A 72,089-nucleotide genomic window follows, 5' to 3' on the forward strand; every position below is an offset into this window, starting at 1 on the left:
TCAACATCAAGTATGTAAAGCATAACCATCATTTGATCAAAGATTGATCATGATTCCATTAATAGAAACTCAGAGATGAACAAATACAAAAAGGTTCAAATTAGGGTTTCTTAGGAGAAAGTCAACCCAACTTTGACTGGGCATAACTTTCACATGGAACATCAAAAATTCCCCACTCAAAGCCTATTTTGAAGGAAATTGGATTCCCTACAACTTTGTCTCTCACAAGCCAGGGCTAGAAATGATTCATTTGAGAGATACAGTGCAAAAGATTACAGGTCCTTTTCAGGGATCCTCCAAAAGCAATATTTTGTCAAAGAGGATATGATCAAGATAAAAGCTTCAAATGAGGAATATGTTCCAAAGTGGCTTGTAGAGGACCTCCTGAGGTTTCTAAAAAGTATTAGAACTCCCTCATAGCTTAAAAATTGAAGGAGATATGCTTGATCAAAGTTAGGTGATTTTGAAGGACCAAATGTGAAAAAGGAGGGTTCAAATTAAGGAATTTTGCAAATGGGCCTATGGTTTTCTTATGCAAACTTGGTCCACAGGTTATTAACATGCCCAAAATAAGGTGCCACGAAATTTAAATATATTATTTAATTTTTTAAACATTTATTTCATAAAAAAATTGATTTTTATGATTTAAATAAGTAAGAAAATCAAATATTTTGTTAGAAAATATATTTTGTTGATTTCCAATCAATGTTAATCACAAAATATATTATTAATTTCGTGGTAATTAGATTAAGGAAAAATAAAATCAAATCTTGGCCAAAAAGAGAAACTTGTGATTCAAGAAACAAAACAAATTTCCAAAGATTGCAAGAATGGATTTGAAAGGCTTTGGGCTTGGTTCTTTGACCTAATTTGGTTCTCTATAAGTATGCAAGACAGAACAAAGGATTAGGGGGACGAAAATTCAGAGAGAGGCACACTTGCAAGAACAAAAAAAAAAACACCAAAGAACTCAAAATCGTTTTCGAAGAATTCGTGAATGTCAACAAGAATTAAAGGTTTCACAAGCTTCTTCAGGTGATTTGGAACGTGTCTGGATATTAGCATAGCATCAACAACCCCAGAATTGTCTCCGATTTATCAAAGTAAGTCATTCTGAAACTTGGATCGAGTAGGGCAATACATGCGTTCTCATAATGTTTTGATTGTATATTTTGATTTATCTTAGTGTTATGAACATTTCTGGTTGATTCTATTTGAGTTTGCGTGCTTCAATCGTGGTTCTCCATTAGAGGCCGTTTTCGAGTTTTAGGGTTTTTGAATTGGGGGTTTCCATTAGGGGTAAAATTAGAATAAAATAGAGGCTGATTTAGGTTCGTATAAAGGAGACGGAGAGATCTGATAGGTCGCGCCATGTTTATATGTTGGGATGTCCAAATCGCTATTTTCCAGGTTTCTTTAGCTGCGAATGGTTTTGTAGCAAAAGCGTAGCAAATGTGTTCAGGAATTCAGGTAGGTTTGGAGAAGATGACGACGTGTCACAGCGACACTGGTGAGTTCAAATTTGGGCGCGCGTTTCAGTGGGGTCGTTGCGTTCTGAATATATTGTGTGGTGTGTGTACCTTAAACAGAGTTGTGTGTTGGTTGAGTTGGTGAGTGCGCGCGTGGATGACCCAAGGGTCCAGGGTTCGATCCCTGGCCCTTACTATTATTTTTCTAAATTTCTGATCTTGATCCTGTGCACTATCATGCCAGCAGAACATCATGTGTCTTCAGATCTAAGCCCTTAGATCTCCTCCCAGCTTAGATCTAACGTCCCTGATCCTATGTCTATATTATGAACCTTACTAACAACCACACCTAATCATAACCTTAATAAAACTAAATAAATTTTAATTATTTTGTTTTATTTTAATTAAAATACTTATTTTTAATATATATTATTTGTATTATAATTATTTCTTTAATAAAATAAATACATAATGATTATATTAAAAATTTTCAATTTGTTATTCGTGCCGATTAAATCGATTGATCGCTATGGTTAACAATGATTTTAATTAAAATACTATTTAATTAAGATAAAATCCAAACTATATTCGATTAAATGGTTGCAATCATCTTATTGATTGTGATGATTAATCTTGCCTTGTTCTAAATTTAATTTGTTATTATTTGTAATCGTGTTAATCGATTATGAGGGGTAACAATACAAAAATAAAATTTACAAAACATAATAAAACACATTAAGTCATTATTAGTGATAATCGAATCAATCGGTTTGAATTGGTAATGGTGCGAAACCCCTAATCTCTTAACTATGGTGATCAAACCTATTGATCATTGCGGTTAATTGTGCCAAATCAGGGTTGTACGCCCAAAACCTTAAAACACTCAAAATACACTAAACCACATTGCTACGGATTTTTATCCCTGCAAACATTGCGATGTTCACAACTACGATAAGGTAATTCAAAATACCTTCGAACATTCGCATTTCAAAACAAATTCAAACCATTCAAAACTCTAACTCTAAGGCGTACAATCCTGCCCCCGAACTACGTTGACTCTGATTCTCCCTAAGGAGATACGTAGGCACTTGGCAACAAGGCGAGTCCCCCTCTTCCAAACTCTAATCATGTTCATATAATTAGCCTTTCAACTCTATTAACTGTCTGTCATCTTTCTTTATGTTAGCCATAAACCTTCATCTTTGCAATGTTAGCCTTTAGGAAAGGGTTGAGGGTGCCTAACACCTTCCCTCGACCTGAATATAGTATCTTACCCTGAATCTCATAACTGCGTAGAGTTTCCTATTCGCCCTTCAGAATAGGTGGCGACTCTCTGAGCTATAATTTTTAGGCAGGTTGCTACAGCTGGCGACTCTGCTGGGGACAACACTATTAGGTTAATTATTATGCTCCTAAGGCTTGAGTGGGTTTAGGTTTGTGGTTTGTGGTTTGTGGTTTAGGGTTTGTGGCGCATTTTAGGGTTGGCAAATTTGCCACATTTAGGGTTTGGGGGAGGTTCATCTTTTAATAACATTAAATCATTTAATTATTTATCTGTTTTATGTTTGTTTATCTGCCTGAGAATATTTGCCTTTATTATTATATATTTGCTCTATTTTTATGTCGGTTAAACCTTAAGTGTGGGGGTTAACTTTGAGACCAAAAGGGGACATGAATCGCCTTACGAGTCTCACTGATAACTCCACTCGGAGTGGGTTAGGTATTTGGAAAGGTCCGAAACGAAGCTTGACTTTGTGGAGGGCTGGACTGGATACTTGGCTGATCTCTCCGGGAACCTACCCCAAAAATTCGAACCTCATGGATAAAATGAGTTGTTCCAAAATCCAAAGAGACGAAAAAGTCTCGGAGGCTACGAACGACCCCATGAGACCTTCTAGAACCCCCTATAAAAAGGTTGGCTCCCAAGAGCCGCTACGTCGAACCTATGAACTTATGTAATTCTGTGCTATATGTATATATATGTGTTGATCATTATTTTTATTATTTCTTTTTCATTCATCATTTATCATGTGCATTCTTGCATCATATTTTATTCAAAAAAAAAAGGGAAAGAAAAAATATCATACGTATCATGCATGGCATGCACATCATTTTCATGGCATTAAGAGAAGATTTCTCTTCTATCTCTAGAGCAAGGAACCATTGGGAAGGATAATCTAACATCCCGCCCATATTATCAAACACGGTTTCAGCAGCAGAAGTCAATGGATCAACTTGAACAGAATCAAGCCGCCCTTCGTGAGGAAGTGGATCAACTAAAGGTTAGCGTGGAAGAGGTTAAAGGAGGTATGGCTCAGATGCTAGAATTCATGAAGGCCCTCCTAGACAAACAAGACAAAGCAAAAGAGGTTCAGTCTGGGGATACCCTGGTTCAGGATGAGATCCCTAATGATGAAAACCCGCTGCTAGGGTTTGTTTCAGGCTTTGGCCCAGCTAAGGACAAATCTCAGGCCCGATCTGTCAGGAGAGCTATCCAGTTCCAAGAGAAAGGAGAGACCTCCCAAGAAGGATTTGTCCCCACTCCACAAACGAAAGGGACAACCCGCACAGTTCGCATTCCTGCTAGCAATGTCCCTAGGGATGAAGAGTACCTGGATTTACAGTACGGAGTGCAAGAGGTGGACAATACAGACCAAGCACCTCAAACACAACAGTCTATTCCTAACTCTGGGGAAGACTCCAAGGACAGTGAGCAAATCAAGGCGCTAGAAGAGAGACTAAAAGTGGTAGAAGGATACGATGTCTTCGACGTGGATACCTTCGAAATGAGCTTGGTCTCAGACTTGACTATCCCTCGCAAATTCAAGATTCCCGACTTCGAGAAATACAAAGGACTCACATGTCCGAGGAATCACTTGCGCATGTATGTGCGAAAAATGGCTGCCTACGCCCACGATCCAAAGCTAATGATACATTTCTTTCAAGAAAGCTTAAGCAGAGCGTCTATTGACTGGTACATGCAATTAGAGAAGTCTTCTGTCCGAAGCTGGAATGATCTGGCCAACACCTTCTTAAAGCATTACAAGTACAACCTGGACATGGCACCCAACCGGATGCAATTACAAAATATGTCACAGAAGAAGGATGAATCATTCAAGGAGTATGCCCAAAGGTGGAGGGAGATGGCTTCTCGAGTCCAACCTCCCCTGATGGAAAAAGAACTGGTGGACATATTTATGAGCACCTTGCAAGGACCATACTACGACAAGATGGTCGGGAGCATATCTTCAGGGTTCTCGGACTTGGTAGTCATTGGTGAGAGAATTGAAGATGGAATAAAAAATGGGAAGATACAAGGGGCACCTTCAGGTTCCTATCACACAAAGAAGTCATATGACGGAAAAAAGGAACCCAACACTGTTGGAGCGATCCTGGTTAATCAGACACCAACACTACAACAGAAGGATCAGCAAAAACAACAGGGTGGCCAGCGCCCCTGGAGGTCCAAGCCAAAACGATCATTTACCCCATTGCACATGCCGCTGTCTCAAGCTCTGCAACATCTGCTCAGTCAGAACCTGGTAACACTGCTGCCTCCATACTCAGCTCCAGCTAACCCCGCTCCCGGGTACAAGCATCATGCTAGGTGCGCTTATCATTCAGATAGTCCTGGTCATGATACAGAGGATTGTGGGCCGTTGAAGCACAAGATCCAAGATTTGATTGAAGAAGGGCTCATTGAGTTCGAAGATCCTCGCAAGTCCAGTGCCATAGGTGGCTAGAAGGAGGATTTCTTAGATCATTAGTTTTGTTTTCATTCGCAATTTCTTTCCGTTTGTTTAAACATTAGTCTTATGACATATGCTATGTACTTTACAACAATCATTAATGCATTGCTTACGTTTGTCTTGATTCATTCCTAGTGTTCTCACTATATTTAAAACTGTGTTTTTACTTGGTTTTCTTCTTTGTGATATTCAACTCTTGATTAAAGTCATACACCTTTTGTGGGAGAATGACGAAAACGATACCACAATTTCACACACTACGCTTTCGAACAGACCGTGTTGACGATGTACAAGCATTTGTTCAATTCCTAAATAATGGAGATATAAGGATGTTAATCCCTCGTCAACCCCTTTTTGAGCCTAAAGAAGTAGGAGTTTTCCTTCATATAAAATAAAACCCTTCATATATAACCTGGGGTAGGGTAGCTGCTCGGTTAACTTAATCATTCCAAATTGTTCCTTTGAACATAATCACCGATGGTTCCCCGTCATCATTAAGTTCGGCAGTCAATGTCCGCAAAGAAAAAGAAAGCAATACAAGGGCCTGCTAAGTCAAAACCTATTAAGGATACTTAGGCAAAATTGGGGCAACCCGCTGACTGTAGTTTTAAAACGAACAGTTCAGGCAAAGTTGAAAAGAGGTCACTACATACCCTCACAAACGAAAAGAAAGGAGGATGACTGCCTTTGCAAAGTAAACTTCTGTTTTTTGAACCATCATAAATGTCAACGTCATAATTCCCAAATTCTTTTGGAGACTAAATGCATAGTTAACTGAGCATAGGACTGGAGAACATCACGAAGATGGGGATGGGTACAAATAAACTTTGAGCCTCTATCTTTTGTTTCTTTAAACCGTGAACCAGGCCACGTTACAACCCTTAAAAGTCCTAACTGAAGCATGGTTAGTTCGAAAGCATATCGTTACCAAAGGTATCCCGACTCCTTAAGGTCTACTATAACTCTTGAGTTGATATCACTTTCTTACAAAAAAAAAACTTCGTTTTATTCAAAAAATGTTTTTAAACTTTCAAGACAGACATATGCATTCGCATCTTATGAATTTCATTACACAGTACATTTGTCTATGTGGATTCAGATGTTTAAACATCAGGGAGAAGTTGCATGGGGCATGGCTAATGGCTAAAAATCCTACTGACTGACGAAGTAGCTTTAAAAACTCGTCAAAAGAAGAAACATCCCTTACTCATGACTGGGATGGCTAATGTGTACACATGGCATAACTCGTCATTATCCCATTTACATGGGGCAATCTAATCAAGATCCATTGGAATCTCTCAAGGACGCTGAATAGCCCACGGGGCAAGTCCATTACCTGGGGGCATATTGCAAAGGTCACTCAGTATCAGATGGTGTCAATACCACTCTCACATCCTTTCCGGGAACCTTTATAGGATATTTCTCAATCTGTCCATATAGTCTTCTTTAAGACATGTTTCAAATACTTTTTACCCTTTCTAGGAGCCTTTTTCAGACAGTCTTTTAAAGACCCACCTTCTTATCCTTTCTATTTTCAAACCCTTTCAAACGGTCTTCTCTAAGACATATTCCTTTCCAAGAACCTGTTCTAGGTAGTCTTCTGTAAGACATCTCTTAACTTTTTTCAGTTAGTCTTTTAAGACATATTCAAACTTCTCTTACGCTTTCAAGAACCGTGTCAAACTTTGTTTAAAGTACGGAGTCTTCTCTAAGACAGTTCACTATCCTTTCTAGGGTGATCTTCTTCAAGATGATTTTTCTTAAGTTTTGTTTAAAACCCCACATTCCTTAAAACAGTCTTTATCCTCTATAGGAATACTTTTGACCCTCTGCACAAACACATCCCTTTGAGCTTTATTTAAAGCACAATCTTGTTTAAGACAATTCCCCATTCTTTCCAAGGACCTCTTCAGGTAATCTTATAAAAGACATCATTTCATCCTGAGTACTCAGCAAATCAGTGTCCGTCACGCACAACTCATTCTGAAAAGCATCTGCTTCGCGTTCAAATCAACACTTAGCATCAAGGAGACCTCGAAATTGGTCTAATCAAAGACGATCATTCCTGATAAAGACCCTTGAACGTTCAGAGGGTTTTCCTAAAACAGGGGCATACAATCAAGAATCTTATTGACTAGGGGCATATCTCTCAAGAATTCAAACACTGGGGCAATGCATATCAGGCAAGACATGGTGAAATTCGAGTTCCCTCGAAAGGTCCCTCCTTCAAGTCAAGGGGCACATCTCTCAAAATTTCTGATATTCGGGAAGTCACACTAGCATCATATAAAGAGCATTGTTGCATATTTGATCTTCTCACGCCTGTACTATTCACATCCCGCAGTGTGGGATAGGCATACATGCATAATTCTCATTCTCATTGAGAATCTCATTACATGACACATGCATCATGACATTGCATAAAACTAACACTACCTTTTCAGGTCACTTCATAATCAAAAGGATGTTATCATCCAAATTACAGTACAAGTACGATCGTATCAACGATTCAATCTTAACAGATACAATTCCAATACCTCACTCCAAGTCTTTCTTCAAAGACAATCCAGAAGCAATCAAAGAATTCCTTACCTCTCCAGGTAGTCTTGTCCAAGACAATCATATCAACCTTTCCAAGCAGTCTTCTCTGAGACCCTTCGTGTCCTTTAAAGGAACATTTTCTAGTTAGTTTTGTTTAAAACGTTACATGTCCTTTACAGGAACCTTTATAGGTAGTTTTGTTCAAAACATGCCATATCCTTTATAGAAACCTTTATAGGTAGTTTTGTTTAAAACATATTGCTCCCTTTATAGGAATCTTTCTAGGTAGTTTTGTTTAAAACATATCATATCCTTTATAGGAGCCTTTCTAGGTAGTTTTGTTTAAAACATTCCACGCCCTCTATAGGAATCTTTCTAGATAGTTTTGTTTAAAACGTATCGTATCCTTTATAGGAATCTTTATAGGTAGTTTTGTTTAAAACATTTCATATCCTTTATAGGAACCTTTCTAGGCAGTTTTGTTTAAAATATCTCGCATCCTCTATAGGAACCTTTCTAGGCAGTTTTGTTTAAAACGCTTTCAAATCCTCTCTAAAGACCTCTTCAGGTAGTCTTCTTTAAGACATTCTTTTTCCAAAAAACCTCTTCAGGTAGTCTTCTTCAAGACATTCTTTTTCTGAGGACCTTTCCAGGTAGTCTTTTCTGAGACAAGCATCGTCACACTACGCCAAAATTGGCTTTTAACAGCACACCTACGACAGCGCTTATGGCCAAAAGCGCTTTGGTAGGTTTGTCTAAAAACAAAATAAAAAATCACGCTAGAAAAGCGCTCTTATAGGGGGGGTAATAAAAGCGCTTTTCAAAAGCGCTCTTATAGGGGGGGGGGGGGGAATGAAAGCGCTTTTTAAAAGCGCTCTTATAGGGGGTGGGTATGAAAGCGCTTTCTAAAAGCGCTCTTATAGGGGGGGGTGTGACAGCGCTTCTGAAAAGCGCTCTTGTAGGGCTGGGTATGAAAGCGCTTCTGAAAAGCGCTCTTGTAGCCCTGATTAAATTTTTCATAAAACACAGACACGCTAATTTTTTCCAGAAACACGCTATTTTTTCAGAAACAGTCTTCTTCTTCCTCGCAGGTTCTCAACTACTCCTCCTCTCACTCCCTCCGCCGTTCTCAACCACTCCCCGTCCCTCCGTCTTCGTCTTACTGTCACGCCACCGCCGCCGCCGCTGCCGCCGCCGTTCTGTGGGATTTTAGGGTTTTCTTGGTCAAAATCAACACTTCTGTTCAGGTAAAATCTTCCCACTATTTAGTAGAACTTGTAAACCATGTGTTTTTTTACATTAATGATAAGAATTGCAAATGAAACTTCTGGTTTGGTTATTGTTCATGTTCATTGTACAAACTTCTGGTTATTGTTAATAATAAGTTCCTATTTGCAAATTAGTTGAAACTTCTGTATTTACTATGTACTGTGTGAGCTTGAAGTGTTTTTTCTTGCATTGTTCATGTTCAGCTACGACTTGGAGTTCACTGTTGCACACAATCTTGTAGCTGTCAGTACTGGAAGCTTGTTATACCAGGTAGAAATGAATGACATCAAATGTCCTGAAATTTGAATCTGAAAACATGCGAGTTATTGTTTTTAATAAAATGACAATGTTTGCTTCCTATGGTGATTAATGATCACTTTCTTTTCCCATCTATTAATGAAGCTTGAGATGTCTAATAGCAGAACAAATGCGATGCTTTGACTCTGTTTTGTATAGTGAATACTGGATACTGAATATTATAGTTTTCCAACCTATTTATTTATAATTCATGTACAAGACCAGAAGGAGGAATGTCATACGATTTGGAATGCCATTTCCTTTTCATTTATATGATGTTACTAGATGTTGTGGATTACCCTGTAAAATATTTTGTAATATATCACATTATAAGTACAAATTAAATTGTCAGGTTGTTCTTACTTATATTGGCTAATAAACCAAACATGAAACTAGATTTTGTGCAACTTATTTTCCATTGCAAGTATTATTGTGGTTCCGTTGCAAGTATTATATGTCGGGTTTGAGTATAACTATTGGTGGTTCTTTTTGGTGTAGTGGCTTCCCGGTTTCTAAGTTAATTGATTCAAAGGTGGTTGGAATTAATCTCATGTTTTGAAGTGGAATTAAGTCATATTTTGTATTGATGTTATTTGATTTTGAATGCATTTGACATAATGATACAATGCTGATTTTTTTAAGCTATGGATTATGACCTCATTTTTATACTCTTCAATTAAGTTTTTTATTTTATATTTTTTAGGAATATCTTTGCTACATAGGGGTTACTTGTGAAGAGTGAAAGTTTGATCTCATTCAAGAATCTTACATTGTGTGGGTCTACAAGTTGCTTACTACTATACAGGTAATATATTGTTCTCTCTCGCCAAAGTAATATGTTGCGTTTTATTGCTTCTGATTCATTCCGTAATATGTTGCGTTTTATTGCTTCTGATTCATTGCGTTTTATTGACAGAAACGCATTATACCGTTCTGTTCCTTAATAATTAGTTTTTTTTGTTTAGCTTAACTAATTAAGACATGAGTGTAATACTCATTATTCCGACATGTGGAATATTCTCTGATTTTGAAGTGATGAACTTACTAACTTTGTAACTTTTATATTATATTAAGTAATACTCATTATTCCGACATGATGTCAATTTCGTTAATCGTTAAGTGATGTACTTACTAACTTTGTGAATTGAATTCTCCATAGGGGTTACTTGTGAAGAGTGAAAGTTTGACCGCTTTTGTTTAGCTTAATTAAGACATGGATAAGACATGGATGAATTCAAACCGATTGTCGAAACAGTACGAGAAAGGGGTATGGGAATTCGTTGAGTTTGCGGTTAAGCACTCCGAAGACCCGCTTCGAATGCCGTGTCCTTGCTTGGGTTGCTGTTATGGGGGTAAGGTTGACGGGAAACAGTTGGGATCCCATTTACTACGGTTTGGAATTGATAGAAGTTATACATGTTGGACAATGCATGGTGAGAAAAGTAACGGGAATGCTGAGTCGAGGTGTAATAGGAAGTATGCTTCAAACGATGATTGCACAGACACATACGATTGCGATCGAGTCGAAGAGATTGCAGAAGCGCTTGAAGAAGATCTTGCGGATTGTCCCAAAATGTTTGAGAGGTTGGTAAGCGATGCAGAGAAACCGTTGTATGATGGTTGTTCAAAATTCACAAGATTGTCTGCGGTGTTAAAGTTGTACAACTTAAAGGCGGACAATGGATGGTCGGATAAAAGTTTCACAGAGTTATTAGCCCTTATGAAAGATATGCTACCAGAGGATAATGTTCTTCCCAATCGAACGTATGAAGCCAAAAAGATGTTGTCCTCTATTGGCATGAGCTATGATAAGATACATGCATGTCCAAACGATTGCGTTTTGTTTCGAAACGAGTATGCAGCGTTGAATGAGTGTCCTAAATGTGGTGCCCCTCGATATAAGAAAAAGTTGTCTCCTGCTAAAGTCTTATGGTATTTTCCTATAATTCTGAGATTTAGACGCATGTATCGTAGTGAGACCGATTCAAGACACTTGACTTGGCATGCAGATGAAAGAATTATTGATGGAAAGTTGCGACATCCGGCAGACTCACCACAATGGATGAAAGTTGATACTGATTATCTTGAATTTGGAAAAGAAGCAAGAAACCTTCGGTTGTCATTGTCTACTGATGGAATGAACCCGCATGGTATTCAAAGTATCTCGCATAGCACATGGCCTGTGATTCTTATGATCTATCACCTACCTCCGTGGCTATGTATGAAGCGTAAGTACATGATGTTATCAATGCTAATTTCTGGGCCTAAACAACCAGGGAATGACATAGACGTATACTTGGCACCGTTAATCGAAGATTTAAAGTTTTTGTGGGACAACGGTGTGGAGGTTTACGATGGGTATAGGAAGGAAAGTTTCAACTTGAGGGCGATGTTGTTTGGAACAATTAATGATTTTCCAGCATACGGAAATCTATCCGGGTACAGCAATAAAGGTCAAAAGGCGTGTCCCGTTTGTGAAGATGAAACCGATACGACACGATTGGATCTTTGTCAGAAGAATGTCTTTCTCGGTCATCGTAGATTCTTAAATTCTAATCATCACTACCGTGGGTGGAGAAAAGCATTCAACGGAAAGGCCGAACATGGTACAGCCCCGCCTTTTTTGTCAGGTGATCAAATTTTTGAAAAGGTGAAAGATGTGAGCACTCAGTTTGGCAAGCCTTTTGCACATTCACTTGTCAAGGGTGGGCGGAAGAAGAAGTCCATTTTTTTTGAACTTCCATATTGGAAGTCGTTGTACGTAAGACATTTCCTGGATGTTATGCATATTGAAAAAAATGTATTTGACAGCGTTATAGGTACGTTACTCAATATACCAGGAAAGTCTAAGGATGGCGTTAACATAAGGAATGACATGGTAAACATGGAGATGAGAACTGAATTGAGACCCGTGACGAAAGGAAGACGAACATATCTGCCACCTGCTGTTTACACTCTATCTAGAAAGGAAAAGAAAACATTGTGTAAGTTCCTCAGTGAAGTTAAAGTTCCAGAAGGCTACTCTTCAGATATTAGAAGACTTGTGTCCATGAAAGACCTCAAGTTAAAGAGTTTGAAGACGCATGATTGTCATGTTATAATGGAACATTTTTTACCAATAGGTATACGTTCTATTCTGCCAGAAAAAGTAAGAAGCGCAATAACTAAGCTGTGTTTCTTCTTCAGGTCAATTTGCAGTAAGGTGGTCGATCCCGCGATCTTACCAACATTGCAAAAAGAGATAGTTGTTACTTTATGTGATCTTGAAATGTATTTTCCTCCCTCGTTTTTTGACATAATGGTTCATCTAGTCGTTCATCTTGTGAAAGAGACACAATTGTGCGGACCAGCTTATATGAGATGGATGTACCCTGCTGAACGTTATATGAAAATATTAAAAGGGTACGTGAAAAACAGAAGTCGACCGGAGGGTTGTATTGCCGAACGATACGTTGTTGAAGAAGCGGTTGAGTTTTGTACTGAATATCTGTCAAATGTTCAATCAATTGGACTCCCCAAATCTCATATTGTCGAAAAAAAAGAAGGAAAAAGGCTAATTGGAAATAAAGTTGTGACAGTATCAATGGTCGAACGGGATCAAGCGCACTTGTATGTTCTGCACAATGAGATTGAGGTTGAGCCGTATGTTGAAATGCACAAGGTTGTTCTCCGAGATTTAAATCCAAATAGAAATGAGAACTGGATAGTACGAGAGCACAATCGAAGTTTCATACCGTGGTTTAGGGATCATATTTATTCAAAGTATCGTTCAGATCCTGCTTCTGTAACAGAAAGGTTGAGATGTTTAGCCTATGGTCCAACTGTAATTGTGCTTTCTTATAGCGCATACGCTATTAATGGATACACATTTTATACCAAAGAACAGGATGATAAAAGTACTATGCAAAATAGTGGTGTTACCTTGGTAGCTGAAGCTGCACATATCAAGTGCGAATGACTTAAATCCGAAATTTGCAAATTTGTCATATTTTGGGGTTATCGAGCGCATTTTGGTGTTTTATTACGCGAAGTTTCAGATTCCTGTATTTGGTTGCAAGTGGGTTGAAAATAGTAGTGGCATACGAATGGATAAGTCAGGATTTTTGCAAGTGGATCTCAATAGGATAGGGTACAAAGATGAGCCTTTCATTTTAGCCTCTCAAGCTAAACAAGTGTTCTATGTCAATGATCCGACAAGTACGAAATGGTCTATAGTGCTTTTATCTAACAAAATAGTAGATGAAAACATTGAAGATCAAGGTGATATTGGTGTTGGCATTGAATCTTGTACAAGAAACGATCAAAATGAGAATGAATCTTGTACTAGAAATGATCATAATGAGGGTATTTGGATCAATCCAACCGTCCGCGTTGTTAAGAGACGCGTAGAACACAATCCTACCAAGAAAAGAAAGAGACGTTAGTGATAAAGGTAATAGTATACATATTCCGACTAATTTGTTTTATTCAATTTGTACCGATTGTTTTAATCAATAGTATAGTACTTATTCAATTTTGGTGCATATTCTCGTTTTGTACATAACTTTTGAACCATGTATCCGTTTGTCGACTTCTTTACATGTAACTATACTATTTTGACGATTCCGGAGCTGCTCATGCACTTATATGTTCATTTCGGGACTGTTTTTTTATCGGTTTTGCTTCTGCCCGTAATCAAAAGTCGGGCTTAGGGTCTGAATTTCGGAAAACCGACTTTATTTTTGAGTCCGTGGGGACGTTTTACCATAGCCATGTAAATTTCGTTCAATTCCGACAACTTTATTTTTTGACGCTTATTTTGATTTGTACCGATTTCGTTTCCGATTTACTTGTACATGCATGGTTTGACTTTCATTTTACTTGTATAGATTGTTAGCTTATTAATAGTGTACTAATGTGCTTTAGTTTGTTTGATACAGATTAAATGGCTCCGGATAGAGATGCTCCACCTGAAAACTCACAAGAAAGAGATGCTCAAGAAAGAGATGCCACGGATACAAATGCTCCACCTGATACTGAAGCAAAAGAAGTTGCACGAGGCATCACTATCATGAAGGGAATCGTTCGACATAGAGACCAAGGATTAGTATACCGATTGGAATGGAATTCTGATAAACAAGCAATTGGTCCTAATTCTGCAAAGTTGACAAGTTATATTGATACACTTGTTCGTATGCATATTCCGGTCTCCGTAGCTAAATGGAATCTGAAAAGCGAAGACTTGGATGCGAAAAAAAAAGCGATTTGGGACGAGCTTCAGGTATATATCATATATGGTTAATTGTTGTTATTATCTTGACGATAAATTGTTTAAATTACTTATACTAACACACTATGAGTATGTTTTTTTGCAGAGGACTTTTGAGATACCAGATGATCGTAGACGCTACATACTTGGTTTGGCCGGCAAAAGATATAGAGGGTGGAAAGCTTTTTTGACAAACACTTATCTTAAGGATAAAGATGGAAACTTTCTTGAAGAGGCACCGGGATGGCCAAAAAAGTATGAGATCTTCATTGGTGAAGAAGATTGGGCTAAGTTTGTAGAGCAAAGAGATGAAGATTTTCGTAAAAGGAGGGCCAAGAATAGTGCGAGAGCATCCAAACCCGCATATCCATACAAAAAAGGGCGTTTGGGATATGCACGCTTGGAGGATAAAATTGTAAGTAAATAGAAATGCGTTTTAATTAATTGTCTAAATGTGTTTTATTTGACGATTTTATCATTTGTGTCAATGCATAGTTAGAGGAGACTAAAAGTGAGGAAACCTCACTTCCTGAACATGTGTTGTGGAGGGAAGCTCGTGTGGGCAAGGATCATGCTGTCGATCCCGAAGTTCAGAGAGTTTTTACTGAATGTGTAAGTATAATACTGTGTCTTTAATTAAATCAAATGTTTTTTAATATATAAATGATTTTTTAATGTAAATGAATTACAGGAAACCTTGTCGCAATCGGCATCCACCGGTGAGGGGAGCGTACTTAGTAGAGCACTAGATGCTCCTGAGTATCCCGGTCGGGTGAGGGGTAAGGGTCATGGTGTGACTCCAACCTCTTTTTACAAGAGTCCTAGGAGAAGAAATCCTTCAAATGAAGAAGTGTTGCAAAAGTTGGCGGAATTGTAAGCACAAGTCTCTGAATTGCAAAGAGATAAAGAGGCGTATATGAGAGAAAAGTGCAACACTTCATCGGTGAAAGAAACTAGTGATAAGGCTAGTATCAACTATCAAAGGAAATTTCCCGAGGTAATTATAATTTTTTTCCTTTTAAATTGTTCTATTTTATTAATGATAATGACTTTATATTTACTATTGGTTTAGGGCATTTCATCTTGCCAACTATACTTATCGGAACCGAGTTATCGACTAGTTGGCAAGGGAAAAGCGCACAACACTTTGGGAGATTTACTTCACCATAGACCGCTCCCGGATGGACACCTGAAAGTATCGGTGGATGTTGTAGTAGATCATGATGCGATGCTACCGGTACCTGACATGGTCTCAGAGACGACATTGCTGCGAGATGCAATAGGATCATTTGTTGCATGGCCCTCGGAGCTCATTACCATTAGTGATGAGGTATATTGAAAACGATTATGAATCATTTAGTTTTCGAATGTCAATTCTAAACCGTTTATTAATTATTTTTTACATTTTAATTTTAGACTGCTCCTATAAAACCCACAGTTAAGGGTAAAGGGATTTTACAGGAGGAGGAGTCCGTTGCATCACTAAAAGAGGTACATTTAAAGTGTTAATAATTAATCTGAATCTAAATCTGCATGATTTTATATTTTACCTAACTTATATGATTTTTAGGCATCCGCTCGAGAGTCACAACAAGTGACGCAGCAAGTTCGTATCGTACCACCCACTGGTCCTCCGAAGCCAGCGGGAAAAAAAGGCGGTGCTTTTGTGCCTCGGTACCGGTCGACGCTCGCAACAATGGTTGATATGTCCGATTTGAAGGATGGTGCTTTACGTGAAATCGTTATGGATGAGAGTGTCTTCGGTATTGAATTCAAGTCACTTATTACACTTGATGACTTGAAGGAGATTTTTAAGCATGATTAACTAGGCGTCAATAACATGCACTCATACATCCGGTAATATTCCCTCATCCGATATATTATTTAATTAGTCCCACAATATAATTTATTTACACATTTCAATGAAAATAATCTAATGTTTATTATGTTTTTATTTAAGGTTGTTGTATGACAGAGTGTTGCGCGGGACTCCGTTGTCTAACAGATTCCGTTTCGTGTCTTCCGCCCACTGCAGCGGAATGACAATTACTTCGGAACGGGAATCAGTTAGACAGCGATTAGTCGATAGATTCATGTCCACCGGCAATACAGAATGTCTGCATCTTTGGGCGTATAATACCCGACCAGTAGGGTTAGTTTCTCATTCTTTGTTCATCTAATCTCTGTTTCTTTTGTGTATAGCAAAATTTTCATATAACCTATTGTTTTTATTTATAGAGCACACTGGTTGCTGCTTGCTATCAACCCTATAAGGGAAGTCGTGTATTATCTGAATTCGGTAAATGGTGAATGGACCAATTATCCGGCCATGAAGGACATTGTTGATTTGTAAGTGGGATCGTTCTAAATATATATTCGTGTATATTTATATATATATATTTACTTATTTGTGGGATTGATCTAAACATATGCTTTTATATATTTGTTAATTAGATCAATACAAGTGTTCCGAAGTCAACGGGACGCACAGGTATCCCGAACTAAATCTAGCAACATTACTTGGATCCAAGTGCAGGTACATTATTTTTCACAATGTTGCTTATAATATATTTATGCTACTTGATAAAACAATGCACAACTATAGAATCTTATTTGTTTTTCTATGTAGTGTCCGCAACAGCGAAACAGTTACGATTGCGGATACTTTGTATTGAGGTTTATGAAAGAAATCCTTCAGGCAAATCAATTAGAGATTCCGCTCACGGTATGAATTTATAACTTAAGATAATTTCATATAATTTATTACATTTAACTAAATGTATCATTCATATTTTGTTTTTGTTTTGTAGTACCTTGACGAATTCCGTACCGCTGGATACCCGAAACTTAAGTTGGAAGAAATAAAAGAGGATTTGTGTCATTTTTATATTAAGCGCTTTTTCATGTAGGATTTGTGTCGAATTGAAGTACTATAATATTATTGATGTTGTAATGATGTATATATATAATTTTGGATATTATAATGGTATTATATTAGTATATATATATATATATTGTCTTACTGATGGCTGAAATAATATCGTCGAAAATAAATTACAGGTCGAAAATATTACAGGCTGAAAACATATTACAGGTCGAAAATATTACAGGTCGACTGGGAGGATTAAATTACAGGCTGCACATTAAAATACCTCATTTAGCTACTAAAGCGCTTTTTAAAAAGCGCTCTTAAAGGCCCACATACTAAAGCGCTTCTTTTTAAAAGCGCTGCCAAAGATTAATAAAAAGCAAAAAAAAAAACAAAGCAACATACTAAAGCGCTTTTGTAAAAGCGCTCTTATAGGGGGGGCTATCAGAGCGCTTTTTCTGGAAAAAGCGCTCTTAAAGCCCACCCTATAAGAGCGCTTTTACAAAAGCGCTTTAGTATGTTGCGTTTTTTTTTTATTTTTTACTCTCACAGGGGGGCCTATCACAGCGCTTTTCTGGAAAAAGCGCACTTAAAGGGGGGCCTACCAGAGCGCTTTTTCCTGAAAAGCGCTCTTAAAGGGGGGCCTACAAGAGTGCTTTTTCCAGAAAAGCGCTCTTATAGGGGGGGCCTACCAGAGCGCTTTTAAAAGCGCTTTCGTAGCCTATGCCAGCGCTGGCTTTGGCAGCGCTTTAAAGCGCTGTTAAAGCCCCAAAAAAGCGCTGTAAAAGCTGCTCTTTGGCATAGTGTCATTTCCAAAAAAAACCTTGCCAGGTGGTCTTCTTGAAGACAAATTTTCATATCCATCCCAGAAACCTCTTCAGGTAGTCTTATGTAAGACGTTACTTCTTCTCTCCTCAAGATACAATCAAATAATCCAGGGCTGAAAAGCATATGCTTTAGACAAGTACCTTACCAGGCGAATGGGTGGCATCTATAAGCCCATCTCCTGCGGAACTCCTTCCCTACCCAAGCAAATTTCCGGGCATTTCAGTGTCCAATCATCTTCTACCTCTTCAGGTTCAAGAAGATTGAACAGGGGCAGCTGTCATACCCCAAAATTTGCCCTTCATGTTCCATTCACAATGATTCAAGGTTCAAGATTCAATGCCAAAGCTTTGCTCAAACAATCCCCAAGATCCACAGTCAACTGGTTTGACCTAAAAGTCAACCATAATCAGAGCATAGTCAAAGCCTCCCAATTTTGGTCAACATCAAGTATGTAAAGCATAACCATCATTTGATCAAAGATTGATCATGATTCCATTAATAGAAACTCAGAGATGAACAAATACAAAAAGGTTCAAATTAGGGTTTCTTAGGAGAAAGTCAACCCAACTTTGACTGGGCATAACTTTCACATGGAACATCAAAAATTCCCCACTCAAAGCCTATTTTGAAGGAAATTGGATTCCCTACAACTTTGTCTCTCACAAGCCAGGGCTAGAAATGATTCATTTGAGAGATACAGTGCAAAAGATTACAGGTCCTTTTCAGGGATCCTCCAAAAGCAATATTTTGTCAAAGAGGATATGATCAAGATAAAAGCTTCAAATGAGGAATATGTTCCAAAGTGGCTTGTAGAGGACCTCCTGAGGTTTCTAAAAAGTATTAGAACTCCCTCATAGCTTAAAAATTGAAGGAGATATGCTTGATCAAAGTTAGGTGATTTTGAAGGACCAAATGTGAAAAAGGAGGGTTCAAATTAAGGAATTTTGCAAATGGGCCTATGGTTTTCTTATGCAAACTTGGTCCACAGGTTATTAACATGCCCAAAATAAGGTGCCACGAAATTTAAATATATTATTTAATTTTTTAAACATTTATTTCATAAAAAAATTGATTTTTATGATTTAAATAAGTAAGAAAATTAAATATTTTGTTAGAAAATATATTTTGTTGATTTCCAATCAATGTTAATCACAAAATATATTATTAATTTCGTGGTAATTAGATTAAGGAAAAATAAAATCAAATCTTGGCCAAAAAGAGAAACTTGTGATTCAAGAAACAAAACAAATTTCCAAAGATTGCAAGAATGGATTTGAAAGGCTTTGGGCTTGGTTCTTTGACCTAATTTGGTTCTCTATAAGTATGCAAGACAGAACAAAGGATTAGGGGGACGAAAATTCAGAGAGAGGCACACTTGCAAGAACAAAAAAAAACACCAAAGAACTCAAAATCGTTTTCGAAGAATTCGTGAATGTCAAAAAGAATTAAAGGTTTCACAAGCTTCTTCAGGTGATTTGGAACGTGTCTGGATATTAGCATAACATCAACAACCCCAGAATTGTCTCCGGTTTATCAAAGTAAGTCATTCTGAAACTTGGATCGAGTAGGGCAATACATGCGTTCTCATAATGTTTTGATTGTATATTTTGATTTATCTTAGTGTTATGAACATTTCTGGTTGATTCTATTTGAGTTTGCGTGCTTCAATCGTGGTTCTCCATTAGAGGCCATTTTCGAGTTTTAGGGTTTTTGAATTGGGGGTTTCCATTAGGGGTAAAATTAGAATAAAATAGAGGCTGATTTAGGTTCGTATAAAGGAGACGGAGAGATATGATAGGTCGCGCCATGTTTATATGTTGGGATGTCCAAATCGCTATTTTCCAGGTTTCTTTAGCTGCGAATGGTTTTGTAGCAAAAGCGTAGCAAATGTGTTCAGGAATTCAGGTAGGTTTGGAGAAGATGACGACGTGTCACAGCGACACTGGTGAGTTCAAATTTGGGCGCGCGTTTCAGTGGGGTCGTTGCGTTCTGAATGTATTGTGTGGTGTGTGTACCTTAAACAGAGTTGTGTGTTGGTTGAGTTGGTGAGTGCGCGCGTGGATGACCCAAGGGTCCAGGGTTCGATCCCTGGCCCTTACTATTATTTTTCTAAATTTCTGATCTTGATCCTGTGCACTACCATGCCAGCAGAACATCATGTGTCTTCAGATCTAAGCCCTTAGATCTCCTCCCAGCTTAGATCTAGCGTCCCTGATCCTATGTCGATATTATGAACCATACTAACAACCACACCTAATCATAACCTTAATAAAACTAAATAAATTTTAATTATTTTGTTTTATTTTAATTAAAATACTTATTTTTAATATATATTATTTGTATTATAATTATTTCTTTAATAAAATAAATACATAATGATTATATTAAAAATTTTCAATTTGTTATTCGTGCCGATTAAATCGATTGATCGCTATGGTTAACAATGATTTTAATTAAAATACTATTTAATTAAGATAAAATCCAAACTATATTCGATTAAATGGTTGCAATCATCTTATTGATTGTGATGATTAATCTTGCCTTGTTCTAAATTTAATTTGTTATTATTTGTAATCGTGTTAATCGATTATGAGGGGTAACAATACAAAAATAAAATTTACAAAACATAATAAAACACATTAAGTCATTATTAGTGATAATCGAATCAATCGGTTTGAATTGGTAATGGTGCGAAACCCCTAATCTCTTAACTATGGTGATCAAACCTATTGATCATTGCGGTTAATTGTGCCAAATCAGGGTTGTACGCCCAAAACCTTAAAACACTCAAAATACACTAAACCACATTGCTACAGATTTTTATCCCTGCAAACATTGCGATGTTCACAACTACGATAAGGTAATTCAAAATACCTTCGAACATTCGCATTTCAAAACAAATTCAAACCATTCAAAACTCTAACTCTAAGGCGTACAATCCTGCCCCCGAACTACGTTGACTCTGATTCTCCCTAAGGAGATACGTAGGCACTTGGCAACAAGGCGAGTCCCCCTCTTCCAAACTCTAATCATGTTCATATAATTAGCCTTTCAACTCTATTAACTGTCTGTCATCTTTCTTTATGTTAGCCATAAACCTTCATCTTTGCAATGTTAGCGTTTAGGAAAGGGTTGAGGGTGCCTAACACCTTCCCTCGACCTGAATATAGTATCTTACCCTGAATCTCATAACTGCGTAGGGTTTCCTATTCGCCCTTCAGAATAGGTGGCGACTCTCTGAGCTATAATTTTTAGGCAGGTTGCTACACTTCTCATCCACCCAATTGCAAGTTGGATTCTTTTATGAGTTATCAAATTGGCAGTTGGAGATATTTGTTGATGATTTACCATTTTCACAAAAATCCTCATTTTGTAATGATTACTTTTTCACATGCAAGTGAACTATGTATTTAGTATTCCCTTGAAATGATTCGAAAATATTCTACTTGATCTCGGTTGATGATAATGCATAAACATGTGCTAAATTGAAGAAGAACTTGTGAAAAATTGGTGAAATGCGAAACTAGTTATGCTTGAAACTTATTTTATGAAGCTTTATTCAAAAATTCATAACTTCTTGCTCAAGTAAAATCAAAGAGTGTTCTAGGACTTTTTGGAAAACTTGGATGATGTACTTCAACTTTCATGTTCATGGTTTGGATTTATTCATCTTGTATCATCATGAAAAGTGGACTTGAAGTTGGTAAGAAATTTGGTTAAAAATGACTTAGAAAATTTTTCTCTCTTCTTGTATCATCATGAAAAGTGGACTTGAAGTGAACTTTCATGTTCATGGTTTGGATTTATTCATCTTGTATCATCATGAAAAGTGGACTTGAAGTTGGTAAAAAATTTGGTTAAAAATGACTTAGAAAATTTGGTTGAAAAGTGGACTTGAAGTTGGTAAATATTTGGTTAAAAATGGTTAAAAATGACTTGAATATGATAATACAAGATTATTTTCTCTCTTCTCTTTCTCTCGTTTTTCTTTCATTCATCTCTATTGTTTTGGTTAATTTAATTTCAATGACAAGGAATATTTTAATCATTATTGTTTTTCCACAAAAAATTCAATCAATTTTTAAAATAATTTAGTTTGTTTGCGTTCTAGATCACTTTTGGTACCATATGTACTTTCTCTTTTGATATCGTATGCAACAATTTCTTCTTCTTTTATTTTAACAACATTCAAAAACCTTGAATATAGAAACCAAAAGAATATATAATCTGTAAAAAATTATGTACATTTTTCTTAAAAGACAATATTTATTTTTCCAATTCTCAAATAAATAATAAAATAAACTTTTACGATTACACATATGTCAAAACCCTTATTTAACGCATAAAAAAAATCATATTCAAACAATATAAAATTATTTAAAAATAAATAAATTGAATAAAACTAAACAAACAAAAATTAATTATTCATCTCTTAAAAAAATTATTCAAATACATTCTAATCAAACTCGTACAATACCTTAGTTTTTTTTTAATGTAGTACTTACTAATATGAATTATTTCTTTTCAAAGTAGTATTTGCTCCATTTTTGCATTTAGGATTCAAAAGTACCAAGTCACCTACATTTAGATATAGTGAACAATTGGTTTTGAATTTTTACTTGAGTCATTGCACCAAACATATAGTTTTAATCAAATAATATTATAATTTACCTAGAAATCACACAACTTTGTAGACAAGTTCATCTTGGTATACTTCATTTGACATCAAGACCTTGAGGTCTGCATTTGTTACTCTCTATATAAGAACATAAAATAATAAAGTCAGATAGTAAGAAGAAAGCCATCTAATAATCATAGTGAATGCAATATATTTTTATTACACTCATATATAAACACAACTAGCATTATATTAAGTTTGTTGACTAATCAATTATGTAGGTAAGTTTAATTAAACTCTTATAAGTAAGTTACTTTGAAAGTTTTATTAAGTAGATATTTATAAATTATTTTGAAGAATATTTCAATGTTAAAAATAACTCATTAAAATGAATTGGGTTTTATAAATTATTTATAAATTCCTTCAAAATTATTTATTCTTATAACTATATTTATATTATATTCATAAGAAAAACATAATTAATTATTTACCTTTTTTGTCCCAGCAAATAATTTGAATTTTGCAAACAGAATCTCAAGTTCATCGTCCTTTAGTATATAACCTTGCTGAAATAACATATAATAAGTCATGAAACATAGGTAACAAACATGTAATATATCTTTATTTCTTATCAATGAAATGATGATTACCTCTTCAAGTCTTTTTTTCAAAGCTTGGCGTCCACTGATATAATTAGGGTAAAATAGTTAATAAAATAGAGAAAATAAGTCATAAATTAAGCGAGAAATTACTAATTAAATAAACTATTTTTTAACTATAAGCAAAATAAAAAAAATAATATCGGACTATAAGAGTACATGCTCTAACTCATCCAACCCAAAGTCTCATGAAAAGGATCATAAGACGAGTTTAAGTAGAGTATAAGTACATGCTCTAACTCATCCAACCCAAAGCCTCACACCCTTTGATAAAGCCCTGTGTTTGAGGAGTATAAGTAGAGTATGATTCTCTTATTTTTCTATCTGTATGTTGCTATAGTTGCCACAATTGCATCTCTGTGCTGCTTAATGGAATCCACAGTTAATGGAACTTGTTGCTGTGTTGTGGTTATAGCGGTCACCATTTTGGCCACAATCACAGCGAGAATGAAGTGTTGAAAAATCAAAATATGGTTTCCCCTCATAACTTTTTTTTAGTATGTTTATCCATTTGGAGATAGCAATTATCAGAACTTACTCATTTAAGATATTTTAGGGGTTGGTTGTCCGCATGACCCGTTTTATTATTGTTATTGTTGCTTCTTTCTCATATTAAAGGATTAGAAAAAGTGTTGTTCATGAGTATTTTTTTATTTTATAAAGAAGAACAGCTAATGCATGGTCGTCACTCGTCACTTTGCAAATAAATATTGTATTTCACATCACAATAGATTTTATAGCTAATGATTTTGATAGAAAAGTTTTTAATCCAACTGTATAATAAGTTTTAACCACTGGAAGTCTAGTTTCTATGTGAACCACATTCAAATTGTAGCACCATATGTCTCATCAAAGGCATTAGTGAGGAGTTATTATTAAAATTATATGTAGCTTTATCATCATCAACAAGGAAAAAGAGATGTCAAATTAATTCATCAAGAATCAAGCCTGAATATTTGGAAACATCATCATTCTCTAGGAGGAAACATTGTTGGACCCTTACAAAGGAAACCTTGCCATCTTATTTGAATATTGTTGTTGGACCTTCATTGAAGGACCCTTGTTGTCTTATCAAGCATAATATTGTTGGACCTTCACTAAAGGATCTTTACTGCCTTATAGACATATTATTGTTGAATCTTCACTAAAGGATCTTTGTCATATTATAAAGCATATTATTGTTGGACCTTAATTGAAGGATCCTTGTTCCCTTATCAAACATATTATTGTTGGACCTTCACTAAATGATCCTTTTCTCCTCATCAAGCATATTATTGTCGGACCTTCACAAAAGTAACATTGCATCCTTATCAGACATATTACTGGTAAACCTTTACAGAAGGATCCTTGCCACCTTATAAGGTATATTATGGTTAGACCTTCATTCAAGGATTCTTGTCCTTATCAGTCATATTATTGTTATACCTTCACTGAAATATGTGTTTGCATCTTCAATAGACTGCATATGATGTTTTGATTATGGTGGTTTTGATGATGACCTTGATGTTTAGTGGAATCATGTTGCTTGATCAATGTGGTCCCTTCACGAATACCAAATGAAAATCTTATATTTTGGTCATGGTGGTTTATATGATGGCTCTCATGTTTGGTGGAATCATGTTGCTTTTCCAACTATCTCTGATGATAACGCCCATCCTGAAGTTATATCAAACCTCATTAGAGAGAAGATTTAGGGTCCCACGGAAGTGTTGAAGTCAAACATAATGTACCAAGAAACTTGAAGCTTCAAAGTTGAGAAAGAGTGGAAGTGTGAAAGCTTGCATGTTCGATTGTGCACTTAGCATATTGTCTAAGTTACCAGAGTATTATAAATGTGTTAGAGTAATTCATAAGATACTAAGACAAATCTCATACATTTACCAAATGTTTTTGAGTACCCTCTTATTTTGTTAAAATCACCAGAAAATGTTTTACGCAATTATCTAGTTGGTTACTAGCTTAAAGAATCCTTTATGAGTGTAGTTTACACTAGATAATTGATTATCATATTTAGGTTAGTCGATAATTTCTTTTTTAATGACTCAGAATAGATTATTATGGCTTATAATTGATTAATTATGGCGCTATTTAAAAACCTTCCATATTTGAATTGCATAATCGGTTATATGAAGTGCATAATCGATTATGAACATTTTAAAGCCCATGAATTGTTTCCATTTTGAGCCACACTTTCTTTAACAAATAGGGGGTTTCCCATCATTTCAAGTAACACCGGATATCAGATTCTTATCATCAATTTCTTATTCTTACCTATCTCTATTTTATTCTCTTACACTAAAAGTTTCCTTAATGCTTGTTTGAGTGAAATATATTTATGAGGTTTTTGTTGTACTGGTGTTCAATTATTTTATCAAGAGTGTGATACTCATGGTTTAAGGGATCACCCTGTTAAAATGTCACACCTGATTGTACAAAGGTTTTTAGACATAACCTGGTAAAAGATCAAATATATTATTTTTATTAGAATTCTCAAGAAGAATTTCTTAAGGAGAGGAGTGTTAACCCACATTTTGAGAGTTAATACATGCTTTTACATTTGTAGTATTTAGTAGTAATAGCCTTTTTATTTATTTTTTATTGAATTTTAAATGTTTTTAGATGAGTTAGGTTGGAGCACAATAGGTGCTCACTTTTGGTGTTTTAATGTGTTTTTGCTTGTTTCAAGGTTAATTCGGTCGAGCTGAGACAAGACTTCTGTCTTCTGTAACGAGGAGCACAAGCTAAAGGAAAAGGAAAGACTTAGAGAAAAGGAGAAATTTTGTTGTGCTGAAAAAGAGGGAGAAAACCATTCATATTCAAAGCATAAGAAGGAAGCACTACATGACAAAATTATGAGAAGCTGTCACATTATTGTTGTTGCTAACACACTTCTACTGCTGCTGCAATTATGCCACGGTGTCATGATGTCTCCTATGTGCATTGTACTATCATAGTACAACACAAAGGAATATGCTTTATTCTCTAGGCTTAAGTTAATGGATCATTGTAAATGCCCAATATAAAAGAGAGACATTATGCAGCTGGAAATCCTTTATAAATAGAGCTACAATGCAATAAAGAAGGAGGTTCTGGAACTTGGAAAATTCAGCAGAATTGTAATTAAGGAGGAGCCAGCGTTCCAGTCGAGGAGAGGCGTGACGGAAGACGTCACTTGATGATTAACAACTTGCAAGTGATTAAAGCATCACACTTTGATTTATCATTTCTATCTGTTTGCTTAGCAATGTTTAGCTTAAGATCTCTCTGTGTTGTTCTTATTTTGCTCATTATGAGCTAAAACTTTTATAGTTGAGGAACGTGAAATTAATATTAAGTTATTTTAAGTGATATGGTGTGTCGTTAAGTGACTTGTTTTATTATATTTTAAATTGTTATAAGTCTATTTCTTTTTTTGGCCAACGTAGGAGTAGATTACATCTTGTTGTTGAAGAGAGGTCATACAAAATGTGGTCTCCTTAATAAAAATGGTTGAATGGGTAGGATAGATATATTCACTTGCCTAGCTTGCTTAGATAAAAGGAGCTGCTACCATTGAGGATTTTAGAATACAAGTAAACCCATATTAGTGTTACAAGTGAGGCTTCGAGATTTGTTCCCTTGCTCTTTATATGCATGTTTTGATGTTGTAGAGATACACCACTTGACCACTCTCACCTCACATGTCACGACACTTCTCATCATCACACATATTCACTTCTAAAATAATAATGGATCATAGTTCAACTCAATCACTCTAAATATATTTCCACTCTCAACTTTGCATTATTCTAAGATCTGTTTTACTTGAACATTGAGCTTGACAACAACATTAGTATTTATCTCTTTGCTCATGTTTAATTTACAACTTCTTGTATGAAAATCATCATGCTTAATACAATCTCTGTGGGATCAATACTCTTTCTTATCACTTGCTACTAATTTGACCGTGTATACTTGCACGTACATAAACTAACCCCTTAAATTGTATTAGAGTTGCCAGGGATTGTTTCATTAATATTTTGATTTTTCATTGAAGTTTTTTAAATTTAAATTTGAGTATTTGACATTTTATGTCTTTTAGTGACACGAAAGGTGTGCAAGAGTGCTATATACATGTTAATTTCTCCATAATGAAGGTCACTCAAACCACTATTCTGGCTGTTCAACTGGCTGAAATACACAACATGTTGAATTCCTTTATGATGCCGCCTGTCGTGAGAGTTCCTGCACCACTGATTGTCATGACATATGGCGCTGATTTTGCTTGTGGAGGATGGATAAATCACCCTAGTTCTGCTCATAATGCAATTGTGGTAATTAATGGAACCTACCAGCTAGAATCTATTTTAATAACTTTCATGCAAGAAACAAAGTTACAATTTCAAGCTCAAAGTGAGAGTATAAAAAATTTAGAGATTCAAATTGTTCAAATTTCTACTACTCTAAGCTCATGGGAGTATGAAGATCTAAAGCCCTTTGATATATCAGATGAGGACACTCCAGAAGCTAAAATATTCAACCCATATTGTCACACAAATTGTTGATTTATCAAATCCAAATATGCAAAAGGTGAAGTATTTTGTCACGTCACCTGCAGCTGTAGAGACAACATCTTACGATCCAGAATATGGGGCATCAAGAATTTTTGTTCGAGAAATACCATCTCCACCATTCTCTCAAAGGATAAGGAAAACCATGGAAGGTCAACTGTTTGGGAAGATTATGTTCATGAAGAAAGAAGAACTCGAGGAGGATGGTGACATAAGAAGTCCTCCACCCAAAGCCACCCGATGAAATTTGGTTGAAAAAGTATGAAACACTGGAGATAACCCCTGACATGACACCTACACAAAAGATTCCACTTTTGTCACTTCTAAAGATTTCAGTATACTGTGTTTTGAGGAATAATTATGGAAAGGCCTTTGTGTCCTCCCCAAAATTAAAGAAAAAGAAATTGAAATAAAAGGATGCTGGTGTCCATGAGGTGACCTCTTTCATGCCTCCTGAGGTTGAACAAAGTTGGATGAAGAAAGTAGAGAAAGTGTTGAAGAATAGAAAAAAGTCCAAAAAATATGGAATGAGGAAAACCAGCAGCTTGTAGCCTGACAGGTATTTCACACTTGACCTACAAACCATTTCATGATTAATTTTAATTTTATATTCATAGTTATTATCTTGTTCTGTCGTGCCATAACCCGTCAGGTTAACTGTCTTGTTTCTAGTTTGCTTTTAGTTGTTAGTTTATTATTTGTTGTTCTGTTGGTTGTTTCCAACTTGTTTGCTTTTGTTTTTGTTGGCTTCTTAGAACCCTGGATTAATGAAATTCATGCATGTTTCTTTTAAGTTTAATTATGTTTTGGTAGTTGTTTTTATGGAATAAAAAGAATAAAATATATGAATAACTTGATTTAACATCCCCTTAGGACAAACAACCTTAGAAGATTTAGAAGGAATTATGTTAGGACTTTAACAGTTTCTGGAAACAAAGTCTTGAGGAGGATCTATTGCACTAATCTTTTGTTACTATTAACCCCTGTCCTAGCTCTAGTAGTCTGGAAAGTAGGCAGCCTCTTAACAAGTTTGAGTTATTTTTTAGTATGAAAAAAGAGATCAAATTGAAAGGTTTAATGAGGGGAGGTTAGCACTGATGTTTTAAGACTTAGTACAATGGACACACTGCATATGCCTAATTAATAAACACACCAATGCGTGTAAATGAAATAAAGCTAAATTTCACTTTATCAAGAAATAATAAGTTCTTGTGCCCATGTCTTGAGGAAAATTTCCTGTGCCTAAAACTGGAGGAACAATAGTTGTCTTCACCATTAGTAACAGATTGGACTCATTACAAGTGAGATCCTGTCACGTGAAAAGGTAGAACAACTACAATTAATCTAATTATTAATAAATGCATGTGTGAATCCTAAGTATAAAGTAACAAAAACATATAGTCAAACACCCCTTGCTGAAACAGGAAAATCGAACTCTTAGAACATAGGATGAGATAATCAAAGTTGAATTTAGGCTGGATAACTTTTATGACAGGGCGTGTTGGTGATCCAAAGAGCACACACACGATTAAGATTGAGCCTCAGGACTGAGTTATGCCTATTTTTTAGACAATTCCTTTGAGAAGATTTTTGAATTTGAAAAAGTTGGTTCTGAAGAAAAAGGGTTGTTGTAAAAAAGAAGTTCTCTATGTCATTTCTTGTCGCATCACCTGAGGACACATAATGATTCAAGTTTGGGGGTGCGTTAACCCACATTTTATGAGTTAATACATGCTTTTACATTTGAAGTATTTAGTAGTAATAGCCTTTTTATTTATTGTTTTATTGAATTTAAGATGTTTTTATATCAATTAGGTTGGATCACAATAGGTTGATCACAATAGGTACTCCCTTTTGGTATTTTAATGTGTTTTTGCTGGTTTTAAGGTTAACTCGGTTTAGCTGACACAAGACTATTGTCGTTTGTAACGAGGAGCACAAGCTGAAGGAAAAAGAAGGACTTAGAGAAAAGGGAAAATCAATAACACAAAGGAATATGCTTTATTCTTTGGGATTAAGTTAATGAATCATTGTAAATGCCCAAGAAAAAAGAGAGACATTATGCAGCTGGAAATCCTTTATAATTAGAGTTACAATGCAATGAAGAAAGAGGTTCTGAAACTTAGAAAGTTTTGCATAACTGAAATTAAGGAGGAGCCAACGTTCCAGTAGAGGAGAGGCGTGATGGAAGACGTCACTTGCTGATTAACAAATTGCAAGTGATTGAAGTGTCACACTTAGGTTTATCATTTCTATCTTCTTGCTTAGGAATGTTTAGCTTAAGATCTCTCTGTGTTGTTCTTATTTTGCTCATTATAAGCTAAAACTTTTATAGTTGAGCAATGTGAAATTAATTTTAATTTGTTTTAAGTGATATGGTGTGTTGTTAAGTAACTTGTTTTATTATATGTTAACCTGTTATAAGTCTATTTCTTTGTGTAGCCAACTTAGGAGTAGATTACAGCTTGTTTTTGAATAGAGGTCCTACAACAAGCGGTTTCCTTAATAAAAATGGTTGAATGATTAGGATAGAGATATTCACTTGCCTAGCTTGCTTAGATATAAGGAGCTGCTACCATTGAGGATTTTATAATACAAATAGACGCATACTAGCGTTACAAGCGAGGCTTCGAGATTTGTTCCCTTTCCCTTTATATTGATGTTGTAGAGATACACCACTTGACCACTCTCACCTCACATGTCACGACACTGCTCATCATCACACATATTCACTTCTAAAATAATAATGGATCATAGTTCAACTCAATCACTCTTGATATATTTCCACTCTCAATTTTGCGTTATTCTAAGATCTGTTTTACTTGAACACTGAACTTGACAACACCATTATTATTTTTCTTATTGCTCATAATTACTTTACAACTTCTTGTATGAAAATCATTATGTTTAATACAATCTCGATGGGATCGATACTCTTTCTTATCACTTGCTACTAAGTTGATCATGTATACTTGCACGTATATAAAGTAGCCCATCAAGGAGTGTGCCAAGAGATCATATAAACATCTATAAATCCTAGTGCAATCTCTATAAACTCTCTCTTTGTCTCTCTACTTTATTTTAATTACTTTCCTTTAAATTTTATCCTTCCATTTTTGCTGCTTTTATCTCATTTTTTTAACTCTACTAACACAAGATGTTGTTTTAAGTAAAAAGTTGTAAATTAATCACAAAGTTTCAATATCACAGTTCAACATCCCTCCCTTCTTGTGCTTGGAGTCACTTGCTCAACATATCCAAACTGACTGACTTAGTGCTTTATGACTGCGAGGTACATTATTTTTTATATTAATTATGTAGAACAAGTCAACCTTTATATGAGGTCGCCACCAACTTCTCTTGTGATGAAGGGAGACTAGTTCGACTTGTCATACCCTAAAATTTGCCCTCTTCTATGCATCTTTAATGGCTCATGGTTCAAAGGCTTATTCAAGTCACTCTCTCCTAATCAAAGATCTCCAAAACTAGGGTCTGCATTTTATCAAATAAATTTGAATTTTTAAGGTCTCAAATGGATCTCAAGGTATCTCATATGTCTAAAAGCCCCTCCATGTCAAAAGTCAAGCTTCTATTCCAATGATTGCTCACTCAATGGCTCAGATGATTAATAATCGACTATGTTGATCTAAAAGTGAACTATAGTCAAAATACAGTCAAAGTTCAAGATTTATGGTCAACATCAAGTACGTGAGGTTATATCCATCATTTGATCAAAGGTTGATCATGATCCACTAATAAAAACTCAGAAATGAACAAATTCAAAAGGTTCAAATTAGGGTTTTTATAGGAAAAGTCAACTCAACTTTGACTGGTCATAACTTTCACATGGAGTATCAAAAATTTCCCAACCAAAGCCTATTCTGAAGGAAATTGGATTCTCCACAATTTTGTCTCTCACATGCCAAGGCCAGAAATGCTTAATTTGGGAGATATGGTGCAAAAGATTATAGGTCCTCCAAAAAGGTCAACAAAAACACCTTTTGGGTCAAAGCTCATAACTTGAGTATGGAAGCTCCAATTGAGATGAAACCAGAAGGGTCATTTAGAGGACTCTTTAAGCTTTCCAAAAAGTCCAAGAACACCTCAAAATGATAAAAATTGATCAAAATACAAGCTGCACAAGTTGGGTAAAATTCATGAAATGTTTGAAACCCTAATTGACTATTTGCACACCTTTGAGTATTGGGCCTCTAAAATTGAGTTATCCACGTGATATAAAGTTTATTGAAAGCCCATAAAAAATTTCCAATTATTTTGTGATTTAATTTAATTTAATTTTGGATTTAGTCATTTAAATACAAAAATAAATAAATAAAATCATGATTTAAAGTTGGAAAATCATATGATTAATTGTTTAGATCCAAATTGGTCCCAAATTGATCATTGAATCCACACTACACGTGAGAAAATAGCATGAAGATAGAATTGGCCATATTTGGAAATATTTTATGAAGAAATCAATCAAATCTCTTCCAAATTTCTCTCTTGCCAATCAAGCCATTTAGTAGCCCTAAATAACTCTCATATATATAGTAAACATGTGGCAGCCACAAGGGGAGGACGAAATTTAGAGGAAAAAGCTAGGGTTTAAAGATGCAAGAATTCAAGTGGCTAGGGCAAACAAATATTGGTGGTAGCAGTGATCATTCGTGAATTCCAAAGGTTTCATCATCATCTCAGGGACACCAGGAGTGATCTTCAATCCTTGAGGAAGACCAGAGCACACCAGATCAGCTCGTGCCAACATACACTCTCTTTGGTAAAAAAGTATCTTTTTCAAACTCATCATACAAGTAATATGAATCGAATTTACGTTCACTAACATGTTCATAATAGCGTTTAGGACAATTCTGAGCTTTCTTTGTTGAGTTTACGCGAGGGAATACAAGGGTGCCATTGTTAGGGCACGAGTTTGCTATCACGTCGTATTTGCCTCTACAGTGTGTTTCAGGAAAGAACGAGGGCACCATTGGATTCAGAGGGACCTTTTCAGTGGATCTGGGCAAGATTTAAGTTCATTTAACGTCATTCATGACAGGTATAAGATCACGAAATTGAGGGAGATGAACCTGCGGATAAATCCGCAGGAAAATCCATGGAAGAAGCCGCAGGTATTTTCGTAAGTCTGGAGGAAGAAGATGATGACGAGGCTTTGGACTTGTTGACCATGCATTCATTGGCCAGTCTGCGCAAGCCGTCTCTCTCTCCAAATGTTACTGGACAGTCAACGTTCAATAGATCTCTCTCCTCTCCTCATTCGCCCTTCAGTCAGCAGTGGGCCCCAGCGCCAGATTTGTTTGGCTGTTCCATTTATCCATACATCTTCATATTTATTTTATTTAAGTTAATTTATTTATGACTAATCATTCTGGTTCGGATGGCAAGTGCAGCAAGGCTTTGTATTGGAGAGAGGGGGTTCGAACCCTTGCTGTGCCAACTTAATTTTTACAAAGGTTTTCTTCAAGATCCAGCGTGGCATGCCCTTCACGACCCCACAGTGCACCTTCAAATTCATACCATCAGATCACACCAATGCCCAGATCTGACGCAAGAGGATTGAAGGCATACCATGCTCCCTCAATAAACCATCACACAGAATCACACCAGGTTCTATCTTTCTATTTTTTTGGTATTTTATTTATTTTTGTTATATTGTTTATGTAATTATATTTGGTTTTTAATCATTTTTATTATATACATAATTTACTTTTAAAATTATATTAATAGTATAATTAGTATTTAGAATTATTTTCCCGACTATTTAGATTATTCGATTTATTTTATTTTAATCTTTAGTCATAAAAACCACAACAACCTAGAAGAGTTTATAACGCATTAGGATTTGCCCAATCCCATTGGCCGCTTAGCCCAAGCATTAGGATTAGGGTTTTCTAACCAACTTAGCTTTTAGCCAAACAATCTTAGAATTTTATTCGCTTCGATTAAATTAATTGATCGCGGTGGGTAATAATCGAATTGTTTAAATTGATTAAATTCAAATCATATAATTAATTTCTATTTGGTTAAACGGTTTCAACTATCTTATTAGTTGCGATGATTAACCTTTCTTTTTTTCTCATTCTAATTTGTTGTTCTTTTTAATCGAATCAATCGATTACGAGGGGTAATGATACAAATTAATTCATAAAATTACTAAAAAATACCATTATTCGTTATTAGTGATAATCAAATTAATTGATTAAAATTGGTAATGATCTAATTAATAATCTTTTAACTATGGTGATCGAACCTATCGATCATTGCGGTTAATAGTACAAATTAAAAACAGGGTTGTACGCCCAAACCTTAAAATACTTCCCGACACCTTTTCAAAACTACGGATTATCAAAACTATGATAGGTAACTCAAAATACCTCCAAAACCATCTCATATCAAATTACAACTCTAAGGGCGTACAACCCTTCCCGAACTACGTAGACTCTGATCCTCCATAACGAGGTACGCAGGCACTTGGCAACAAGGCGAGTCCCCCTCTTCCAAACTCTAATCATGTTCAAATAATTAGCCTTTAACTCTTATTACTCTCTGTCACCTTTCTTTATAAGCCTTGCCATAGACCTTTATCTTTGAGATGTTAGCCTTTAGGAAAGGGTTGAGGGTGCCTAACACCTTCCCTCGACCTGAATATAGTATCTTACCCTGATCTCTTAACTGCGTAGGTTTCCTATTCGCCTTGGTAGAATAGGTGGCGACTCTAATCTTTAATTTTTAGGGCAGGTTGCTACACGACTCACTCACATAATCCAGTCAAAATCCTTGAATTATGGCTGAATCCATGGAATAGGAACAAACTCCTTCCTTTACTCTAGAAACGGCCCGAAGCACCAATAAATATATCCAACCTAGATTTGGAGAGAAAATTCACTATTTTCATATAATTAGCTTAAATACCCTCTCGCGATAACACACTTGAGCAAAATCTTCATCTCTATCTCTCTCTCTCGCACACACACACGTGTATATGTGTGTGTGTGTGTGTGTGTGTGTATATATATATATATATATATATATATATATATATATATATATATATATATATATATATATATATAAAGCTCAAGTATTCTGTTAGATAATAGATTTTACATTTAGACTTGAAAAAAGAATATATTATAAGCTCGTGTATTTTGTTTGATTTTTCAGCTATATATTTTGTTGGATTTTATTAATCACATTTTTTGTCTTGATTTTTGTGAGATTAAAACCTATTAAACTATTTTAAATTCTTACAAAGTTCACATAAACATAAATAATGTTTAATTAAAATAAAAGCAAATGACATACCTAAGTTTCCCTAGTACAATACTAGTTTCAGTTGATCTTTCAAGACCAATATCTTCAGGAGATATTATTTGATATGTGCCTTTATGTTTTAACATCCCATCCTATAAAGCATAAAATTTCATATGTGTCTTTAGGTGTTAATTGAAAACATAATATGAAAAGTAACTTTGTGTTCTTTTTCACAAGTATTATAAGTACTGATATCACAAACCTGATGAATGCCACTCTCATGAAGAAAAGCATTAGCACCAACAAGAGCCTTGTGGGGCTGTAAAAACATTCCGGAGTACTCTTCCACCTAATTACATTTATTATGAAATTTGAAGTGAAAAAATGAAATTCATTGAGAGAAAATAAAAAATAAAAAAAACGCAAGAATTTTAAATATGTAACCTTTTTGCTTGCGCTTAATATTTGTCTTGTATTAATTCCTGTATGTAGATCATATAAGATATCATTACCTCTGCACTTTAGGGCCATAACAACCTTGAATGTACAAAAAAAACAAAGAAAATTGTGATAAAGTAGTAAATTGATTAATAACTTAAAAATGATAGGTAATTAAATATTAATATTCATTTATTTTAATGTGGTGTTGGGCTAATCAGCTTTTATTTGTGAGACATTTATTATTTGTGATCTATAAACTATAATTTATAGAGGATACCACAACAAAAAATAAAGAGTGGTCTATAATTTATAAATTTATTAATCATAAAGCTATAATACACTAATAGATCACCGAATAGTAAATATAGTCGAATGTCTTTTTAAGTCAGCTTAGTTGTTAGTTGTACAGAAATATCAGATACAAGGACGCATATTTAAATCCATGACATTCCACTTTTTCACCTTTAAAAGGTGAATTCTAGTCACTAGACTACTTAACTAAAAAAATAAAAGTATAGCTTACTTATGTCATTAGTAAGATTTATGATGATCTTATATTATAAGTAACAAACTAGCCTACAGGAGGCAATTGATCAACATTACAGTCACTCCTAATAACATCATTCATGAAATCTGGGCATTCTACAAACAAACTTATGTTACTCGACATGGTTGCATCGAATTTTTCCAGACGGTCTGTTAGGTACTTGGTTTGGGCCTAAGCCTAACAAACGTGTCAAAGAGATAAATGAATTATATTTGTTGATGTGGCTAGTTGGTTAAAGGATAATGATAGTTATATAAATGATAGAGATAAAAAGGGAGAGGACATTGAGAGTTACCAATGATAGAAACCCAAATTCAAGAGAAAAATAAATTATATTATTAATGGAAAACACTAACTATTACAGAAGATAGACCCCTACAATCTCAGAGCAAAGCTCCTCAAAGAAGAGACAATTATCTCTCCTCCCAAACCATTACGGTTCCTAATTGGATAACTCTTAATGTCCTCTCCCTTACTATCCCTATCCTTTATATAACTATCATTCCCCTCTAACCAACTAGTCACATCAAAAAATATAATTCATTCCTCTATTTGACACATTTTTTGGGCTTAGGCACAAACCAAGTACCTAACATGGTCTGCACACATGTTAGCTTCGCGATGAATTTAACGCGCCATTCAGAGATGTTCTTCAAGCACTCTTTCACTTTATTCGATATGCTTATTCCTTTCCATTTTCTATTGTTCTTATTCTGATCTCTACTTTATCATATCTACACTGTTGGACCATACAGACACCTTTCAAAACACCCCACATCTCACCATTGTAAACATTACAGATGCCTATATTATTGGCATACTCTTCTAGCCAGCCACCTTTCTCATTATGAACAATACCTTCACACCCAATTGTCTCATTCTTTTGCACGGCTCCATTTGTATTTAACGTAATTCATCCTTCTTAATTGGGTTTCCATCGTATTCTTACTTTGCGTATAGGTTGATGCACCACGGGATTTCGCAGTAACATGGCATGATTATAACTCTTAGCTTTTGTCAGAACTTCCCGAGCCAAGTGATCACGTAGCACGAACTCTTGGTTGTGATTTCTCATGTTACACCATTGCCAAAGGAGATAGCACCCTATTGCCTATACTACCTTCTAGTGAGTGTTCTCCTTCCCCATGTTATTTCTCATTTAATATTCATCCAGTATTCAAAAGTAGCATTAAAAAAGGGCTCTCTTGTCTCGATGCAACAACCCAATTCAAGTTTGATTTGCCGTATTGCAATCTCACATAACATGGAGATTAGTTTCCTCCTTACTTGTACAATCTTCACAAAAAGGATTCCTAAGCTTAAGCTTGCTTAAGTAGTTATTTGTTTTAATGTTTTTGTGATGCATCATCCACACCGGGACATGAATCCTTTATGGACTTCTAATCTTCAAAATCCTTCTCCATTCTTTCTCCATCAGCTCATTTCTTTCTTCTGTAATGTTGCTATATGCACTAGAAATGGTGAATTTCCCAGTTGTGATTCCTCTCCAAATACACATATTTTCCCTTGTGCAATCCTTCTCAGGCGGCTCTAAAGCTTGAATATGATCCACTACTTCTGCTGGCACATCTTCTAGATGAAGCTCCACTTCCAATCTCCATTAGTTTAAACAAGGTTAATTAAGCGAGTGCTCTGAATTTCCAGAAGTACATTAATAAGCCTTTCTAACCTTTAAGCCATTTTCCATCTAACAATCTTCCCAAAAGTCAATTCTTCTACCATCACCAATCTATCACCTGAAAAAAGCATAGGCCAAGTTTTAACTATCTGTTTCCATAAGCTAGCGTCAGAATTTTTGTCTTCCATACTATTCTTGCGTCTAGTTAGCCTGCTATACTTCTTCCTTAACACCTCGCACAAAAAAACTGTAGCACCTCTTTCTATCTTCCAAACCATCTTTGCAATACACGCCTCATTCATTTTGATGAGGTTTTAAAGCCCTAGACCTCCATGTTTCTTTGCAATAAAATTTCATAATAATTTAGCTGAGGTGTTCTAGCTGTTTTAGTTACACTTAAATGGAGAACTTAATTGAACTTTGGACAACAATGTGTTCCTTTAAAACATGTATGGATTACCTCGTAGAAGCTAATCCAATGAGATTGCAACTGTATTAGTAAAACTAAGAGGGTGATTGAATGAATTAAGGGATTCAAGTTGCATGAGAATGGTATGCGTGAACTCAAGAATGAATGTTTTTCTTATCCATCTAGTGGGAACCCTTATTTATACCTATGTGCTATTGAACTTAAGCCTTCATGAAGCGACTCTTGGAGACCCCAATAATGGTAACAATCGTAACTTTCGGCGTCCTCTTTAAGAAGCATAACGCTTTGTGTAACGGTTCAAGTGTCCATTCGTATTCGTAACTGTCGCATCCGACTAGGGATAGCCGACGACCGAGGTGGTGATTTGATGCTCCCTGCGACTTTGTTAATGCACCGAGTAAGGAAGATTCTCAGACTTACTCGGATGAATACTATAAGCCGGCTTCCTTGCTACAACCACTTATCTCAGTCTTCCGAGCTCCTATATCGCCCTAAGTATTTTCAGTGTGTACACATATTTAAGATAAAGAAAGATAAAAAGACTATTAAATATTCAAGTTTAATTTTAAATAATATTATTAGTTGACATTTTTTTATTATTATTTGGTTAGGCTTTTAATATTTGTATTTTTTTCTTTTTGATTATTAATTAGTGATATTAATAATACTATAGTAGTAGAATGTCAATTTAAAGATATTCAATAAATAACAAATCTATTCTATTTGGTTAGTTATTTAATTAATTAATTTTTTTTATAAAATTAATTATAACTCTCTAAAAATTAATACTGTCGCTCTCAATTTTTATAAAATATTTCAACTTTGTTCCTTCATTTTATCCTTACTAGATAAACACCAATAATATTTTACTCTTATTCTTATTTTCAAAGTAGGGATGTTTGGATTGAATTATCATGCAACGGGTGGCAACAAAAAATCTGATATTGGACTGTGTTGATTAGGCTCTTACTCACATAAAATTGTGAGACATTAAATAGAAGCACTAATATTAAAAAATAAAATTTTTTAAATAAGAGTAAAAAGGTGTTTTAAAAATAAATATATTTAAGAATTGTTACCTTTTTATATAAATTAATATGGCCAAACAAATATCCAAAAACATCTCTTATAATAAATTGTATTAAACACATGATACAATTTTTTATAGTATGTTAATCAAAATATTGTCTTTTTAAATTAATTTACTAAAAATAAAAATAAAATATATACAACTTCTGTAAAGATATTATTATTATTATTATTATTATTATTATTATTATTATTATTATTATTATATTTTAAGAAAATGAATTTTATAAAAAGAAATTTTGAAATATTAAATAAATTAAATTTATGGTTTATAAATTAAAAATATTATTTTAATATTTTATAACATAAATATAGATTATTGAAAATTAAATCACAATCGAAATCATAATTTTTTTCAAAAAAATTAAAATGAAATTAATATGAATAGATACATATAGTAAAAGGATAAAAAATTTAAAATGAAATTTTAAGAATAATTATGTAAGTTAATATTTTATTTTAAAAAATAATTTTAAAATATATGTAACATTCTAAAAATAATTAAAAAAAAAAAACCAAAACATATTGTCTTAACTCACCTCTTCTAATGAAGCGTTACCGGCCCTTTCACCAATCCCATTGATTGTTACTTCTAATTGTCGAGCACCTGCACGTGCACCCTGAAAGAAGAAAATGAATAGAGAAAATATGTATTATAGTTTCTGGTATTTTATGTTTACTAAGAACAAATTGAATGGAGAGTTATGATTATATGGTAATTATTTACCAAATTGATTATCCAGCACAATTAATTATTACTCCCTCCATCTCCCAATAGGATCGGAGGAGAGGAGGAAGATAGCGTGGTTTGATTGGGATACTATTTGTTCGAGTAATAAGAATGGAGGGTTAGGCGTCAGAAAGTTAAGGGAGTTTAATGAGACGTTATTAGGGAAATGGATTTGGAGGATGTTGGTAGAGAAGACATCTTTGTGGTATCGTGTGTTAGCATTGCGATATGGTGATAATGGGGGGGCGGTTGAATATAGGGGCAGCGGGGGGGTCGGTGTGGTGGCGGAGTGTAAACACAACTCGTCAAGGGTTGGGTTCGAATGTTCCTGGGTGGGTGGCTGAGAATATTCAGCGTGTTGTTGGTAATGGTGAGAATACCTTGTTCTGGAGGGATCCTTTGTTAGAGGGAGGGGTGTTGGAGGATAGATTTAGGAGGCTTTTTGACTTGTCGGAATATAAGGAAGCAACGGTAGCTCAAATGTTTAATTTAGGGTGGGGGATGGGGGGCAGGCAAGGAGTTTGCGGAGACGGTTGTTTTCTTGAGAGGAAGAGTTGTTGGGGGATTGCATACGGGAGGTGGGGACAATGGTTTTGCGAGAGGCGGTGGAGGATTCGTGGGTCTGGCGGCTTCATTCTTCACATTGTTATAATGTTAGCAGTGGTTATCACTTGTTAACGATGACAGGGGATGTTCAGCTGTTCCGTGGTTCTCAGGTTTGGTGGTCGAAAGTAGTGCCCCTAAAGGTAAATATTTTTATTTGGCGGTTAATTTGTAATAGATTACCGACAAAGGATAATTTGATGCGGCGTAATATTTTAGCGGAGGAGAATCAAACTTGTTCTAATGGTTGTATGGAGACTGAGGATAGGGATCATCTTTTTGTCCGGTGTCCGCATTTAAGTATTGTTTGGCCGATCCTAGCAGGGTGGCTTGGTTTTGTGTCGGTCTTTCAGGGCCAATGGAGGGACCATCATGACTATTCTGTGGCTTTGGCGGGGGAGGATAAGGAGTATCGTATTGTCTTGCATGTCATTCAGATAGCAGTTGTGTGAGAAATTTGGAAAGCACGTAATCAACGGATCTTTCAGAATTCGCGTTTGTAGGTGATGACAATTGTTGAAAAGGTTAAGCTTCAATCATACTGGTGGTTGAAATCTTATTTTATGGGTTTTACGGTTGATTATCATCTTTGGATGCTTAATCCATTGCAATGTATTTCAAATAATATATGATAGTCTATGTTTAGGTGTTGTGTTGTTCGGTGTTGTCTGTTATTTTTTCGGGGTTAGTTTTAGATTGGAGTTTTATCGTGTTGTAGTCTTCTAAGGTCGTCTTGTACTTGAAGGATCTTTTGTTAGTAATGAATTTTTAGCTTCTTCAAAAAAAAAAAAATCTCACAATAGGTGTCTTTGAGATTTTCACACTTTTTAAGAAAATAATTAATTATGTTGATTTCAATAATAAAATGAGTTTTATTTACTAAAATAACCCTATTAATAATAGATAGTGGAGTACTTAAATGAATTAAAATACAATAAATAAGGGTAAGTTAGTGGTAATAAATATTACTTTGGTATTCTAAATGGACAAATAATTTGAGACAAATAAAAATAGGAAAGAGGACACTTATTGTGAGACGGAGGGAGTAGCATCTAATAGAAGGAGTAGAAGTGTTTGAGGTAGGGGTCTAATCGGATTGTTTTGAATTAATTTTTGGTTAAAAAAAGTTTGAACTGATGATATCTTTTTCAGTTTTGTTTGGTTTGATTTTTAATATCTTTTAAAAATGAAATCGAACCAAATTAAATAGCTTGATTCGGTTTGGTTTGATTTGGTTGAACGGTTTATAATGCTTTTATTTAAACATTATATAATTTATATTTATATATGTATTCTCCATTATTGTGTTTTTGGTATATTTTATATTACTTTATTTTAAATAATTTTTTTTATATAATATATTTAATGCTTTATTTTTTTCAAACAAATTACAAGTTGTTTTTAATTCATATGAATTAGTGACATGATATTTATTTGCATCCTAAATATAAAAGTTGGCAACTGACATTACAAAGTTAGGAAGAAATTTGAAAGCATATCAAATAAAACACAATTATTAAAATAAAATATTTTAATCTACATAAATTAACATGTTTCACACCTCAAATACTAAGGTTGTACATGGTATGATTCGTGAGAAAAACTAAACTGAACCGAATCAAACTAAAGTACAAATTTATTGAAACTGAACCAAACCATTTCAATTTACTAAGAACCGAACTAAACCAAAATTATTGGTTTAGTATATCGTTTCGAAATTGTACAGAAGCGTTAGAGGACAATTTTTTTCAAACCGTACCGTTTATCAAAGAACCGAACCGTTAAGCTATATTTCATTTTTTAATAAAAATTTAACTTGTTTTAAATATTTTTCATTTTCATTTTCAGTTTTGGTTTGGTTCAGATTTAGTTTTAGTTACGGTTTAGTTCTCGAACTGTTTGTGCATAATGGTTTCATTCACTATCCAAACAAAACGATTCAGTTATTTTAACTTCAGTTCGATTTGGTTTGGTGGTTTGGTTTAGTTCTTGGATTTTTTTGAACAGCTCTATCAAACACATGTCAATAAAATTTTATAACAAGACTATAAAGAATTTTGTTGAAGAAGAAGATGAAAACTAACACAGAGAACTTGAACACGAAAAAGGTGATCATAACATATCAGAACAACGGTTCAGCGATCAACAATAGTGGCAACAAAGAGAGCAGTAGTTTAGCAATAGAAAGTGTTTGTGACTTATTGTTTCTACTTTTAATGTTTGGAGTTTGGTTTTAATTATGTGTTTAGCTAAAAGAAAAGAAACATAAACAAAAGTGGAGAATAGTTGGACCAATATAAAAATTGGGCTTAATGATATAATGAAATAAAATATTTAGAATATAATTCATCAGTTTGACGGTTCTTAAAAATTTAAACCCAAACCACTTTGATTTTCAATAGTTGGGTTCACTTTTGGAACCAAATAAAAAACAATCCATTTTTTATTTCAATTTGATTTGGTTTTGATTATTTCTTTAATTTGTTTTTTTTATCCACTTCCACCCCTAATTTGTTGGACAGATTAGGTTGGTTTTGACTGAAAAATGTATTTGTACTATAAATTAAATTATTTATTGTTGAGTTAGTTTTGGATAATTAGATAGAAAAATTCAATCCAGTTTGATTCAATTTCACAAATTTAATTTTGATAAAATTTTGGATATTCAAAATATAAATTATGATTTTTTATTAATATTAATATTATAAAAATACTATAAAATAATAGGTTGAATATATATATATATATATATATATATATATATAACACATATTCAAATTATAAATTATAATTTTTTATTAATATTAATATTATAAAAATACTATAAAATATATAGGTTGAAATTATATATATATATATATATATATATATATATATATATATATATATATATATATATATATATATATATTTAACACATATGCTATATTAATAACTTAAATTAAAAAATAAAAACTACCAATTATATTTAAACAAATAAAATTTAAAAAAATAAAGAATACCAATTATATTTAAACAAATAAAATTACTACAAAATAAAAACTATCAATAATATTTAAATAATAAAAAATAAATAATACTAAAACAAATTAATTATAACAAATAATAAATAAATAAATGTTAGAATATATAAATGCGGTTCTTTATTTTTAGATTGGTTTTGAAAAATTACTTATAAATCCGATCCAAATTGAGTGGTTTTCGTGAAGATCCAAAGACATTAAAAACAATTCAACCTTTCTTTGTTTTTTGATTTTTTTTATGATTTATGATTTATGGTTTTTTTTTGTTTTGAAAAAGCTAAAAAGCACAGTGCATTAAATTGAAAAAGAAACTAGAACAAAAAATGCTCGCTAAATAGAAACTGCACAGCAGTAAAAAAACCTGCTACACAAAACTTACAAAACTCACCTTCTAACAAAGCAGCCCCAAAGCAACTTAAAAAACTTAAAATTCCAATACTAGCAAGCTCCCTGTACAACAGAATAACATCCACCACAAGTGAACTTCAAGACTTGACCAACGCTATACAGAACGATACCATCTGCAGAAGAACAACAGCACCTGGCACTGCAGCGACAAACCAAAACACAAACAAGACTAATTTTTTGACTGATTGGTGGTGTGACAGAGGGATTCTAAAAAATACCTTCAACAATTTGTTTCTGTTATCTTGCGATAAAAACTCCAAGGCTTCGGAGTGTAGAGTGGGGGAGGACGGAGAAAAAAGATGGAAGCTTAATTGGATTAGGGGATTAAATCAGAATTAGTGCGAAGATTTTATAGTTTTGTTGAGTGCCTTAGAAGGGGTGGACACGACCGGATTTTATTTACATCGGGTAAATTTAAACACTCCTATAGAGTAGGACTCAAACTTTAGAGTTGAAAGGTGCACTAAGAAGTAAGAAATCCAAACATTCCCAACATATCAACCTTTAGGAGTTACATTTGTATGGTAAATTACCTCAATGGTGTTGGCAGTAGCAAGTCCAAGATCATTATGACAATGAGTTGCGATGATAACATTTTCAATTCCAGGAGTATTCTCTTTTATATCAGCTATGAGATTTCCGTATTCAAATGGCATTGCTATGCCCACAGTGTCAGCTATGACTAATGTTTGTGCCCCAGCTTTAATAACTTCTTCCAAAATTTGATAAAGGAATTCCTTCTCCGATCTAGTTTCAGTTTCACAAACACAGAGTTCATAAGAAAATAAACATACCAAAATATGCTAATTCTATGGTTTCCAATTACCCAAAAACAATCACAATAATCAAGTTATGTTGTGTAACCTGGCAGCATCTTCGGCGGTAAATGAGACATCACAACAACCTAAACTCCGGGCAAACTTCACCGTATCACGAGCGATCTTGAGTACCTGATTTTTGGTCTTTCTAAGTTTGTATTCCATGTGAATGGGGCTAGTTGCTAGAAAAGTACAAATTCTTGGTCTTTTTGCATGTTTTACAGCCTCCCATGTAATGTTAACGTCCTTTTCATTGCACCTACACAGAGCACCTATAACAGGAACATAATCATCACTATCAACATAATTGCCAACATCTTCAGCTATCATTTTAACCGCGGTGAAGTCATCATTGGAAGCAGAAGGAAACCCTGCTTCAATGACATCAACACGTAGCTTGGCTAGTAATCGAGCAATGTCGAGTTTCTCCTTACAAGACATTGCGGCACCCGGGGATTGTTCGCCGTCGCGGAGGGTGGTGTCCAATATGCGAACATAGGTTGGTCTAGGAATTTGGTTTGGAATGTGTAAAAGATTACCGATTGTTGCCATAGGAGATTTTTGAGTTATTGGAAAGTATACTCAATGAAATGGATAAGTTTAAATGAATGAATCAAATCATTTCTACTTGCAATGCAAGTACCACTATTATTATTATTATTAGTTTTAATAATTTTTAGATAAAATATTTAAAATATACACTGAATTTAAAATATAATTGGTAGTTTTTATTTTTTAATTTAAGTTATTAATATAGCATATGTGTTATATATATATATATATATATATATATATATATATATATATATATATATATATATAAATATATATATATATATATATATATATATATATATATATATATATATATATATATATATATATATATATATATATATATATATATATATGGAAAATGCTAACCAATATCCTCAGGGTAATGATTAAGACTTTAAAAATAGTAAATTTATCTCGATAATTTATGTACTTAATGCCTCAAAAATTGAAATGTTAAAATTTTTATAAATATATATTTTTTTGAAATACTTAATCATTATCCTGAGGGTACTGGTTAGCAAGACCTATAATATATTTAATTAATTTGACATAATGAAATATATTCTAGTGATAATTTAATATGTAATGTAACAGTGAGACAATTCAAAATTAACCTTCATAGATAATATGTGTCATATTAAGTGGGAAAAGAAAAAGGATGAAATAATAATTTTGATAGCAATTGATTATGTCAAGTCTATAAGAAGAGATAACCCACATGTTTACCTTTTGGGGACAAAATTTTCGTGTATTCTAGCATCTAATAGTTTGGACAGAAATCACAGTGTACGAGCCTCTTTCAACTAATAATTCTATTTTGAAAGAGATAAGAATTCTATTTTGAAAGACAGTAGTAAACTGTACAATTCTAGTATTATTGTGCTCGATTCATCCATTGCCTATCACTTTTTTTCATCTCAATCACTCACTTCTTTTCGTACCTACTACACTTTCTCAAATTCAATTATTTCTTCCAACAAAAGCCACATGCATTGCATGCCCAATTACCCACCACTCCAAATGGAAAGATTGTGAGGGATTATGTTTATATTTTAATTAGTAACAAACCCGTGCGTTTGCACGGGTTCTACTACGGGACGCGCATTTGTTTCATATATATTTTTTAATAAAAATTGTCTGATAATCCGTGAAAAAATAATAATTGAATGTATAATTAATAAAAAAATATTTGGATCAGTAACTTTATGTCCCGTTAATAATCAATATTTTGATCAATAACTTCATATTCTCGTATACAAATATTATTTTTATTTAGGCATCGTTATCAAAAATATCAGGATCAATAGTAAATTTTAGTATATAAAAAAGACATATTTTTAAAATAAATTTAAAATTGTATCAAATTTTTAATTTTTAAAAGAAGGACATCAATAATATATATATTTCAATTATTTATATATTATCTTAAAAAGTATTGTATGTTAACACGTGCGTTCATACAAATTTTAGACTCGTTACCTGTGCATTCACACCGTACTAGTGTGTAATCCGTGCGTTCATATTGATTTTGGCTTAATTAATCGTGCATTCACACGGTATTGATGTATTACCTGTGTGTTCGCACAAAAATTGGTCTACGCTCACACGGTATTGATGTGTAACCCCCTACATTCGCACGGGTACTGGTATATATGGTAAGCATGCTTTTGTTTTCAAAACGTAAAAAAAATGTAAATAATCAAAATAAAATTATTTAACTAAAATAGTTCATTGTTTTTAAAAGAAATATATATGTTTTAAATAAAAACTAAATTGTTTTACTAAAATTGTTTCATCAATAATATATATTTTAATTTTTATATATTATCTTTAAATTATATTTAACTTAAATTAAAAATAAATTCTTTTTTTTATTAACAATTTTTTTAATGCTAGCCAACTTTTCTTAATATGAAAAAGAAACACATATTAACAAATACTTTGTTTAAGAAAGAAATTTTTTGTTACTTTACAAAATTATCCCTTAGTAATGGTACGAGCTTAATAAATTAAAAGAGTTAGAAAGAGAGTAATAAATATTAAGGACTTCAATAGAGAAAACTATATTAATGCTTCATTGGTATTGTAAAATGACAATATAATTTGCACCACACTTTTTTGCAAGATACTTATTCCGTGCAATATAACATTAGTTGTACTCATACAAATACATTATATGGAAAATGGCCGAGTCGAGATTTACACTGGAAATTCAAAACGGTCCATGGGGAGTTCGAATTACAATTGAAACATGAATTTTATTTCATTAAAATTCAATACAGTATTTTTCATCATATACTCACTTTATTCATTCCATCGTTCTTTTCATTAAATCACCTTTTATTCTCACTTTCTAACATTGCTTTTTTATTACAATAATGTTTAAACTTGATTTTTTTATAGAAAAAACAGTTGAATAAAATAAGAGCAATTTGTTATTTCAAATTTCTGTACATGTTATATTCTTCACTTTTATATATATATATATATATATATATATATATATATATATATATATATATATATATATATATATATATATATATATATATATATATATAGAGAGAGAGAGAGAGAGAGAGAGAGAGAGAGAGAGAGAGAGAGAGAGAGAGAGAGAGAGAGAGAGAGAGAGAGAGAGAGAGAGAGAGAGCAAAATTCCAAGTGATTAATACATGTTACATTGCAAATAATTCATAAAGGTTCAATTTTGAATTGCAAATAGGGTCGTATTTTGAAGGTCAAAATGGTTAGAAGTTTCCCAAGCCCAATTGTAAAGTCAGTATGCCTCTTTTTCCCATTTCCTTTGCACATGCTAAGATACATTTTGATGCTATCCCAAATTACCTGTCAAGACATAAAGAAAAGAGATCAATTGCAATGGAAATTAAGGCTAATTTTCAAATTAATCAAGTTACACTTTTGTTTTATCAAGTTGTCATTGTGTTTTGTAAAATCTTCTAATATTTAAACTAAGCAACTTTTGAGCTAAGATTGGTACATATTCATTTATAGTTGCAGGGCCTTGATTCCCAGTTAGAAACATATTCTAATCATGATGAGCCTATTTTTGCTGACCTGAAGGATTGGGATGGTAGCTGAAATTGGAGTATGCTTAACAATAGGTTTGATAACATCATTTTGCAGAAGATTGCAGCAATCCCGCCTCCCTCTGATAATGAGGATAACGATCATTGCTCTTGGGGAGGAACTATAAACCGCATGTTCAAAATATAGTCTGCGTACACAGTTCTGACCAATACTACGAGAAGCTAGCATTTGGACTGCATATTAGCAAAACTTTGAAAAAAGATAAATTAGTTTTATCGTTCAACATACAAAAACCAACCTTTCTCCAAATCATTCTTTCATACCCCAAAATTTGCCCATACTATTTCTCTTGTTCAAACTCAAGTCAAGACACATGGCTCAAAGATACCCCTCCTAAACAAGGTTCAAGGAACTAGGGTTTTGTTGTTCTGAGGAAAAATCAATGGATCAAAAGCTCCAATGCATCTCATATGGTCTATGATATTCCAAACTACTTCCATGACGAAATTTAGGGCTCAATTCAAAAGATTGATCACTCAATTGCTCAAAAAGTCAACTATGGTCAAAGCACAGTCAAATTTTTTGTCAACATCCTTATTTTGAAGTATCATTCACCATTTGATCAAGGGTTGATCATGGTTCATCAAGGAAAGATCAGAAATCAACAATTTCAAAAGTTTCTAAATTAGGGTTTTCATAGGAGAAAGTCAACTGAACTTTGACCAGCCATAACTCCTACATGGAACATCAGAAATTTTCCATCCAACGCTCAGTTTGAAGGAAATTGAATTCTCTACAACTTTGTCTCTCACATGCCAAATCTAAAAATGCTTCATTTGAGAGATATGGATCAAAACATTATAGGTCCTTTTCAAAAGTAAACCAAAAGTCATCTTTTTCAAAAGAGCACACAAGGAGCATGGAAAATTATTTTGACATGAGATCAAAGTCATTGGTTAGAGGGCTCTTCAAGGTTTCCAAAAAGTCCTAGAACTCATCCATACCTAAAAAATTGAGGGAGATATGCCTTGTCAAAGTTGGACAAATTTGAAGAGAAAAATATGAAAGAAAAAGTTTCAAAATAATTTTCTTTACAAAGAGGCCCAATCTTTTATGGCCCAAACTTGATCCTCAAGTATCCAGAGACCCAAATTCACCTTTGCCACGAAATATATGATTTATTTAATTTATTATGATTTTTATTTCAATTAAAATAGAATTAAAATCAAATGAATTAAGGGAAAATTATATATATATATATATATATATATATATATATATATATATATATAATAAAATTAAAATCTTTTATTTTAATTGATAGTTTTGTTTATTTTAAATTAATCTAAAATGGTTTTAAATAATTTAATAAATCATAAAAAAAAATTTAATTGATAAAAAATATATTAATGTTTGATATTTAATCGAAACCTGTTTTTTCACCGATTTAATTAATAGGTTGAAAAACCAATAATTAATTAAATTGGTTATTTGTTCTGTTAATCATATTTAATTCGTACCTTAATCAGGGTTCACGAAGATTATGCCTGCACTGAAAATGTTTCCTTGTGTAGTATTTCAGGGTTAGCACCAGGATTTTCTCCGACTACGAGCCATATCAGATCAAAAGCTAAGTCTTATTTTATATTTATTTTAAATATTTATCTTATTTTCTTTTTTTATCAAATTAGGGTTAGCCTTAATTGTCATTGAATTGGTAATGCACTCACCCTTCTGTTTATTTTTCTTTTTTCAATTTTCAGGGTTAGCCAACCGTCAAAGCTCGATTAGTCGGTAACCCTATAACCTAACTTTTTTCTTCCTCTTAAATTATTATTTGTGTCAGACCTGTTGCTCTGTTGTTTTTTTTTGTTATTATTACCTTTCTCCCCCATCCCCATGGCCAATTATGTAACTGTTCCCTGGTTGTATTGTGTGGCCTTAAAGGCACTTAAAACTGCTATATTATATTAACTGCGTGGTTAGTAATCCTAGGGAGTGATAACCTCAAATTGAATTAGAATCACCTAATTACAAGATAATTTATTCTGAATCTGATCACGTGATTGTTGGACCCACGCACCTTTTATGGTACCCCTCTTGTTGCCTGTTGCCTGTTGCCTTGTGTTTTAATGCAAAATAGCCAAGTCCCTCGTGTGGTGTCGTTTTCTTTTACCTCCCCGTTTTACTTGGGAGGACGGCACGCTAGACCCTTCACGCGAAATTTGGAAGGAGAATGCGCCCGTGGCGGGATGAATTTTATTTCAGTTCTTCCTACGATATCACACGAACTTTCTTATTTGTCCTACGAGTAGGAAAGGGGAAAAAAGATCTCAACTAAACCCTAGGAGTTTGCTAAGTGTGGGGATTTCACCTAGACTAGAAATTCTGGAGTCCGGGAGGTCGGTTATACATAGGGAAGTGTTTAAACACCCTACATATCTGTAGTACTCTACAGGAACCTTCTCTGTGTCATTTGTGTTTGTGTTTACTGCTAATGATTGGGAAAGTTTCTCCTTTGTGTTAGGAGAGAGAATTGAATTGATTAAAGAAAGACAGACAGATAGACAGACTGACTATTTTTGGTATTTTATTAGCTCGCTGAGATTCCTTGTGAACCTCATGCCTACATATCCCTAGTGGAAGTCAGAGCTTAATGTAGTTCGGGGAACTAACTAGGGAAAATAATTGTTTTTTTTTTGGTGCCTTGCTTGAAGCTCAAGGTTGAAGCTTGGGATTAAATCTCTGTTTACAGTAAAGAGACATGAAATCATCTCTACAGAGAGGTATTTGTACTATTCTACCACAAACATTTTGAAAGAGTGACAGAATAACTGAATTCATTTCATTCAAGAGGGGGACCTTACTTGTGTGTGTGCAAGTATGCCAGTCAGATGCCTCTTAAATGAAAGAAAGATGCTCGTCCAAATTAGGGAAAGTGTACAAGTCTGGGGATGTGCCAGAGCATGTCTTTCAGAGTCCTAAATGGGAGACTTTGATTGAAATTGAAATTGAAATGTTTGTTTGTTTGAATGTGGTAGAGTAGTAAAAATATCTCTCTATAGAGATAAGCTATGTCTATCTACTGTATAAAAAATTTGAATTTAACTGGCTTGTATGAGGCCCAAGCTTGAGGCTTTTTGATTGATTAATTAATGATTATTTGACTCTGGGAGATGGCTCCATTGGGGGTTAATTACAGGGTATTTTTGTGTTCTGTACAAAGCCCAGAATTGAGGCTGACTCTACTGAGGGAGACTCTATTTATGTGCCTTGTACAAAGCCCAAGGTTGTGGCTGACTCTAGTTAGGGGAAACATTATTTTCTGCCTTGTACAAAGCCCAAGGTTGTGGCGGACTCTTAAATAAATGAATTGAGTATGAATGACTATATGGGGAAAGATCCTAAGTGTTAGGAATCTTTGACACATGAAAGTATGGTTTATCTGCCTTGTACAAAGCCCAAGGTTGTGGCTACTGAATGATGAAGAACTCACTGGGGAGACTCTATTATCTGCCTTGTACAATGCCCAAGGTTGAGGCTGACTCTTGACAGGGGAGTTCTATTGTTTGGTGCCTTGTATGAAGCCCAAGGTTGAGGCTAACTGTTTTTGTTGGTTTTAACTCTACTGGAGATTAAAAGACCGTTTTTCTTTGGAAGCTAACCCTTTCCAGGGATTTTTACTCAGCTGGTGAATTTGTCTATTAAAAGACTGACTTTTATCATGTTTTTTGGAGGCTGACCCTTTCCAGGGGTTTTGACTCTTTTGGGGAAATTATCTCCTAAGAGAAATGAATCTTTATTTTTTTGACTTTTTATTAATTGACTTTGGAGGCTAACCCTTTCCAGGGGTTTTTATTAAAATGAAGGAATGCGTGGAAGCTAACCCTTTCCAGGGATTTTATTTTAGACAGATGTTGGAGGCTAACCCTTTCCAGGGGTTTTTATTAAAATGAAGGAATGTGTGGAAGCTAACCCTTTCCAGGGATCTTATTTTAGACAGATGTTGGAGGCTAACCCTTTCCAGGGGTTTTTTATTAAAATGAATGGCAGAAAGATTATCTAGTGGAGACTTCTTGTTTAAAGCCCAAGATGAAGGCTGACTCAATGCTGAGGATGATCAAACATGGATCCTAGACTCTGCTAAGGAAGATTGATGAAGATAAGGGTGACAGAGACTATCCATGTCTCTCATTCCAAAAGGTGTGCTCAATGTAAAATTGAGACAAACTTAGCTTGTTTTAAGTCTGGTTTAAATTGGAAGAAACTCACCAGGGTAGGCTAAAAGGTGACTAAAGACCTGTTCCTATGTTTATAAGAAACCTGATGGGTCCTTGTATACAAGCTCAAGAGGAAGCTGGAAATGCTTTTAAGAAGCCTGTGGGTCCTTGTACAAAGCCCAAGAGGAGGCTAATCGAGGGTCCTTGTTATAGCACAAGAGAAAGCTATGCAGTTTTGAACTTATTTTGGCTCTAAGCAAATGGGTAAGAGGTTTCACCGGGAATAATTCCTCTTTGGGTGGATGTGTCCTATTATTTGGATTCTAAGGTTTTTGCCAAGATGTTTCACCGGGAATAATTCATCTTGGGGGTTTGAACTACAGATCTCTAATTAGGAAAGAGCCTTCACCGGGAAGACATTCTCAATCCTAGGTCATATTCCTATAATATATATAGTTTAACTGTCCTAGGGTTTACACTCAAACGTAGTTCTAAACAAATATATGTACAGTTTATATTTGACAGTAATTTAAACAAAGACTGTAAATTGAAAGCTTGTAAAGCCTAACCTGGATGGAGTGGAGGCCTTTGAAGAAGTATGTACAAAGCCTCAACAGTATTTTTGTTGTTTTGTTGATAACAGTTGAATGTATATGATAAACAGTTAATGGTTTTTGAAAACAGAAGAAGTGAAGATGGACAAAGGTCACATAGGTATCTGAAGAGTTTCACCGGGAATAATGCCCTTCAAATACCAGAAGAATGTTTTGAAAACAGAAGGAAGATTTTGAAAATACATTTTTGAAAACAAGCTAAGAAGAGAAGGTTTTTGGGACTTACACTCTATTAGAGGCCCAGTACTTTGCAGTACTGGTGGTAAAAATAGTTGGAAATGATTTGAAATGATATAAGGTTTTGTTGTTTGAAAACCTTAATCATTTGATTTAATCAGAGATTGAAAACAGTTTTGAGAATTGACAAAAGTCAACTTAATTAAAGTAAAGATTTTTACTTAATTAAGACCTAAACAATTAGGGTTTTATCATAAAATTATTTACAAAGTGATTAGGTTAAAATAAAGTGATAATATATATTTAAAGTATTTAAGAAAACACTTAAAAACATACTATTTTAAACCTAATTAAAATTCAAGAAATAAATAATATTTTTATGATTTTTTTGACTATTCACAAAATAGATATATTAAATAATAGGTGTATGAAAAATGAAGTGAAAATGGTTTATTTTGATAGGTGAATTAATTGTGTGAAGTTGTGAAGAAATTTAGTGTGAAAAGTGATAAAAAAAATGGTTTTGTCACCTAGAGGGGTTGAACTCACGCCCTCCAAGTCATTGGCCAAAACACCCACCATCTGGGCTACGCGCGCAGTTTGTTTAAGATGCACATCCAACTTATTATATTTTCAAACAAGTGGCAAAACATTGAAAAATAAATGAAGCAAAAAGTCTAGGGCGAGGGGGATTCGAACCCCAGACCTTGGGCATGAGGAGACTAAGAGCGCATGTGTGGCCACTAGGGCAAGTTGTTCAGTCGTTAATAAAACGCACACCATTCAAAATAAAATAAACTCTCTCCTGAGAATTCAAATTTTGCGCACCACCACCATCTTCGTCTTCAACCTCAAGCTCTCCATTTTTGAATTTCTGAACTTACTCGTTTCTCAACCATTTGCAACGATGTAAACATGAAACTTGCTCTAAATTCACTCACGATTCTAAATATGTAACTAACATGAACTATCATTAACTACATCTAACTAATTTACCAGAAATCGTGAAGAACCCTAAAATTTCAAAATTAAATTAAATGACTATACTGAAAGATAAATGGATGATGATAGAGGGTTTTCAATCCTCTGATGATGCTGAACAAGATAGAATCGAGCTATTTCACAAAGAGTACTTAAATTAAAGAGAGGGAGTTCAGAAACTTACCTCTGAAAATGGAGATCGTGAGGATGATAGAGAGCAACTGGGCTTGTATGAATGATCCCAAAAGCTTCCTTGTGGCTCAGTGATGCTAACTGAATGCTTGTAATGACCTCAAACCTCCTGAATTGTTCTATGGACCTCCCTCGATTTCAGCTTCAAGTGAACATGGAGGGTGTTGATTCTCGAGTTACAGATGAGCTGCAGCCATCTGGTTAGCTTCACTATGACCTGAGGAGTGTGCCTGGATGATTGGCTTGCCTTGAAACCTTCTGAATCACTCCATGGACCTCCAACTGCAGATGCTCCAAAGTGAGAGCAACAATGGTGTTCCTCCACCTACAGAAGTGATCCAGGTGCTTGGATCACCTCAAATGACCTCCCTTGAGATGTTAGAATGCTCACTTCCCAAAGATAAGCTCTGGTTTGAAGAAATCGATTCTTCTTGCCAAAGAACTTTGAAAAACAATGAACAAGAGAAGAGAAAGAGAAAGCAAGTAATATGGTTGCTTTGGTGTGTTTTTTGAATGAGAATGAGGCCTCTATTTATAGGCAAATGTCTCAGTACTGATTGGGAGAGTGAGCTTGCTTAGTGAAGTAAGTTTGGTTTCTTAGCCATGAAGAAATTTCAAAGAATATCCAAATGTGATCATTGCATTTTCGAGCCACCTCCCCTATCCATTGATTCTATCTGATCTTAGGGGACAATTCAGATGCAAAGTGAGCTCTAATTGGTTGGTGAGAAGATTCCTTGGGTGATTCATCAATTTGCCATAAATTCTCAAATGTAATCATTACATAATCACATGTTCTTGTTTTAGGAATCTTCTTCAATTATCATGGCATGGTGAAAATGAATGCATGGCATGTTTTCAGATGTGTTATGGGTCGTGTAGCATCCATAATTGAGGTCATGTGCACAAAACTTCAAAGTTCCAAAATGATGCATGACCTATAATTTCACTTCATGAGGCCAACTTTGAACAAGCATAACTCTTAGCTCAAATTGAATTTTGAGAAGGTTGAACACAATTTGGAAAGCCCTAAACATCTACTTTAAATCATTAGTTTATGTCTTCTTCAGAATCCTTTGGGAAATTTGTGAAAAATGAGGCCAAAGTTGGAAGAAAACTAGGTTAAAACACTTAGAAAAATTTCTAAGTGTTTATGACCTAAACTTCAAAATTTCCAAAACTTCATAAATGGTTGATCTTTTGAAAAAAGTTCCCTTGTAAGATGTTGTTTTATTTGGCAAGATCTACAACTTTCATGTTGGAAGTTTTTTGAGTTGTGTAGGTGAAATTTTGAGATCTCACCATGCCTTCAAAAACCCTAATTCCCGACTTTTCGCTCCTTGATGAATTTCTTTGAATTTCTTTGGCCAAATGACTTTGACATCCATATATTGATGATATTGATCTTTAAAAGTCATTTTTTGACCAAAAACCTTAAAAGTCAATGATGATCCTTCACAGTTGACTTTTTCCTGACAAAGTGAATTTTTGGGCTTTTGTGTAGAAATAAGATCTTCTCCCCAAATGGATGATATAAATGGATTATATGGAGGTAGTAGAGATCCTTGAATCATGTCTTGAGTTTTGGATTCATGCCCTGATCAAAAGTCAACTATCTTGGTGAATTAGGTCAAAACCCTAATTTGTCGACCATGTGAAAATAATGACTGTAGACTTTGAATTGAAGTGTGATGTCTAGTAGATCTTGTCATATGAGTTATTTGAAGATGATTGATGTCTTTGAATGACCCTCTGAGGTTTTTTAGGGTTTCCCAAATGTGATCCCTGATTTCAGTCCTTGATAGGCTCAAAACCCTAGTCTGGTGACCTGAGTAAACCTGTACTCAGATGACTGGATGTCTAATCAATCATAGGTGAGAAAAATGAAGTTCTTGGGCCCTATGATTGTATTAGAGACTAATCTTTGTATTGATTGATCCTTTGCCTGAGCTTTCTTGTCTTTGAGCATCCTCGATTAGGTACCAGATGGAGAAATGACTGCTCTGGGTACTTGTCTTGCCCTGATGAAAATCCTGAAGATATGTCATCTCAGGGGGGTCAAAAATTAGGGTATGACACCTCGAATACGAGGATACCTCAGCAATGTTGCCCTCAGTTCATTCAGATCATAAATCCCTAATGATGCTGCCTTCGATTCGCTAATATGATCTCGTCCCTCGAAGTTGCCTACGAAGTGCTGAGGTATCCTCCGGTTGCCTAAAAGTTAATGGCTATTTTGATCCTTCCCTTAGACTACTTGCCCCTCTATGGCAGGGACAGTCTTTGGCGAACGATAATTCGACGACCCTTCAACCTCAAAATAAAAGGACTTCTCTACCCTCCTATGGTAGGGATAGCCCTGAAAGGCTAAAAGAACATTTTTCATCTAACCAGGTAATTTGCCCCTAATTGCTTTGCTCTGGTTTAAAAATCTTTTTATTACACTTCTTCTTAAAAAAACTTCAATAAGGCTACGCTCATTTTACGGGCTAAAGTCCTTATTTCTTCTTCTTCTACATTTCTAAAACTTTTGGCTTCAAAACTAAAGAGCAAAGCAATTAAGAGCCCATGGGAAACCATGGATGCAAAGGGTGCCTTACACCTTCCCTTTGTATAAATTACCCCCCGAACTCAGTTTTTTATTTAAAAGGTTTTTCCTGTTCTTTTAGCCTTTCTATTTCATTTGGATAAAATAAAAGTCGGTGGCGACTCTTGCTTACCGCGGCATTTCGAATAAAAGTCAGTTGACCGTATTACACATTCACCTGCACCAGATCAACCAAAATATTGATAAGAACATCACCCCGAAAAAACCAGCTGCAACAATGACTCCGAAAAAACCAGCTGCGTCTTCAAATTCAAAGGAGTTCCTCTGTATAAATGGTTGCTAAATCATGCCATGCTTCCTTTTCAAATTCCGTTTCGTTAATGCCTGCAAATATATGAAAAGCAATGGAAATTCTTCTTAATAATTCAAAATTGGCCATATAGAGGATTTATATTTAATTAGCTAGTTTTAACATAAATTGATGTTTCCTCAAAAGTAACTAACACACACCTCATCCCGGAATATTTTTGCTTGATCAAACCCGAAGTTCTAAGCTTGAAGTGAAATTTCTTTCTTGGCTTCTATTACTTCCAATAAGACTCTGTAGGTCTCAATAGCTTGCTTTGGTTGTTTCTGAGAAATTTAAGTACAACTTTGAGTCTTATTAGCTCTAACTGATCTACGCTCATGACATCGTCTAAAGCAAAGGCAATTGTTTCACCTTGAAACTTGATTTACCATGCTTAAATCAGGTGTACATACTCGAACCTGAACCCGACCCTGATCCATACTCATTACCATGATCAGAACCTAACCTAAGGTCATCCAATGGGGAATCCGACAAAGGATCGGCTGCTGGCTTACGTGACGATGCCCCTTCTTATCCTTCAATCTCCTGTGGTAGAATCACATCTGCAACTTCTAATCCGTCAACCCCAACTTCTCAGACAACTTAACCCTCGCAGGCTCCAAAGGGTAAATATCCACTAATCAAGCCAAAAACATCATAAAATAAACGAAAACAAAAGCTTCAAAGGTACCAACTGAACATATAAGCTCGTAGAAAAATCAAGTTATATCAAAACTAAATTTCTCATTCTTAAACTCAAGTTTTATCAAAACTAAATTTCTCATTCTTAAAATCACTAAAATATATGCAGCTGAAATTTTAAAAATTAAATAAAAAAATGAACCTCAACATTTTTAATCTTGAAGGTGTCCTTGCAACATATTCAATGTTGCTCATTGTCACCTTCCATGAGCACGACCTGCACAACCCCTTCTTATGATATCAAAAGGAAAAAAGGTGGCCTGTGAATGGCTACCTTGAGTCACAAGAACTTCGTTTATGCTCCAAGCATCTGAAACTTAGACATCATAAGCTTTAAAATAACATATGTACCCTAGACAATTATCACCTAGTCACTTTGGATAAACAATGAGAGGGTCAATTAAAACATATGAAAATCACATTGTGGACCTCCGTTTTTCTCGGGCCATACCACTGAGCGGGAGAGATACGTGAACTGACTCTTTTTTATCGCTTATGCTTTCGCATTTTTGAAAATTCACAGAGTCGCCACCGACCTTTTATTTTATCCAATTAAGGAAAGGTTTATAAAAGAAACAGAAAAAAGACCTTTAAGAAATTCTGGGTAAGGGGGTAGGTTATACAAAGGGAAGGTGTTAGCACCCTTTGTATCCATGGTTATCCATGGGCTCTTAAGTTTGCTTAGCTCACTTGTTTTTCGATCACTTTTCAATTGCTTTAGAATGCTCATATGTGGTTTCAAATACCTTTGTAAATTGAATTTGTAATGATCCTTGTGCGGATGTATACAAAATGTTTGTTTATCTTTCGAAAGATGTTTTGAAAAGAACGTTAACTTTGTAATGATCCGTGTTTGGATGTATACAAAATATTGTCTTTTTGGAAAGTTTTGTTTTGAAAAACAACAGTGTATGAGAATTTTGTTTGTTTTGATTTGAGCAAGCAAACTAGGAGGTCTACCCTGAGTTGTAAGGTCTTTATCCTTATTTCCTTTAAAAATCTATCCTTTCACCGGATACAAACAAAAGGTTCGATTTTGTACTCGAAACAGTAGAATTTTGACTTTGATTTTGAAAAGAATGAGAAGGGATTACCTTAAGAGGTGCAAGTGTGATTGTGATTGGATTCAGATATTTTATCTTTGAAGTTAGTGATCTGACGGTTCAATTTTATCTTTGACATACACGCAGTTTATATTTGCTGGAAATTAAAATGCGGAAATGTAAAATGCGGAAAGTAAATCTACGCTATTACATCGATTGTGCAGGAAATGTAAACTAGCCTATTTACATGATTTTGACAACCTATACATTTATCTAGGAATTTAAATTGCAAGAAAAATAAAAGGCATGTTTTTGGATTTTTTATGATTGATTTTAATTATAATTAATGCATGATTAATTAAATTAAAATGAAGAAAAAAGATGAAAATGTATTTAAACCTAGAAATTAAGTTTAAAATATGTACAAAATATTTGTCAATTAATTTTAAAACAAAACTAATTTTTTTTGGAATTTTTGAAATTGATTTGAAAATTGATTAAGCTAATTAAAACATAATTATGCAAATAATTATACAAATAATTAAAACTTAAAGAGAAAATTATCCTAAATATGTACAAAATTAGTTTATAATATATAAACAATATTTAACATAAAGAACAATTTTTTTTATGATTTTTTGATTGGTTAGAATAATTAAAAAGCAAATATATAAATATATACTAATTAATTATGCAAAATATTGAAATTATGAAGAAAAATAAAATATTTTTATTTTAGAAAATAATATATTATTTTAGAAGTCTAAAAATATTTTTTGTATATTTTTTGGATTTTTAAAACTATTTTTAATTAATTTTGCAAAGAAATTAAAATAGAAATAGAAAATATAAAAGGATACGATCACGTATGGAAATTAAGTGATGTCCATGGTGTGGATCACTTGTATGGTGCGTTGGATTGAGGATTAGTGGAGATCAAGGGCTCAGGTTGCAAGACACATGATGCACGTGGTTAGAGGAGTAGCATGAGATTATGCTGACTTTGAGAGTCCAGCGTGGGGCCCACTGAAGTTGACTGGCGAATAGAAAGATGAGGATAGGCCACGCGAGCAGTCAAAGGGTCCTCATCACTATTCATCATCTTCTTCAATTTACCTATGGAATTTGCTGCGGATTTACCTGCAACATTACCTGCGGATTTTGCTTTCAATTCTTTAACCTTTTAGATGACCTACAAAACGAAAATAAAAAAGAACAAGGGCCACCCAGATCACCTAAATGGACCCTTCTGAACATGATGGTTTCGTTAGTTTTTTCATTTAGAGCCTCTATCATAGAAAACGAAAGGTTTACATCTTTGAAGCTCAAAAATGGTAGAGCTTCAAAACCACGTTTGAACTTGCATGTAATCACTCAAATCTACCCTATGTCATGCCATGAGTCCATTCAAATGATTAGTTTGTATTATAGTTAAGCATGCATATGAAAACGAAAGCTACATGGTTATGAACATGAAGGTGATCGTGAGCATGTTTAAGGTTGTTTCAATCACATGTTATGAGTCAATCCTTACCTATGATGTTATACAAGAGTAATAGGATGATTATTTTGTATTGATAGTGGCTGGAAATATGAAAACGAAAATTACATATATTTGATATTTTTTTGAGAATTTTTATGTAGATGATGGCTATGCTCTTGCTATAATTTCGTGTGTGTTGGCCCCCCTTTTGTTGCTGAAATATTCTAGCCTATTTATAAGCCTTGAAGTGCTTAGAAACTAAGTTAATAAGCCTTGATTGTCTTTGTTGGAATCTTGACTTTCAAACTTAAAATCTAAGCAACCATTGCTTGAATCTTCCACACTCTTGCTCTAGGCTTCCTTTGCTGCCTTCCTTGCTGAATAATTAAGTCCCATGTGGAGACTTTAGCTTAGAAAATAAGCTATGCTTTATCCTTCCTTTTTTTCCTTTTTAATTTAATCTTAAATGATAAAATTAAATAAAAAATGGATAAAAATGATGTGGGCTTTGTCTTGGTCGTGGGAGGCCCATAATATTATGGAAATGATGTTTGAACCATGAAAACTTGGCCCCATTTGGAAAAAAATACATTTTTGAGCAATGTTGGTTTTATGCATTTTCCCAAAATTTAGCCAACTTCAACAAGGTGTAAATCCCTCAATTTTTGTCATATGAAGGAGATCTTGCACTTTTTGGAAACCTCAAAGAGTTCTCTAACCAATGTCTTTGGTCTCATGTCAAAATGAGTTTTGATGCTCCTTGTGTGTCCTTTTGAAAAAAGTGTCTTTTTGTTGACTTTGAAAATGACCTGTAATGTCTTTGGTCATATTTTTCAAATGGTGAATGCAATGACCATGGGATCAATTGCATTTGAAAGATAATTGAATTTCCTTCAAAATGAGATTTGGTTTGAATTTTTTGGATGAAGGATGAGAGAGTTATGACCAGTCAAAGTTGAGTTGACTTTTCAGGCAAAAACCCTAATTTTGAATCTTAGGGTTTTGTTGATTTTTGATCTTTCCTTGATGAATTATGATCATCCAATGATCAAATGATGAATCCTTTGACAAAATATGGACTTTGACAAAAAATTTCATTTTTGACTGTCTGTTGACTTTTTTGGTCAAACGGGTCGTCTGTTGACTGTTTGAGCTGCTGACGGTGCGTCTGAGTGAATTGAAGTTTGAAAATTTGTATGATGGTACTTTGAGATATATGGATGTGCATGAAATCCATTTGAGGTCTCAAAAACTTGTTTCTCCTGTAAAAACAAGAAAACCCTAGTCTGGGACTGTTTGTGTAGGAGACAGTTAAGCGTACCTGATTTTTGTGCAGTGTTGAGTCTCTGCTAATCGCGTGATATTCAGAAGATTTCTAGAACAAAAATCTTGGAATTTTGAATTGTGAAAGATTGATTTGATTGATGGTACAAAACACTGAGAATTGTACTGCCAGCAGTTTGGCTGTCAACTGACTGTTCAGATATTGACGTAGCAGTTAGAGTGAAAAATCAACAGTCAAAGTTAATTTTCTTTTTTTTTGTTGTTTTTGTTTTTGTTTTATGTGAAAAATGAAAGTTTATTTACATGACTTGTTAAAAAAACACAGACATAATAAATAACTAATATTTACTGTATGCGGGCAAAATTACCGATAATAACCCTGAAAATCAATTAATGCACAGAAAAATGAATATTTGACTGGCAGAAAACACACAAAATATTATCTGAGTAATTAAGCAATATTATGACAAATAGTACAACATTTAATACTGACAGTACAAATATTACATACTATATTGAACAGTACGAATAAACGGTACATTTAAGAAATAAGAAATACGGCAAATTTTAAGAATGACGATTGATAACCCATGCTACAAATAGTAACATGTAGATGATTGGGAGCATAAGCATCCCAGGTCCGCAGTGTTCCGGGCTATGTAGACAGAAGAAAGACATGATCACCGTAGCAATGGTGATGACCATAAGAAAACACGTTTCCCACCGCTTCGCCATTTTGTCGGGGAAGAAGAAAGGATGGATTATGAAGTAGAAATTTGAGAGATGAATTAGAATTTGATGTGAGATTTTTATGAAACAATGAGAGGTATTTATAGAGTGGAAAGAAGGATAGAGACGTTGGGGAATGATGTGATTCCGTACAAAAGGAAAATTTGAGTGGAAATAAGATTTGAAAGAAGGTGGAGATAGTGTTGGGAAAAAGAGAGATTTGATTTTTGAAAAAGAGATTTGAAAAGATTTTTGAAAATAATGGAATATAGTACAAAAATTAGTGGGAAACAAAAGATAATAATAATCTACTTGTTACCAGTACAGTCTGAGTTTCCTGATTCTGCGCCTGCAAAAAGATTTAACTCTGTACCAATTGTGTCAGTACTATTTATCTGTAAATAAATAAATAGCATGTGTGAAGTAATAAACAGTATTTGGCGTTTGCGTAAGAATAAATTCAACTGCAAGCCAAATTACTGTATAAGAAAAATTCTAAAAACTAAGTATTTCATATGTCAGGATATTTGTTGGAATAAAAATCCATGATTATATGAGACTCTTAATTTTCAGATTGGAGTTTTCTTGAAAAAGATGCGGGCAAATTTTGGGGTATAACAGTTGCCCCTATTCAATCTTCTTAAACCTGAAGAGATTGTCTGAAATCTGAAGGTAGAAGATGATTGAATATTTAGATGCCCTGAAAATTTGCACTTACCTTGATCAGAAGAGATGTTGGAAGTTGCATTCGAATGTCGTCTGCGAAATGTTGTTGGCAGATTGAAACATTACCTGAGATGGGCTTTCAGATGCCACCTGGTAAATGTGTTGATGGTTTGTTCATCAGGATGAATCCATTGATTATATCTTGATGAAGGATTTGAAAGTCTTTGTGTTGACTGTTTCGGAACCGTCCAAGGTTGCCGCTTTAAGTCTAGGAGGATGATTGCTACGGAACTTGTCCAAAGTTTTTCCGATCTAGATTTTGGAAGTTGATCATTGTGGAACCGTTTGAGGTATCAGCTTTAGATCTTCGATGTTAGATCGTTCTGGAACCGTCTGAGGTATCGACTTTAGATCTTCGATGTTAGATCGTTCTGGAACCGTCTGAGGTATCGACTTTAGATCTTTGATGTTAGATCGTTCTGGAACCGTCTGAGGTATCAACTTTAGATCTGCAATGTTAGATCGTTTTGGAACCGTCTGAGGTATCAACTTTAGATCTGCAATGTTAGATCGTTCTGGAACCGTCTGAGGTATCAACTTAGATCTGCAATGTTAGATCGTTCTGGAACCGTCTGAGGTATCAACTTTAGATCTGCGATGTTAGATCGTTCTGGAACCATCTGAGGTATCAACTTTAGATCTTCAATGTTAGATCGTTCTGGAACCGTCTGAGGTATCAACTTTAGATCTGCAATGTTAGATCGTTCTGGAACCGTCTGAGGTATCAACTTTAGATCTTCGATGTTAGATCGTTCTGGAACCGTCTGAGGTATCAACTTTAGATCTGCGATGTTAGATCGTTCTGGAACCGTCTGAGGTATCAACTTTAGATCTGTGATGTTTGTTTTTGAGTTGATAAGTGATCAGAATGAATCTTCGGCTTGATTATATCTGAGAGAACTGTTCATGGAATTCAGGTTAACACTGCATGTGATTGAGAATATCTTTGTTGAAGATATCCGTCTACCTGAAAAATCAAGTTAGTGATATGCAATGTTTATGATGCATGTAATGTGAGATATTCTCGAGTTAAAGGAGAAATATGCATGTTATGTTGTGTATGAATATGCGTATGAATATGCACATGATGCATGATGTATGAATGTGAATATGAATGTGTGATTGTTGATGATCTTTTGTCTTGTTTGAGTATCCTCGGCTGGGGAAATTCTTTGAGAACCATGGTACTCTGTTGAAGGATCTTTTGACTATCACTTGGGAATGAAAGGTAGCTGGAAGTTCTGATGCCCTTTCAAATGGGAATGAGGAAGATGCATAATCCTCCGATGCACTATCTGACCAAGTCCGGGTGCGGGGATCACACCTTCTGAAGATAGTAATCTGGAACAACCCTGCTGGGGGATAAGACTTCTTTTGAAGAGAAAATCTTTTTGAGGAATTTGCTGAGAAATGTTTCTCTTGGGGATTTTCTTCTGATGGGATGATGTCCAGATAATTGGGACATTACCTGAATGCTATTCCTGTTTTTCCTGGTAAACATCAATCATATTCAAATGCACATGTTCATTCAGAATTATCATTGGGACGTTTACGTATTTAAAACAGAAAAAGTGAAAATAGTGATTTTGAGCCTAAGTGTCATACCCTAATTTTTGACCCCCCCCTGAGATGACATATCTTCAGGATTTTCATCAAGTCAAAGTAAGTACCCAGGGCAGTCTGGCATTCAATCGAGGGTGTTCAAAGACAAGAAAACTCAGGCAAAGGATCAATCAATAGAGGGATTAGTCTCTAATACAATCATAAGACTCAAAAGCTTCATTATTTCACCTATGATTGATTAGACACCCAGTCATCTAAGTACAGAATTACTCAGATCAACAGACTAGGGTTTGGAGCCTATCAAGGACTAAAATCAGGGATCACCTTTGGGAAACCCTAAAAAGCCCCAGGGGATCATTCAAAGACATCAATCATCTTCAAATAGCTCATATGACAAGATCCACTGAACATTACACCTCAGTTCAAAGTCTACAGTCATCATTGTCCTCTGGTCGAATTCATGTGCCACCATCTCTTCTCAACATACTCTCTTCCCCTTGGCCTTTCTCCATGTGGGGAATCGACATGATTGGAATGATCGAGCCAAAAGCGTCCAACGGACATCGCTTCATCTTGGTAGCAATAGACTATTTCACCAAATGGGTTGAAGCAGCTTCATATGCAAACGTTACAAGACAAGTTGTCGTCAGGTTTATCAAGAATCACATCATCTGTCGCTACGGCATTCCTAGCAAGATAATCACTGACAATGGGTCAAATTTGAATAACAAAATGATGAAGGAGCTTTGTGAAGAATTCAAGATTGAACATCACAACTCATCTCCTTACAGGCCAAAGATGAATGGAGCTGTAGAAGCAGCTAACAAAAACATCAAGAAAATCATTCAGAAAATGGTCATCACTTACAAAGACTGGCATGAAATGCTCCCGTATGCTCTTCATGGTTACCGTACATCAGTACGTACTTCGACCGGAGCAACTCCTTTCTCCCTTGTATATGGCATGGAGGCAGTCCTACCAATAGAGGTTGAGATTCCATCAATGAGAGTCTTGATGGAAGCAAAATTAACAGAAGCCGAGTGGTGTCAAAGCAGATTCGATGAATTGAACTTAATCGAAGAAAAGCGCATGACAGCTTTATGCCACGGACAGCTATATCAACAAAGAATGAAAAAAGCTTTCGACAAAAAGGTTCGACCTCGCACAATCAAAGAAGGCGACCTTGTACTTAAAAAGATTCAATCTTTTCTCACAGATTCGAGAGGGAAATGGACTCCCAATTATGACGGCCCCTACGTGGTTAAGAGAGCTTTCTCAGGAGGAGCCTTAATACTCACGACTATGGATGGAGAAGAATTCACCCGTCCTGTGAACGTCGACGCGGTCAAGAAATACTTCGCCTAAATAATCAAAAGAACAGCTCGCTAAGTTGAAAACTCGCAAAGAGCGGCTTAGGCAAAAAAGAGCGTCTCGGTGAATCGAAAACCCGAAAGGGCGATTCAGGCAAAAGTTAGAGACATATAAAAAAAATAATAATAATAATAATCAATCCCGGTAAACTTAAAACCCGAAAGGGGTAGTTTACGCAAAAGTTAGGGATATATGGCAAGTAACTGTGTCCAGGACAAACTTGATCATTCAAAATCCATAGCGGAGTATTCATCATCAGCAGGTCATCTTCTACGAAGCACGAATACAGCGCAACTTGGAGTGGAAGGGAGAGATAACGGTCGTCACGTTTCATCGTAGCCCTTTTCCCGAAAATTACCAATTTCCAACTTTGTAAATACTCCATGGAATCAAGCATTTGGCTGATTACCATTCCATATATAATAATTTGAGCCTTGTGCTTTTCCTTTGCAATCTAGTCTTATTCAGTTTCTTGAAATGCATTTTTAAATTTAAACAGTCATTTTCTTGAGACAAATGTTTTCACAAAATAAAATGAATTTACTTGCAAAATAAAGGTGAAATTTCTTTCTAAGGTTTACAAACAATAGGAAGAATGCAAACAGTTGCTCCGAGAACGGTTGAGACTCCGGGAACCAAGTTTTCCCCATGAGGTCGCTTTGCGAACATCTCCCGATGACGGATCTTTACTTCAATTCATACTACTTACTTCGGACAGCGGACAACTGATAACCAGATATTCCCAACGGAGTTCGAACTACAAGAAGAGGACATCTTCTGATCAACAAGAATTTCAGTCGTATCATAGGATTTTACATCCGCGACAATTCCATTCACATTCACTTTACATTTTATCATTGTCATAATATTCATGCATACATTACATCATAATTGCATAGCCGAATCAGGCTTTGATCTTGTGAATGCCTAAGTCATTGAGGCATGAACTCAAGTTTCCCCTGCAAGTTCCGGAGAAACTTTTTCCTTCGAAACAACAGTTCATACACAAGGATCTCACCAAGCAAGTCAACAGATGGTAGTCTCCCTCAAAGAGATAGTTTGTTCACTTTTGGAATTCCTCAGCCGAGAATCTCCTGCAAAGCGACATTCGACAGTCTTCTTCAGATAAGATAGTCTGCTTCACATTTTGGAATTCCCTACAGGTTTGGTATTTCCCCAACAAGGTCAAGAGATGCCACTTTTTCGTCAAAGAAAATAATTCAGAATCTCCCAGCAGATTGACAAATGATTCCCCCCAGCAGAATCAGTGAATGGTAGTCTTCGTCCAGAAGATAGTTCATGATCCCCAGCGGAGTCAACAAATGGTAGTCGTTCCCCAAGGAAAGACAGTTTGTCTGTTAAATACTCAAGAGATCGACAAACGGCAGTTTCTTCAAACGGTTTGTCTGTTTCTGGGATGCTTAATTCCCCATAGAGTCGATGAATGGTAGTTTTCCTCTTAGGAAAACAATTTGTTGATTCCTCGGGCACCAATCGACGAATGGCAGTTTTCACCCCGAAAACAGTTCGTCCGCCTTCAAACAAAGTCATTAGCCCCTCAAAAGAGCGCGGGCCCATATGACAATCTTTCAAAGATGCCAAGTCAAAAGGGAAGATGGTGAACTTTCTTTATTACCATCAAATGGTATCTCATCTCCAAGTGCTGATGAGAAGTTTGATGAGGAAACAAACCCTTGAAGTTTCTTTATTACCATCAAATGGTATCTCATCTCCAAGTGCTGATGAGAAGTTTGATGAGGAAACAAACCCTTGAAGTTTCTTTATTACCATCAAATGGTATCTCATCTCCAAGTGCTGATGAGAAGTTTGATGAGGAAACAAACCTTTAAAGTTTCTTTATTACCGTCAAATGGTATCTCATCTCCAAGTGCTGATGAGAAGTTTGATGAGGAAACAAACCTTTAAAGTTTCTTTATTACCGTCAAATGGTATCTCATCTCCAAGTGCTGATGAGAAGTTTGATGAGGAAACAAACCTTTAAAGTTTCTTTATTACCATCAAATGGTATCTCATCTCCAAGTGCTGATGAGAAGTTTGATGAGGAAACAAACCTTTAAAGTTTCTTTATTACCATCAAATGGTATCTCATCTCCAAGTGCTGATGAGAAGTTTGATGAGGAAACAAACCTTTAAAGTTTCTTTATTTACCGTCAAATGGTATCTTACCTCCAAGTGCTGGTAAGAAGTTTGATGAGGAAACAAACCGTTGGAAATTTTCTCTTTATCTGAGATATCGTCCAAACACAACTAAGACCAGTTTCGAGATATGGGCATCCGAAACAAGGGGGAGGTTGTTTACCTTTTTCTAAGTATCAACACTTAGTTAAAGAAGATGGATTGCGCATCTTACACCGCCATCCATTCTCCAGAATCCACATCAAGTATTTCTACAGAAGTTTGTCTCCTCATTCCCCGCCAAGTGCGACAACGGGATCAAATCATGCAAAGATTTTATCATCTCAGGAGCGCCCAAAATTCGGGCATTCTTTGATATTTAAGTCTCTTTTACGCAGGAGAGATCGAGATATCAATCTCTCTCCCTCCAGATAAAAGAAAATTAAATAGGGGCATCTGTCATACCCTAATTTTTGACCCCCCCTGAGATGACATATCTTCAGGATTTTCATCAAGTCAAAGTAAGTACCCAGGGCAGTCTGGCATTCAATCGAGGGTGTTCAAAGACAAGAAAACTCAGGCAAAGGATCAATCAATAGAGGGATTAGTCTCTAATACAATCATAAGACTCAAAAGCTTCATTATTTCACCTATGATTGATTAGACACCCAGTCATCTAAGTACAGAATTACTCAGATCAACAGACTAGGGTTTGGAGCCTATCAAGGACTAAAATCAGGGATCACCTTTGGGAAACCCTAAAAAGCCCCAGGGGATCATTCAAAGACATTAATCATCTTCAAATAGCTCATATGACAAGATCCACTGAACATTACACGTCAGTTCAAAGTCTACAGTCATCATTGTCCTCTGGTCGACAATTAGGGTTTTTGACCTAATTCACCAAGATAGTTGACTTTTAATCAGGGCATGGATCCAAAACTCAAGACATGATTCAAGAGTCTCTACTACCTCAATATAATCCATTTACATCATTCATTTGAGGAGGAGATCTTGATTCTACACAAAAGTCCAAAATCTCACCTTACTAGGAAAAAGTCAACTGTATGGGATCACCATTGACTTTTGGAATTTTTGGTCAAACCATGACTTTTAAGGATCAATATCATCAATATATGGATAATGAAGTCATTTGACCAAAGAAATTCAAAGAAATTCATCAAGGAGAAAAAAGTCGGGAATTAGGGTTTTTTAAGGCATGGTGAGAACTCAAAATTTCACCTACACAACACAAAAAACTTCCAACATGAAAGTTGTAGATCTTGCAAAATAAAACAACATCTTACAAAGGAACTTTTTTCAAAAGATCAATCATTTAAGAGTTTTGGAAATTTTGGAGTTTTAGGTCATAAACACTTAGAAATTTTTCTAAGTGTTTTAACCTAGTTTTCTTCCAACTTTGGCCTCATTTTTCACAAATTTGCCAAAGGATTCTGAAGAAACTCCAAACTAATGATTTGAAGTAGATGTTTAGGGCTTTCCAAATTATGTTCAACCTTCTCCAAATTCAATTTGAGCTAGGAGTTATGCTTGTTCAAAGTTGGCCTCATGAAGTAAAATTATAGGTCATGTACAATTTGAAACTTTGCAATTTTGTGCATTTTGCTTCACTAAGTGATGCTACACGACCTCTAATGCATCTGAAACCATACCATACATCAATTTCCATCATTGCATAAGGATTAGAGAAGATTCCCAAAAACAAAGGCATGTGATTATGTAATGATTGCATTTTTGAATTTATGACAAATTGGTGATTCATCAAAGGAATCTTCCCCCAACCAATTGGAGCTCGTTTCTGCAGCCATTTGGTCCCCTAAGATCAAGCAAAACCAATGGCTAGGGAGTGGTATCAAAGAGCTCATCATTGCACTTGGAATATTCTTTGAATTCCTTCATGGCTAAGAAACCAAACTCACTACACTAAGCAAGCTTACTATGATCAATTGCTCTGAACCAATTGCCTATAAATAGAGGCCTCTTTCTCATTCAGAAACCACACCAAAGCAACAAAATTCTTGCTTTCTCTCTTCTTTCTTCATACTTAAGGTTTTCAAAGGTTCTTTGGCAAGAAGACTCGGATTCTTCAAACCAAAGCTCTTCCTTTGGAATTAAGTATTCAAACACATTAGGGAAGTCATTTAGAGGTGATCCAGACCTCTGAAACACTTCTTTAGGTGAAGAATCATCATCTTCACCTCTCACTTGGAGCTGTTGCAGTTGGAGGTCCATAGAGTAATTCAGGAGGTTCCAAGCCAAGCCAATCATCCAGGCACACTCCTCAGGTCATAGTGAAGCTAACCAGATGGCTGCAGCTCGTCTGTAACTCCAAATTCAACAACCTCCATGTCTGCTTGAAGCTCAAATCGAAGGAGGTCCACAGAGCAATTCAGGAGGATTCAAGCTCCAATAAGCATTCAGTTAGCATCATTGAGTCTCAAGGAAGCTATTGAGATCATTCATTCAAGTCCAGGTGTTCTCCATCACCCTCACGACCTCCATTTTCAGAGGTAAGTCTCTGAACCTCACCTCTTTAATTTAAGCACTCTTTGAGTTAAAGCTCGATTCTATCTTGTTTAGCATCATCAGAGGATTGAAAACCCTCTATCATCTTTCATTTATTCATCTTGTTTGTCATTTAATTTCAAATTTAGGGTTCATGTGTTCTTAGAGTTTTCTGAGAAATTAGGTAGCTATAGTTCATATAAATAAATGTTAGTTACATATCTGGATTCGTGAGGAAATTTAGAACAAGATTGATGTTTACATCATGTCATTTAGTTGAGAAACCAGAGAGTTAGGATTTTGAAAATTCTTGAGCTCGAGGAAGAAGATGACTATGGCTATGGCGCGCAAAATTTGAATCTGGGGCCAAAGTTTATTTTATTTTGAATGGAAGTTGTTTTATAAACGACTAAATCGTTACAGCCCAGTGGTAAAGAGTGTTTGTGTGTTGCGCGTGTCCAAAGTCTGGGGTTCGAATCCCCCTCGCCCCAGACTTTTTGATTCTTTTATTTTTCAATGATTTATCACTTGTTTTGAAACATAACCAATTGAGTGAGAGTTATTATCACCAAGCGCGCGTTGGCTCAGTGGTGTTGTTTTGGGCTGGTAACTTCAAGGGCGTGGGTTCAAATCTTCCAAGGGCCAAAAACTATTTTTTAACACATAATTTCTTTTATTTTCTTCACAACTTCACATGAATAATTCACCTATCAAATTAAATCATTTTCACTTCATTTTT

The 72,089-nt window shown here is 34.8% G+C and overlaps 1 protein-coding gene and 1 long non-coding RNA gene across 5 annotated transcripts; one reads left to right on the forward strand and one right to left on the reverse strand.

Moving 5' to 3' along the window:
* The first annotated feature begins 17,027 nt into the window (after window positions 1-17,027).
* Window positions 17,028-17,525, forward strand: LOC131641921 (uncharacterized). Its single transcript, XR_009295676.1, has 3 exons — window positions 17,028-17,109; window positions 17,203-17,298; window positions 17,384-17,525. It is a non-coding gene; the product is annotated as an uncharacterized LOC131641921 (long non-coding RNA).
* Window positions 17,526-22,704: 5,179 nt separating this feature from the next.
* Window positions 22,705-45,698, reverse strand: LOC131641922 (probable 2-isopropylmalate synthase). 4 transcript variants are annotated; one of them, XM_058912220.1, is made up of 10 exons: window positions 45,147-45,698; window positions 44,816-45,029; window positions 40,058-40,138; window positions 35,817-35,909; window positions 35,635-35,721; window positions 35,424-35,524; window positions 23,539-23,572; window positions 23,380-23,454; window positions 22,942-23,026; window positions 22,705-22,848 (listed from the first exon to the last, which is right to left on the reverse strand). In XM_058912220.1, the coding sequence occupies exons 1-9, from the start codon at window positions 45,650-45,652 to the stop codon at window positions 22,949-22,951; spliced, it is 1,269 nt and encodes a 422-aa protein (XP_058768203.1). In that variant the 5' UTR covers window positions 45,653-45,698; the 3' UTR covers window positions 22,705-22,848; window positions 22,942-22,948. The 4 variants fall into 4 exon arrangements, with proteins under 4 accessions (XP_058768203.1, XP_058768202.1, XP_058768204.1 ...); XM_058912219.1 differs by having other exon boundaries at window positions 22,705-23,026; XM_058912221.1 differs by lacking the exon at window positions 40,058-40,138 and having other exon boundaries at window positions 22,705-23,026.
* Between the last annotated feature and the right edge of the window lie 26,391 nt (window positions 45,699-72,089).

The sequence above is a fragment of the Vicia villosa genome, unplaced genomic scaffold, assembly GCF_029867415.1.
Source record: "Vicia villosa cultivar HV-30 ecotype Madison, WI unplaced genomic scaffold, Vvil1.0 ctg.004269F_1_1, whole genome shotgun sequence".
Taxonomy (NCBI): Eukaryota; Viridiplantae; Streptophyta; class Magnoliopsida; order Fabales; family Fabaceae; genus Vicia; species Vicia villosa.

Excerpts from the sequence above, each read along its gene's own strand:
- LOC131641922 (XM_058912220.1), bottom strand. The coding sequence starts at position 45,652 with ATGGCAACAATCGGTAATCTTTTACACATTCCAAACCAAATTCCTAGA. Across the intron at positions 23,573-35,423 it reads ATTGTACTAGGGAAACTTAG|TGGACGCCAAGCTTTGAAAA; the intron begins GTATGTCATTTG and ends TAATTATATCAG. Across the intron at positions 23,455-23,538 it reads TGAAAAAAAGACTTGAAGAG|CAAGGTTATATACTAAAGGA; the intron begins GTAATCATCATT and ends ATGTTATTTCAG.